Source organism: Rattus rattus, chromosome 9 (assembly GCF_011064425.1).
Source record: "Rattus rattus isolate New Zealand chromosome 9, Rrattus_CSIRO_v1, whole genome shotgun sequence".
Classification (NCBI taxonomy): domain Eukaryota; kingdom Metazoa; phylum Chordata; class Mammalia; order Rodentia; family Muridae; genus Rattus; species Rattus rattus.
The window spans coordinates 39,403,478-39,463,085 of NC_046162.1; the positions used below are offsets into that span (position 1 = coordinate 39,403,478).

At 43.1% G+C, this 59,608-nt stretch overlaps 3 protein-coding genes across 3 annotated transcripts; 2 read left to right on the forward strand and 1 right to left on the reverse strand.

The window, feature by feature from the left end:
- Positions 1-11,737: 11,737 nt before the first annotated feature.
- Positions 11,738-12,709, forward strand: LOC116908685 (olfactory receptor 11L1). The gene has a single exon (XM_032911996.1). The coding sequence runs from the start codon at positions 11,738-11,740 to the stop codon at positions 12,707-12,709; it is 972 nt and encodes a 323-aa protein (XP_032767887.1).
- A 19,531-nt stretch (positions 12,710-32,240) lies between these two features.
- On the forward strand, positions 32,241-36,249 carry LOC116910280 (protein RoBo-1-like). Its single transcript, XM_032914154.1, has 5 exons — positions 32,241-32,313; positions 32,506-32,619; positions 32,991-33,146; positions 33,956-33,998; positions 36,180-36,249. Exons 1-5 carry the CDS (start codon positions 32,241-32,243, stop codon positions 36,247-36,249), a joined length of 456 nt encoding a protein of 151 aa, XP_032770045.1.
- Positions 36,250-50,555: 14,306 nt separating this feature from the next.
- LOC116909865 (olfactory receptor 2AK2-like) lies at positions 50,556-51,476 on the reverse strand. The gene has a single exon (XM_032913593.1). The coding sequence runs from the start codon at positions 51,474-51,476 to the stop codon at positions 50,556-50,558; it is 921 nt and encodes a 306-aa protein (XP_032769484.1).
- Between the last annotated feature and the right edge of the window lie 8,132 nt (positions 51,477-59,608).

Here is a 59,608-nt window from a genome sequence, read left to right on the forward strand (position 1 = left end):
CGGTCTACTTCTCACAGGGTACACAAACATTCTCCCTGTGTGTCTCCATCACTCGAACAGATGCCGTAGCATGTACATGCCCAATCTAGAGACAGAAAAATGTATCAGGCAAATGTGTGGACCCACAGGTCTCTGCCCTTGGGGCTTACCTAAAGCCAGACTTCTCTATCTAGGAGGCTAATGAGAGGTGAGAGACAGCATGCTTTGGTGGCAGGGGGCATCCGGATGGGTGAGCTCACTACTAATTTATCACTTGCTGGATTTAACTGTTTTCCCTCACAGACTTGTAGGTTAGGATGAGAGCTGTAGCATTACTCTCTTTAAAAAAAATTATATTGTGTTTGCGTGTGTGCCGTGTGTGTGTGTGTGTGTGTGTGCGCGCGCGCGTGCGTGCGTGCACGCGCATAGCATGTCACATATATCATATGGAGGTCAGAGGAGAACATGTCAGAGTGCCCTCCTTCCAGCATGTGTGTTTAGGGGATCAAACTCAGGTTGTCAGGCTTGGCAGAAAGTATATTTACTACTGAGCCATCAGACTGGCCCTACTCTTCTTGAAATTACATGAGATTCTCTCACAGGACACACATCCAGGTATGTGGTGAACAGAAATGAGAGGAACTGCAATGCAAGTGGGAAAACATCCGCGGCCCTTTCTAGCTCTCTAGGGAGAGGAGGGTCTAATTTATACCGTCTCGGGACCTTTTCTCTCTGGTGTGCTTGCGCCCATGCAGCCCAGCTGTGCCCGGATACCCATTCTGACCCACCCCTCTCCCCAGCTCATGGGCAGGCTGCTTGGGTTTGTCTTTTTCTAAGATGCCTCTCTTTTTACCCCTCCTTTCCATCTCTGTCCTGTCTTCTCTGACCTTATATTAGTTCACTACACCTCTATCCCAAATACCTTTGCTCCTTTGGGGCCGTGGTCTGGCTTCCACCACTTCAGAACATCAGTCAGTTCTTTCCAATGAGCTCCCAAGGCTTGTTCGTCCCACCTTTGTGCCACTAGGGGGAGCCACAGCCCGATGCTCAACCGCCTGGCGCTCTGTCCAGTTCTCTAGCTTTGGGTGTGCTCCTGAGCAGTTTGTATGTTTCTCTCTCTCTCTCTCTCTCTCTCTCTCTCTCTCTCTCTCTCTCTCTCTCTCTCTCTCTCTCTCTCTCTCTCTCTCTCTCCCTCCTTCTTTCCCCTCCCCCTCCCCTCTTCTCTCCCTGCTCTCTCTCTCCCTCCTTCCTTCCTTCCCTCCCTCCCTTTTGCCTTTTTCTCTTTTTCTCTCTCTCCCTCTCCCCCCCCCCGCCCCTCATCTCTCACCACCAAACTCAGCAAGTTCCTTCCCTCTTGTTTTACTTTTATGACTCCAGTTTTCATTTAAGCGACAGTATTTTTCTCTTAATTAAAAAAAAAAAGATAGATGGACCTTACAAAATTTAAAACTTCAAATGTGCTAAACGTTTTAATCTTTCAACATTTAAACATGTAAATGTTTTTAACCTTTAAAAGGAATACAGTTTAAAATTTAAGTATGAAGTTCAGCGGCATTGAAGGTATTGATAATGTATTGGTTTTCTCTACAGCTCTTTCCCTCTTAGCCAGTGGAAGCTCTGTGCTTGCTAGACAGTAAGCTTCTCACTCATCCCATTCTTCCCGTGCTTATGATGACACTAGCTTACGTTGCATAAGGGGACTCAGACCGTAATTGTCATTTTGTGGCCTAATTATTTCACTTAGCTCAGGACCTCAGCACTCATTCAGGAAGTGACCTACTGGACTGTCCTGCCCACCCTTCACCAACTAGTCCGAATAACGAGTCCTTTATAAAACTCTATAAAACCTTTCTGCTTTAGAGAAACCAGGAAAAGAAAGTCCTTCCGTGTAACACAGGACTTTCCCTCCTTATGTAAGAGTGAAACTGAAATTGGGAGAAACCTTGGAGGATGTTTGAACCTTCGAGTTGAAACCTTGGAGGATCTCTAATAAGATTCTGCATTCTCAGAGAAACAAGACAAAATTCAGCCCCACAATAGATTATAGAGTGTATATATTTATATATATATATATATATTAACTTTACCCTTTTAGAAGTAAAATTGCTTCAATTTTGTCAGAAAAGTAGATCTCCTCCAATGAATACAACGATAGAAAGTACCAGACTAAGGAGCTGTACCCCAAATCTCCCCAGCTCCATATGGAGGTGGCTCCCTAGAACCAATTCACCACTCTGACTTGGAGAGTGTCTGGTCTCATAGCTCTGGACTCCATACCTGGGCCAGAAACCCGGTATCTTAAGGTAGCACTCACTTTTGTAGGTGAGCAAGTTTGAGACCATATTGTAGCACCTCAAGTCCTATAATTTTCCTCAGAGTTCTCGTTTTGGGGGCTGAGATAGACCTGGGTTCATACCCAGTGCTCTGCCAATCCCGATCCCCTTCAGGGCCTCTGGTGAGTTATGCAAGCCTGTCTGCCTCCATCCTCTGACCTACACCGGGTCATTTAGGAGGCTTGCTCATGTTTATTGTGGATGGAGATGTGGATTCCAAATACAAACAGCCGAGGTACCTATTTACCGTATTAAAGGAGGCCTGGCCTCCAGGTTCTCCCAGCATCCCCCAGTCCCCGCTTGTTACAGAGTAGGGTGGGTATAGCCTGCCTCTACCCTAAACTCTGCAGCTCCAGTGCTGGGTTGAGCTTCTCTTCCCCATATTTTGGTTCCCACACTTTTGTGTCTTTGTCCTCCTGGCTGCTGTGCCTGGGTTCCCTCTTTCCTCTCTCCATCCTCCTCCCTGTTTCCCCACACAGCCTGGTCCTATTTATCCTGGACTCTCCCAGATGTCCCTGCCTCTGATTAGGTCTCCCTTTTATCTACAGTAAACTTTTCATTTCCACCGTACCTAGGAGGAGTCATGTCCTTTCCTTTCCTCTTTTATTCTTTCTTTTTTGTTCATTCAGATTCTAACCTATACTGGCCCCTCCAGATCTGACTCCACAATCAGATAACCCACGAGGGAGAAGAAAAGGAAGCACCGACCACAGGGGAACACACTCAATTGTCTGCAGGGTCTAATTGTTCTGAATTCTCTCTCCTCTGTTGTGGGTTCAACACGGGATGCTCCAACGTGAGACTTCCTAATTAGGCACCAAGAGCCTCGAGAAGACAGTAACAAATTACCCGCCGATCTCGTGATAACCGCTGACCCCCACACGGGGCATTTTTCTCCCATGGTTCTTTGCTTTCATTCGATCGGTGGTCTGTTTCATTGGCTCGATTTCAGACAATGGTTCTAAATCAATAGCAGGCCCGTGCCCCCAAATCTTCCCTTGGAATACTAAGAAACACTAATAAGATTCGAGTGTTATCGATCACTCTTCCCGGAAGATGCTGCCAGGCGGTGCTCACACCAGCATGTCCACACTCCCTCGATACGGGTTCGGCCCTCACCCCCATCCCTTATAGGCAGGACAAGGAGGTGACGATTGAAGATAAATCTCCCAGCGGCCACGGTTTCTGACCCTGGGTTTCCCAGGCTGGGTCAGAATAAGAACAGTGTTGGCCGGTGTGGGTCGTGAGGCAGGGGGGCTTTCAGGAAAGAACCCGACTTTTAGAAAAGTCTCCCCCTCTGTCCTCATACTGGCAAAGCTGTACTGAGATTTCTCGTCAACGGTGTGCATCCAATTAGTACAAATAAGTAAATGAGTAAGAAAATAAATAAATAAAATACCTTGTGTCTATGAGATCATAAAATTACATTCTAGGAAACGTGTGGCCCATCTCCTGCCTGTCACATCATTGTTCCCTGGTGGTGCCTAAGTATGGCGGTCTTCTGAACAGCCAGAAGCCTAGGCTTTGGGTCATCCTTCCCTCTAAACCTACATGTATGCGTCTAAAATCTCCAGTCGCTAGTGACATTTACGAACCTGTGTCTAGCTCTGCGTGGCGACACACAACTTTAATCCCAACAATGGAGAATCAGAAGCAAACAGATCTCTGCGAGTTTGAGGCCAGCCTGGTCTGCATAGAAAGTTCCAAGTCAGTGTGGAATACATATTTAGAGTGTCAAAAAATGGATTACAAACGTGCAGGAAACTAGCAAATTAGTTGCTCTTGTAAACTCATTTAATTCAATTTCTCTTTCTTTTCCTTATGTTTTTTTTGGGGGGGAGTGAGGGGACAAGACAGGATTTCTCTGTATAACAGCCCTGGCTGTCCTGTCCTGGAAAAATCTGCCTTTCTCTGCCTCCCTAGAGCTGGGATTAAAGACGCGTGCCACCTCCTCTGCCACTGCCGTCACTGCTGCGGCTGCCACCACCGTCAGGCTTCAGTACCTCTTTCTAAGTCATCTGTTTATCTCTCTTTTTCTGCATCGGATGAAACACCTCTTCTTCCTTTCCTTTTCATGTAGTTCTAAAGCCTCGTTCTCTCATTACCATAAACTAATGACCTAGAAGCTTCCAGAGCACAGACTGAAGGGAAATAATGCAGCAGGAGAGACGCTGTGCCCCCAGCCTAGTGCACGGCAGCCTGTGAGGCACAGCAGTGGCTTCACTCGTCAGTGTTTCATGACTCCATCAAACACGACTCTCCCACGTCCTGCATTTAGAGAGGGGAGGGAGAGTTACATTTACCAATATGGCCTCCGTAATCTAGATGGAACTATGGTACTGTAGGGAGTCTGCATGTCTGTGAGTGAGTTAGCTTTTCAGTGTTGTGATGAAATGCCAGAGATTACTAACTTGGTGAGGAAATATTTATTTTGGCTAATGGTTTCAAAGGTCATGTCCATTGGTACAGTGGCTTTGGATCTGTGATGGTAAAACAGATTGGAGGAACCCCAGGGCAGTAAAACAATAGTTATGCATTGTTAGATCAAGGTTTACTATTGAGTTACTAATAATGTCATGAGAACCTGTGGTAACCACTCTTTTTCATGCGTGTCTTTCCTTCACATGAGCTTAAGATGTAGGGACCAGGATGACTTGATTCTCTGACTAACAGCTTGTGGTGGTTTTTTTTTTTTTTTAAAAAAAAAAATGAAACTCTGTCTGTCTTTCTGTCTCTCTCTGTCTGTCTCTCTCTGTCTCTGTCTCTCTGTCTTTCTCTCTGTCTCTCTCTCTGTCTCTGTCTGTGAGTGTGTGTGTGTGTGTGTGTGTGTGTGTGTGTGTGTGTGTTTCTGTATACGTGCATGTGCTGTGGTGGTCAGGTGGACACCTTGTGGGAGTTAGTTCTCTCCTTCAATACCATGGGACACAGGGATTGAATTCAGGTCATTAGTAAGTCCCTGTTGAGCCATCTCACCAGACTTTATGGCTCCCCACCCCCCGCTCAAAACCATCCACTTCCTTCTGAGAGGTGATGTGTGACCACCCAAACTCTCCTTGCCCCAGGAAAGAGAAGCCCTGTGTCAACCTGGCCCTCAGTGCCTTGACATCCTCTCTCCCGGCACACATCTGCCTGGGAGGCTTGATGTCTGACTACACATTGCCAAGTTCTAGGGCCCTTTATCTGCCTCTGGCTCAGGCATAAACTGTGACTTCATCAACCCCAGGACCCTCCTGTCTCTGCTTCCCCAGCTGCTGTCGACCCAAACAGAAGCTCTGTTGGTTTGTTTCTACAGCTGACAAGGAAAAGAAGTGCACGGTCGGCTTTGTGGGCTTCTCGTGTCTGATGCCATCCAGGCCTAAGATCTGTATCCTGGCAGAGAGGGGTGTGAAGAAGCCCGCAACGCCTAACATGCTACATGAGCCATGACTGTGTCTAGAGCAGTCATACTAATACCCACAGTGCCATGGCAGTAAATAATTACAAGTTTTCAGCATGTTAGAGTTTTTCATGAGAGAGAGAGAGAGAGAGAGAGAGAGAGAGAGAGAGAGAGAGAGAGAGAGACACTTCTATGGTAAACATTGACTGTGAAAGTGGTCACAAAAAGAACCAAGATGGGTGTTATATTATAATCCAATTGACAAGGTCATATGTGGAACACAGGTGCTTGGCTTTGGAGCACAGAATTATGGGTATTTAAAAAGATGTAGATTTGTCTACATTTTACTTGCCCCTCTGAATTTTATGAAGGCTATACACACAGATCAAACAATCTTGAAAATATTCATTTAATAAAGCATGAATCAATAAGAAAGGCACCACACACCACCACACTAATCAGTAAGGAAAGTAGCCTATACCACCATCCTAATCATAAGAAAGGCAGCCTATACCACCACAGGGTGCTGATGTACCTAACGTCTGGAAGAGCCCCAAGCATTCACAAGTGTCAAGTGCATTCTTGCTTGTTGAATGAATGAGCGGCTTTAAATCTTCAGAAGTAGCTGGGGATGGTGGCATGTGCTTATCATCTCATCTCTAGGGAGGTAGGGGCAGGAGGAGAAGAAGTTAAGGGCCAGCCTGAGAACTTATCTCAACATTTTCTATTAAATTAAAATGTATACATTTATCTTAACTAGAAATATTAATAAATTAGCTCTTCTCAATGACGCAGTTCTCCATCCAGTCAGCTTTTATTTCAAGTCCTGCTATATTAGAGATGAGTTTAAGATCATCTTTTTTCCAATTCCTCCTCCAAAACATAAATGAGTATTACTTCCCAGGCCAAGTCCTTCCTACATTAGCCTAGTTAAACTGACATTCACAGACCTTACGATTTCTGGCACAGATCTGTTTAACTGATGAGCTAATTCATCTGTAGTTGTATAAATATTTAACCTCATTTGCAATTATAGTGGAACAGTGAGATACCACTCCACAGAATGTAGAACTCACACCAGCCTTTAGAAAGTTCATCACACTCATACAACCAAACCACTGGGCTTAAATGAAACACCCGTTTGGTTGACAAAAGTCTTAGGTCAAAATTAGTGGGATCTACCCTAATCTAAAAATTCAAAAAAGGTCTTTCCAAAGAGAATGTAACAATGGCCTCTCTCTCTTGAGCTTTGCCACTGAGGGCTCCTGGGCAGAGCTGGATCTTGGCAGGAGAGTCTTATTGTTTACCCTCTTGATTGGGAAATTATGCAAAACCGTCTTGGGAACAAGGGTCTCAGAAGGACCGTGTCTCCAGGAAACCTAGGATTATTGAAAGGAGAAGTCTGGTTCCCTCAGCATCCAACAGCAGCAGGAGATGGCAGATCCCAGATCTCACCATAGAAGCCCAGCACTCATCCCAGCTAAGGGAAGCTTGGTCCTCAGGCGTCTGGGCTCTGCTCAGAGGGGCAGGTATGGGGGAGCAGCCTGGGCATGGAGGTGAAATTGCCTCCATGATAACATGGTATGTGTCTGTTCAGTGCACATACTTACTATTATTTCAGGGGGTGGCTGAATGTTAGATTTTTAAAGTTGCACTGACTCCAGTGTGTCATTCCTCATGACCATGGACTTTCCACCCTAGACACATTCTCTGTTTGTATGAAAGAACAGATCATTGTACCTCAGCTGACCAGAAAATTAAACTATAATAGCAGAGAAGTAACTCCAGCAAAGGACCTGGGAAGTCAAAGGGTCGCTGCAAAGACCAGTAACGTCCTTGATTGTGTTGACTTGATAGAAAGGAGACCTCCACCGTAGTTAAGCTGAGGTTACACCGTTCACCCCAGGGCTTCAGAACTCAGCACTTTGGAAAGCAGAAGTGTTTCTCCAGCTCAGTGTTAATAAAGTCCTTTTGGAAGCAGTCACCTTTCAAGAGACCTGTATTTTAATAGGCAATGAGCAGATTATATCAGAAGCACGCTGTGCACTGGTGTGTGTATTGTAGACAGACTTTAGTGAATGAGAACCCAAGTTAACCTTCCGGCAGCCTCGGTGCATTTTAGTGCAGTGCCTCTATGGTCTCATCAGCCTGCAGACCATCCCTCCTTAACTCTAAATTATTCTTTTAAAATGTGTTTGGTGTTCATTTTAATGAGCCCAGTAGTGACACACTTATTGGAAAGCAAGAGGAAGCTGAGGTAAGAAAGGATCATTTTCTTAAAGATGACGTGGTTGATTCACCCAGAGAATTTGTAAGTATAGGCACGACTCAACAGCTCTTTGGTCACATCCCCCTGCATGAGGACACTGCCATCATGTGTGGATTCATACACATGCAACACCAGGGAGAACACTTCTGATAACAGATGTGAACATTTAAAGATAGTAAGAAATGCAAGGCCACATGAACATGGTGTTTTCAATGAGTGGCCCAATCATGTAAGGAGAAAACAGAACCAACTAAATATAAACCACATCAGAGATGAAGAACCAATGTGGCCAATTAGCAGAAGAGTTTGTGCCCAGGGGTGACTAAGCTGACTGGTGGCCATGTCCTCTTCGTGCTCTCAATATGATCTGCCTGTGACTTAAATTTTTAGCTCAGTTACCTTTTAGGGTACAGTGGATTGGACATGAAGACTGCAAAAGACAGCACTGCACAGATGCAGGAGAGAGGGGGTGGCGCTTTGTTCACAGGGCAAGCATTGTAGAACAGAAAGTAGACGGGAATTGGGAATATCTGGACTTAGCTGATATAACAAAAAGCATCCAGTACTGAGTCTGAGATACACAACTTCACAAATCCTGCCCTGAATAAGAAGGCAGAGGGAGGTGAGGTGGAAGGCATTGGGCACTGAGGGAGACATGTGTGCTGCCAAAGGTAATGAGGAGAGTCAGTTTATGTGAAGGCTCAGATCCTAACGCTGATGAGCCTAACATGTGTTCCAAGACTAGCGTGTGTTCCAAACACAGCAGTTGTCAAGACAAACCCCACTGTTAGCCTCATGCATGAACCTGAGAGTCAATAACCAACATAGGATTTAGAATCAAAGGGAAGTCTTCTCTCCCCAGAACCACATATAATAGTCAAAGGTTGCAAGCAGCAGAAAGATGAGCAGACTGGGAAGCGCTCAGACCCATGGCTATGCAGATGCAAATGGAGAGGCAGGTCTGGAGCATGGGGGTTATGGATACTGAGTGACCAGTGGGTCAGAAAGAGGGAGAGGTCAGTGAGCTGTGAGATGGTAATGACAGAAGAGGATTAGGAATGAGGGCAGTTTGGGGCAGGTCAGGGGGGATGTGGCAGAGTCCTTGTGGAGCAGAAATGACAGAAAAGCCCTGACTGCTGTTCATAAGGGAATAGGCACAGCTGGAGAAGGCAGCTGGGGAAATGAGCAACATAAGCAGTGTCTGGAAAACTTAGTTTAAGACCCTTCTTTGCTGTGTTGCTGTTTTGAAAAGGGGAAATAAACATTGGTGTTTTGGTCAACAAGAAGAAATGCAGCTTAGGTGGCCAGTGCGGAGTCCATGGGGGTCCGTGGGATCACTGCCTGACCTTTCAGAGAATAGGAGACAGGAAGCGGGGCAGGCTGCTTCCTCAGGAAGGGGGGGTGACCTGAGAGTGGAGTGATCCAGTGTTCACAGACATCCCACTGCAGGGCTTCCACTGGGGACAGAGAAAGACACAGGCTTCTTAGATAGTGGAGAAGAGAGAGCAGAATGAAATATCCCTGGGGAGACCTCAAGGAGAGCAGGTGAGCGGGGAGAAACAAGGGGCAGGTGCTCTGCACACCAGGCACACTGGGTTCTGGTGTGAATTTTAAAGATGTATTTTATTGTTGATTATGTGTCTAGTCTCTCTCTCTCTCTCTCTCTCTCTCTCTCTCTCTCTCTCTCTCTGTGTGTGTGTCTGTGTCTGTGTGTGTGGTGTGTGGTGTGATGTGGGGTGTGTGTGTGTGTGTCTCTGTGTGTGTGTCTGTGTGTGTGTCTGTGTGTGTGTGTGTGTGTGTGTGTCTGTGTGTGTGTGTGTGTGTCTGTGTGTGTGTGTGTGTCTCTCTCTCTCTTTCTGTCTCTCTCTCTCTCTCTCTCTGTGTGTGTGTGTGTGTGTGTGTGTGTGTGTGTCTGTCTGTGTGTGTGTCTGTGTGTCTGTGTGTGTAAGTGTGTGTGTGTGTGTGTGTGTGTAGAAGTGCCTGCAAAGACCAAAAGAGGGCACTGGATACCCTGGAGCTGGAGTTCTAGGCAACTGTGAGCTGTTTGACTTGGTACTGGGAACTAAACTCCAGTCCTCTACAAGAACATTACACTGCCCAAGGCTTCAAGCCATCTCAGCCCCTCCTCCTTTCGATTTTAATGTGGCAATGCTTTTTGTTGGTTCCACCGAGTTAACACTTTTGCTGGATCCCCCTCCATTAGAGGCACAGAACTCAGGTATGGCAGGTGAGTGTGGACTTTTGCTGTGTTTGACAATGAGTTTAAATAAAAGTACAGGTGTCTGTCCATATTTGGATGTTGGTACAGAAGAAGGGTCAGTGGTGGTGTGTTACCTAATAGGTAAAAGAAGGGCCTTTGGGGTGTGGGAGAAATAAACTGATCAGTGAGTACACACACACACACACACACACACACACACACACTCCATGTGCTCACACATAAACACACTCATTCATACATACATTCACAATGCTCACATACACACATACATTCCTTATACATGCTCACACATACACACATACATGTGCTCATACGTGCTCGTGCACACACATTCACACATGCCATACACTACACACTCACACATATACTCACATATACACACTCACACATGCTCACCACATGCTCACCCATACACACATACATATATCTTATGCTCATACATATGTATACACATACATGCTCACATGCATACATACTAATATTCACACACACATGCATGTACACGCACACAGTATATTGTCAGTAAAATGTTATTAAAGGAAGAATGAACAGACTTTCCCAGGACCTCAGAGTGCATTCTCTCTCCTTTTCTTCCACATGGTTTTAATCAAGTTTTGTTGTGTTTTGTCAGTTTCTAAGATTTTTCAATGTTATTGATGTCAAACATAAAGTGTTCATTTAAGGTAGGCATTTTTATTTTTGATATGTTGCTATGAAGCAGATCTCCCACTCTGCCTACCTCACCCATCATCTCAGACCATTGCAGTTGCCTCCTTCTGTCTGTCCTTCTGTCCTTCTGTCCTCTGTGTGTGCTACTACATATATGTCTTCTTATGTCTTTGGATCTGAGACTTCAATATTTCACAAACTCCAAAGAAACAGAACTTGATAAATATCTTTCCAGGATTTAATATCTCTGTTCAGCTTGTGGCTGTAAAAGTTGGGGGTGGCAGTGGACACCTCAGCACATGGCTGGTTGGGGCAGGCAGACTGTAAATTTCAGGCCAACCTGGATACTTAGCGAGACTCTGTGCCCCCAAATTAAAAAAAAAAAAAGCAAATAAACAAAATGTGTTTGTGCAAAGGAAAGCTGGAACTAACACATTTGTCCCTCTGAAAACCTGCATGCAATTTGACTGCCAGTTTGACATCTAGATCATCAAACAGACAAAGCCTATGGGCATGTCTGGGAGCGAGTCTCTAGATTAGGTCAGTTGAGCTGAGAAGACGCTCTGACTGACAGCACCATCCACTGATCTGGAGTCTTGGATAAATAAAAGGAGAAAGAAGAGCAGTGAACTCCCCTCCCCCCCAGACTGTGGAGACAATGGGTCCTCCCGCTCCTACTACCACAGCATCATGATAAACTACCTCCCAACTGTGATCCCAAACAAACCCTTCCTCCCGGAAGTTGCATTTTGTCAGACAAGTACCCAACACACTACACACTAGTTTCAAACTACTAGAGGACCAACTCTTGGAATCCAAACATCAAACGTTGCGAATGTCTTATGCCTTGTACGCAGTGTTTTTCAAAATGTGTTCTGCCTTCACAGAAAATGGAGCCCCAAAACCTATCCAAGGTCACTGAGTTTCAGCTCTTAGGATTCCGGAATCTTCTTGAGTGGCAGTCCCTCCTCTTTGCCATTTTCCTGTGCTTCTATCTCCTCACCATCACGGGTAACATGGTGATCATTGCTGTGGTGAGTGAGGATCCGCGCCTGCGCGCTCCCATGTACACGTTCCTCCAACATCTGTCCTTCCTGGAGATCTGGTACACATCCACCACGGTGCCCCTGCTGCTGTCCAACTTGGCCACCTGGGGCCACATGCTATCTTTCCCTGCCTGTATGACCCAGCTGTACTTCTTTGTGTTTTTCGGTGCTACTGAGTGTTTCCTCCTTGCCGCAATGGCTTATGACCGGTACCTGGCCATCTGCCACCCGCTCCACTACTCTCTTCTCATGAGTCCTGACAACTGTGCTGCTCTGGTAACAGTCTCCTGGGTGACAGGGGTGGGCACGGGCTTCCTGCCTTCCCTCCTGATTTCTAAGTTGGACTTCTGTGGGCCCAACCGCATCAACCATTTCTTCTGTGACCTCCCTCCATTAATCCAGCTGTCCTGCTCCAGCGTCTTCGTGACAGAAATGGCCATCTTTGTCCTGTCCATCGCTGTGCTCTGCATCTGTTTCCTCCTAACCCTTGTGTCCTACGTTTTCATAGTGTCCTCCATTCTGAGAATCCCTTCCGCTTCCGGCAGGATGAAGACATTTTCTACATGTGGCTCCCACCTGGCCGTGGTCACCATCTACTACGGGACCATGATCTCCATGTATGTGCGCCCAAATGCGCATCTGTCCCCGGAGCTCAACAAGGTCATTTCTGTCTTCTACACTGTGATCACCCCACTGCTGAACCCAGTTATCTACAGCCTGAGGAACAAAGACTTCAAAGAGGCAGTTAGAAAACTCGTGAGAACTAAGTGTGGCGTCTACAGAGCCAGAGTGAAAGGAAGTGTCAGCATTAAATAGGGACCCTGAACACACAGTGCTTCAAGCACGAGGATTTGTTTCTCCCCCCGTGGAGCTTGGGCACGGTTTCTCTAAAGCACTGTTAGACTGGCTTTTTAAAACACAAAGTTTGGTGTTATTCAGTAGCTGTACAAAGAATGAATGGGAAAAGATAAACCTTTGAAATGCCCTCACGGTAAGAAAGAATAAGTAAAAGTTTCTGTGGTGCCAAGCATTTCTTTTTTTATAACCAAAAATTTTAAGGTGTTTTAATTAATGACTTTCTAGAAAAGGAAAACAAACAAACAAACAACAACAAAAACAAAGATAGGGAGGAAAAAAGAAAGATCCATAGATCCTTATATCTTGGAATTCAAGGCTTCACTTATTGTCCCATTTGTTTGCTTTCCTTCCGTCTTCCCTCCTTACCCCCTTCTCTTCCTCCTCTATCTCTTCTTCTTCATCTGTTTTCTCTTTGAGACAGTTTTATCTGTGTAGCCCTGGCTATTCTGGAGCTCCCTCTGTAGACCAGGCTGGCCTCAAACTCAGAGATCTACCTGCCTCTGCCTCCTGTGTGCTGGGATTAAAGGCGTGTGCCACCACGGTTGCCTGGCAATGAATTTATTTATTTAGACAAAGAGCCCTGGCTATCCTAGAGCTCACTAGACAGACAAGTATTGCCTTGAACTCAGAGAGTTCTACCTGCCCCTGTCTCCTGAGTGCTGGGATTAAAGTTAGGAGCTATTTTCTTAATTCAGACGATATTTAGGAGGTCTGAGCTAGTCTTGTCCACTGATCTACTCATTAACCCTGAAGATATTTTTGATCCCTTGACCTGTACCAGGTCAGTGCTACAGTTTGACAGGTATACAAAAAGCCAGGGAAGAAAGACTTTACCTTAATGGCTGATGCTCTGGCAGGGGTGGAGTGGGGACAACGCAACCTCTGACGAGCATCTAGAGCTGACCACTGTGAAACAGTTACACAAGCTGGGGTTGAGACTTGGAGAAGGAATCAGCCTATGAGTTTAGCACAGCAGATCACACGTTGTGGGGGGCGGGGGATGGGGGAGTCCAGCCTCCACTTCTCAGTGAGAAGAAAACTGAGCAGAGCAGTCAGTCAGAAGACAGACACTGAGGACAGAAGACATGGAGGCACCGGGCAAGTGCAGAGGAGAGTTTGGTGAGGAGCAGGGATGGATGGTATAGGTTAAAAGCCCCGAAGAATTTTAAAACTCTGTAAATGATCATCAAAGGGTAGTGTATAGGCAGTCGAGTGATTTGTTAAAAACCGCAGTGATGTGTAGAAAACAAGACAATGACCCCCCACAACCACGAAGGCCACCGCAGCAGCTGATGCTGTGAAGGAAACAGGTTTGAATTTAGGTTTAGTGATATAATCCGCCAAAGGAAGTGTGCTGGTGGAGACCTCGAACCAGTGGAGAAAAGGTCACAGAGGAGCTTCAGGATGTGAGGCATGAGGAAGAGGAAGCCCAGTCTGTGAGCAACCACAGTGGTGGTGGCAGGGGTAGGAGCTAGGGGACTCCTGCTAAGGATGAAGAGGCTGTCGGCAGGCAAGACAGGGATGGAGACAAGCATCTCAGAACAGACACTGCTGCCCTCCCTTTGCAGAGTGGTGGCCTCATTATTGGAGAGTGACGGTGGAGGAGGGGAATGGCTGGTGGGAAACCAAAGCGAGAGTGTAAGTATATAGCTGTCCTGAGAAATGTGCTTTCAAAAGGTGAGGGGGAGAAAATCTTACTGCAGGGACAGTTGTATTTTTGTTAACCGTAAGGTTTTAAGCATCTGGGTACATTGAAACAGTTGTGGGGAAGATCAATTAGTATATTAAAAATATAAATGATTACTGGAAGTGCTAACCAGAGCCCAAGATACGGCAGGAAGGAACTGTGAGCAGAGGTGAGCACCAACACACAAGTGTACTCTATTCACTATAGGATTTGGGGTGTGTGTGTATTTTGATGCCATTTTATAGAGGAGAGGATGGGATTTGCTTATTTGTCTAAAGAGAGATCAGTAAAAAGTAGTGGTCTGAATTTGAAGAACGTGGTGACATCAGGTAAGAGGAAGGGACCAGTAGATGGTCACTTAATACTCCTGAAGGTAGAGAGAGCTACGTGGGAAGACAGAACCAGCTGAGAGAAAATGGTTTCCAAGGGCCTGGGATTAGTGTAGGAGGATATCCTAAACGAAGTGCTAAGCAGCGTGGAATATAACTGAAGCAATGGCGGTGCACACAGGCTTCACAGGGCAGAGTTTTCACTTAGCTTCTGCTAGGTAGAGTTGGGGGTGTGCCCAACACCAGCCCACTAATGAGCTGCCTACTCAAAAGAATACCAGCGCCCCAGATTTACAGAGATGAACACAAAGTGACTGAATATAGCACAAATCTCAGTTCCCTTCATCATCCGACAAATATAAGGCTAAATTAGCCAATACCATACTTTAAATCTTTTTAGATTTTTTTTTATGTATTATGACTATTATGGCTGTGCATGTATGTGTGCCACATGGAAACCTGGTACCCACAGAGCCAGAAGAGCTCATCAATTCCCTGAGAACTAGAGTTATGGTTGGTTGTGAGCCACCATGTACATGCTGGGAACCAAACCCATATGCCCTTTGTAAGAACAACAAATGTTCTTAAGTACTGAGACATCTCTCCAGCACTCCATTATCACATTTGAAAAAAATACTATTGGTTTTCCTTCTACATGTACTGTCCTCTTTTTTTTTTGAATTTGGTTTTTTTTTGGGGGGGGCACCTCACTATGCAGTCTTGGCTGGAAAAAGACCAGGCTGGCCTTGAACTCACAGAGATCTGCCTTCCTCTGTCTCTGAGTGCTGAAATTAAAGGTGTGCCTTGCATTTATTATCCTTTTAAAGGAATGATTTCAGAAATCTGAAAGTTTTTGGTCATAAGTTGGTATTCTATCTCACAGCTATCGGGCAGCAGTTAGGCATGCTCCGCCCCACAGTTGTCTAGCAACAGCCTGACTATTCAAGGGGCTGCTTGCCCCCTTCTCTCCCTCTTACTTCTCCCTCTTGCTCTTTGTTCTTCTCTGTTCTTGCCCCCTTCCCCCTTCCCCCTTCCCTCTTCCCACCACATGCCCATGGTGGACCTCCTTTCCCCTCCTCTACTCTTCTCTCATTAAACCTCTCCATGTGGAACCATGTTGGCTTGGTGTGTTCTGTCCGGGTATGAGCCAAGATTTAAACCCTAACACATAGAAATGTTGGAGAAGCCAGGCAGTGGGAGCACAAACCTTCAATCCCTTTTTTCGAGGCAGAGGTCAGCCCTAGATTCACAGAAAAGCCAGGATTCTGGCAACTTTGTCTCAAGAAAGAAGAACTGGTTGGGGGGACTAGTTCAGAACCTTGAACAAAGCCTATTCACTACCATGAAGGACTCCTGTGTACCCCAAAATGCATGTTTTCTAAACTAAACCATGGAAACCATTGAATGGGCTACAAATAAAACACGGTACACTTGCTACTATGGGATTGTCCTTGTGTTTTGGTTAATACTCTATCATACCAACAATTAAATGATGAATGGGGAAATGGGCTCTGAAAACCATAAAACACATGTCTGGTCAACATCATTTTACTACTTATTGACTGATTGATTTTTATTGACAAGATCTCATGTTGTATTGCATAGTCGGAAACTCACCTTGTATCCCTTGCTGGCCTTAAATTTGACTCAATTCTGCCCCCATTTCCAGGGTGCTGGGATGACATGTGTGAGCCACCATGGTGGCTATCTGACCACTTCTATGAAGATGTCAGTCAACCTGAAGGTGGGAATCAACTTTTTCTATGGTAAAAAAAGAAAACATTATAATAATCAAAATTATGAAAAAAAGCCACAACATTAAATCTTAAGAGGAACACATTGACTAAAGAGGGTTTTAGATGTCACACAAAGCCTCTTATTTTCTTGTTTCTTCATGTAAAGTCTGTATACATGGTACACAAGGTAAATTATTGCTTTGGGATGCATTTTCATCCAGGTTTATAGGCTTAGCTCTGCTGTGAGAAATGGAGTCTCAGGGAATGAGGGTAACATGACTGTTCACACTCTCTCCACATGAGAGCAACTCAGTTTCTCTGTTGTAGATGACTACTTGTAACCCATTTATCATCGAAACAGCTCGACACACTGGACACTTCCAAAATGATCAACACCGTTTTGCTTCGTATTATTGTGTGTGTGTGTGTGTGTGTGTGTGTGTGTGTGTGTCACATGTGTGTGCAAGTGTGGTGGTGTGTGAAGGCAACATGTGTTTACAAATGTGTCATGTGCATGCATGTTGTGATCTCAAATGTCGTTCTCAGATTCCATCTACCTTTCCTCTTTATTCCTTCTCCCTTCTTTCTTTTTCTTCCTCTTCTCCTTTTTCTTAATTTAATTTGTTATGTGAGAATTTGGTCCAATGTATTTCGATCATGTGTATTTTCCCTCCTCCATCTCTCCCCTTCTTCCCCACTCTGTATTGTGTCTGCCACCCACATCAGTACCAGTCTGTACTATTCACACATTCTTGGGTGTGTGGCTTGGCTTATCAATGGCTGTACTTTTAGAGAAAACCGACCCTCTCCCAGCAGGCCAACAACAGCTCCTCTTTAGGGACTGAACTCACACCTGACTCCCTCCTCCACGAGAGAGATTCTGTGTCTTGTTTAGGCTCTCACAGGTCTGGTGAACGTGACTGCATTTGAGTTCATTTGTGCAAACTGCCCTGCTGTGTAAGGTTATGTGGTTTCCTTGTAGTCATCTGCCACCTTGGCTGTTACACTCTCTCATCCCCACCCCTCTTCTGCAGTGATCTTGATTTAGCTCTCTCCAAGTTGCGGAACCCATCAGTTCACCTAGGCTGTCTAGCCAGTAATCCTCAGCGATCCCCTGTCCCTGCCTTTCCAGTGCTGAGATTTCAGGCTCACAGCCGAGCCAGCTTTTCTGTGTGGGTTCTAGGGCTCAAACTCAGATTCCTCATGCTCGTGAGTCAAGAATTGCTTTATTAACTAACCATCATTTCTCATGTCTTAATGGGTGCGGATGCTGAGCTACATTTGAGGCAAAGAGATATCTAGCAATATGTCAATGCACAACTTTCCAGATTTGTCTTTGTAAACTTTGTAGTCTTTAGATTGCCCCATGGGACAAAATTCTTTATAGGCTTTGGCAATATTAAGATAAATCTGAGCCTGAGAGATGGTTATGATTAAGAGCAATTGTTGCCCTCCCAGACTGGGGTTAGGTTCCCAGCACCCTTATGGTGGTGGCCTCCCAAACCTCCTGTAACCCAGTTCTGAGAGGAACCTAATTGCCTTCTTCTGTCCTCTGAGGGTACAGGTGCATATGTACATAGACATACACACATAGCAACTGTTACTCGAACTATCTAAAATATACTTTGACCAAGGCACTGAAATTATGGGAGAGATGGAGGGGAGCCAATGTTTGAGATGTCTTCAGGAGGAACATTCTGTTCAAGGAGGAATTACATGTTCCTCTCAGAAGTCTCAGTGAGTTCGTGACAGGGAAGGAAGTTCCTTAATTTTTGGCTTCATATATATATGAAGACCTTTTATAAATATTTAAATGCTGTCAGTTTGGGTAGTTAGGATGAGGTAGTTGGTCAAATAATAATTTAGGGGATCTATTGAATAGTTTCCCTCTATCTTAGAAAGAAGATAGGCTACGATGTTATTTGCATGTGTGTGTGTATGTGTATGTGTGTGTGTGTGTGCGTGCCCTAGCATGCGCGTGCGTGCACACACACACACACACACACACACACACACACACATAGAGCAGTCTGCCTCTTGTGATCCTTTGTGCTTCTCATGGTGCAAGGTGAACACACTAGCGAGGCTCTGCCAGGCAGCAGGCAGAATGAAGAACCAGCTGGATGTATCGTGTACTTATTAGAGAGGTTTTAAACAGAAAAGACTTTTTGATATCCAAAAAGACTGATGTCATTGTACTGAAGGAATGACGGAAGCTTTAGGAACAAAGTGGGCTCCTATCTTTTATCCACACATATGACTGGCAGAACTCGCTAAGCACAATGCCTAACTGTCTGTGTGTAAGTGACCAAAATGATTGACTGATTTTGACTCTTTTGGTTGACAAGGTTACTTAAGGCACTCATCACACAAGCATGTCCTGTACTTTGAGTATTTGCCTTCCACTCCACCTCCTACCCTGTCACTGCCCTACCTCTCCTGTTAATCCCCATTGTTCCTCACAGGTTTCAATTCTACTTTCCTGTCCTTTACCCATGTGTCATTTTATGTGCCTATAAAGATTAGGACCCATAAATGAGAGAAAAAGTGAAACCTGTCTGATAGTGCCTTGATCTGCTGTGCACAGTGATCTCTAATTGTGTCTGTTCTACTACAGACAGCATAACTCCATTGTTCTTTATGGCTGGAAATATTGTGTGTATATGGGTGGCATTTTCTTTATCCTTGAAATCCAGGCTTTACAGAGAATCTACTGTTGGTGAAGAAAACTGCACCCTGCCTGATTTGCCTTTCGGTTTCTGAATGCAAAGGGTGGTTTAGTGGGAATCTGTAGATAAATGTGCCTGGTACACATCAACACTTATATGAAGGGTGTTGAAGACAGAGTGGCAAGGATTCTTATAGCTGGCCCTCACCCCAGGACTCCGACTTGGCCTGATTTCCTGTGTCCAGCTGGCCAGCCTCTATATCTGCCCCATGCCTCCTTCCTTTTTTTTTTTTTTTTTTTTTTTTGGTTCTTTTTTTTCGGAGCTGGGGACCGAACTCAGGGCCTTGCTTCCTAGGTAAGGCTCTACCACTGAGCTAAACTCCAGCCCCCATGCTCTCCTTCCACAGTGTACCCACACACGTAATGCCAGGTACAGAAGCCACCTCCCTCACTAGTGATGGCAAAGGACACCCTCCCTTTCCTTTTGTTTAGCTCTGGTGGCTCAGAGATACATATGAACACTTGTTATGTGACTGTCCCCTCTCTGTCTGGCTCAGGGACTCCGCAAGGGGGGTGGCATAATTTCCTTCTGAAGGATATGCTGTGATGCTGGGTCTTCTGGCCTTTAGAGTGGTCTACTGACTTCTCCAGGGAGTTTTTAGTCCAGAGGCCTTGTGTCTCAGCCTTCTCTGCACTTTCTAGCAACCTTGCTGCCTGGAACTTTCCAGGCTCCCCCACCTGGCCTGTAAGGACTTGTATCAGCTGATGCAGTGAGGTCCTTCTTAAATGGGAGCTTAGTCAGTGATGGGCAGTGACAGGAACACCTGGGTTCCCTCTCCTGCCCTTGGCCCAGGATGAATGAGGTCCTCTTCTCATGCCTCCTGGCAAGCCTGTTCAACAGACTTCCTACTCAAGTTCCTGCCTCTGTCTTCTCATTTCTGTTCTTTGAAATGAAGGTGGATCCCTTCATTGTTGCCTAACGGGGAAGGCACACAGTAGATGCTAAATAAATTGTCTCAATGAGGGCAGCCATCACTCTGAAAGCTTCAGGCAGCCAGGCATCCTTTGCTCTGTGTTTCTCCTATAACTGTGTAAGCCTCATAAACATCCACAATAGACTCTCAGCTTTTGAGGAAACTGAGGCACAGAGAGCCTAAGTCACTGCATGAAGGTCACACAACAGGACCAGGATTTGGACCCAGGTTGTCTGAGTCAAAAGATCCTCATGCTGGGAAGCCAAGTGTTTTCTGAAACCTTAAGACCATGTGTTCAAGGAGTTGTCAGCAAGACTCTCTCACATAAAGCTTTCTTCCCATCAGCCAAGAGCACACACAGAGTTCCTGGGAACAAACCTCTAGGCATCCAAGGCATCCTGGATGAATCCAGGAAGGGCAAAGCCAAACTAACATAGAGGGGCCACCTCAGATGCTTCAATGTTCTTCTCATCTTATCATGTAAGCCTCTAGACAGCTTGGACCTCCATGCTGAAAACCTGGCATGGCCTGATCCTTCACACTCTCAGGTTGTCTCTGCCTTCCCAAATGCCTTTCCTCACCAAAGAGTGGGGGGACCATCGATGACAGGGAAGGAGTCAGGGGGAAGCAAAGAAGAGGAGAACAGAGGCTCTTTTCCAAGGCCTAAGCCCTAATTTCTGATATGGCTTTAGCCATTTTATGCTAGGCATCCATCTTGGTACCCACCAGCTGTTTGTTTCTGATTTTAGTCCCTAGAAGATAAGCTCCCAGTAAACCTGACTCAGTGAACCCTGCCCAAAATGTACCACCATGACTGTCTATTTGTTATGATGATATGGTAAGATTTTTTTAATTTTTTTACTTTTTTTTTTGTATTTTTTTTTTTTTTTTTTATTAACTTGAGCATTTCTTATATACATTTCAATGTTATTCCCTTTCCGGTTTCGGGCAAACATCCCCTCCCCCTCCCCTTCCTTATGGGTGTTCCTCCCACCCCTCCCCCATTGCTGCCCTCTCCCAACAGTCTAGTTCACTAGGGGTTCAGTCTTAGCAGGACCCAGGGCTTCCCCTTCCACTGGTGCTCTTACTAGGATATTCATTGCAACCCCACGAGGTCAGAGTCCAGGGTCAGTCCATGTATAGTCTTTGGGTAGTGGCTTAGTCCCTGAAACTCTGGTTGGTTGGCATTGCTGTACATATGGGGTCTCGAGCTCCTTCAAGCTCTTCCAGTTCTTTCTCTGATTGTTCAACAGGGGTCCTGTTCTCAGTTCAGTGGTTTCCTGCTGGCATACGCCTCTGTATTTGCTGTATTCTGGCTGTGTCTCTCATGAGCGATCTGCATTCACATTTTGATCATCCGTCTTGAGTTTCATTTGTTCTAGGCATCTAGGGTAATTCAAGCATTTGGGCTAATAGCCACTTATCAATGAGTACATACCATGTATGTCTTTCTGTGATTGGGTTAGCTCACTCAGGATGATAGTTTCCAGTTCCAACCATTTGCCTCATTAATTTCACAAAGTCATTGTTTTTGATAGCTGAGTAATATTCCATTGTGTAGATGTACCACATTTTCTGTATCCATTCCTCTGTTGAAGGGCATCTGGGTTCTTTTTCCAGCTTCTGGCTATTATAAATAAGGCTGCGATGAACATAGTGGAGCACGTGTCTTTTTTATATGTTGGGGCATCTTTTGGGTATATGCCCAGGAGAGGTATAGCTGGATCCTCAGGCAGTTCAATGTCCAATTTTCTGAGGAACCTCCAGACTGATTTCCAGAATGGTTGCAGCAGTCTGCAACCCCACCAACAATGGAGGAGTGTTCCCCTTTCTCCACATCCTCGCCAGCATTTGCTGTCACCTGAGTTTTTGATCTTAGCCATTCTCACTGGTGTGAGGTGAAATCTCAGGGTTGTTTTGATTTGCATTTCCCTTATGACTAACGATGTTGAACATTTCTTTAGGTGTTTCTCAGCCATTCGGCATTCCTCAGCTGTGAATTCTCTGTTTAGCTCTGAACCCCATTTTAATAGGGTTATTTTGCCTCCTGCTGTCTAACTTCTTCAGTTCTTTTGTATATTTTGGATATAAGCCCTCTATCTGTTGTAGGATTGGTAAAGATCTTTCCCAATCTGTTGGTTGCCGCTTTGTCCTAACCACAGTGTCCTTTGCCTTACAGAAGCTTTTGCAGTTTTATGAGATCCCATTTGTCGATTCTTGATCTTAGAGCATAAGCCATTGGTGTTTTGTTCAGGAAATTTTTTCCAGTGCCCATGTGTTCCAAATGCTTCCCTAGTTTTTCTTCTATTAGTTTGAGGTATCTGGTTTGATGTGGAGGTCCTTGATCCACTTGGACTTAAGCTTTGTACAGGGTGATAAGCATGGATCGATCTGCATTCTTCTACATGTTGACCTCCAGTTGAACCAGCACCATTTGCTGAAAATGCTATCTTTTTTTCCATTGGATGGTTTTGGCTCCTTTGTCAAAAAAATCAAGTGCCCATAGGTGTGGGTTCATTTCTGGGTCTTCAATTCTGTTCCATTGGTCTATCTGTCTGTCTCTGTACCAATACCATGCAGTTTTTATCACTATTGCTCTGTAATACTGCTTGAGATCTGGGATAGTGATTCCCCCTGAAGTCCTTTTATTGTTGAGGATAGTTTTAGCTATCCTGGGTTTTTTGTTATTCCAGATGGATTTGCAAATTGTTCTGTCTAACTCTTTGAAGAATTGGATTGGTATTTTGATGGGGATTGCATTGAATCTGTAGATCGCTTTTGGTAGAATGGCCATTTTTACTATATTAATCCTGCCAATCCATGAGCATGGGAGATCTTTCCATCTTCTGAGATCTTCTTCAATTTCTTTCTTCAGAGTCTTGAAGTTCTTATTGTACAGATCTTTCCCTTGCTTGGTTAAAGTCACCCCGAGGTACTTTATATTATTTGGATCTATTATGAAGGGTGTCATTTCCCTAATTTCTTTCTCGGCCTGTTTCTCTTTTGTGTAGAGGAAGGCTACTGATTTGTTTGAGTTAATTTTATACCCAGCCACTTTGCTGAAGTTGTTTATCAGCTTTAGTAGTTCTCTGGTGGAATTTTTGGGATCACTTAAATATACTATCATATCATCTGCAAATAGTGATATTTTGACTTCTTCTTTTCCGATCTGTATCCCCTTGACCTCCTTTTGTTGTCTTATTGCTCTGGCTAGAACTTCAAGAACTATATTGAATAAGTAGGGAGAGAGTGGGCAGCCTTGTCTAGTCCCTGATTTTAGTGGGATTGCTTCAAGTTTCTCTCCATTTAGTTTAATGTTAGCAACTGGTTTGCTGTATATGGCTTTTACTATGTTTAGGTATGAGCCTTGAATTCCTATTCTTTCCAGGACTTTTATCATGAAGGGTGTTGAATTTTGTCAAATGCTTTCTCAGCATCTAATGAAATGATCATGTGGTTTTGTTCTTTCAGTTTGTTTATATAATGGATCACGTTGATGGTTTTCCAGATATTGAACCATCCCTGCATGCCTGGGATGAAGCCTACTTGATCATGGTGGATGATTGTTTTGATGTGCTCTTGGATTCGGTTTGCCAGAATTTTATTGAGTATTTTTGCATCGATATTCATAAGGGAAATTGGTCTGAAGTTCTCTTTCTTTGTTGGGTCTTTGTGTGGTTTAGGTATAAGAGTAATTGTGGCTTCATAGAAGGAATTCGGTAGTGCTCCATCTGTTTCAATTTTGTGGAATAGTTTTGATAATATTGGTACGAGGTCTTCTATGAAGGTCTGATAGAATTCTGCACTAAACCCGTCTGGACCTGGGCTCTTTTTGGTTGGGAGACCTTTAATGACTTCTTCTATTTCCTTAGGAGTTATGGGGTTGTTTAACTGGTTTATCTGTTCCTGATTTAACTTCGGTACCTGGTATCTGTCTAGGAAATTGTCCATTTCCTGCAGATTGTCAAGTTTTGTTGAATATAGGCTTTTATAGTAAGATCTGATGATTTTTTGAATTTCCTCTGAATCTGTAGTTATGTCTCCCTTTTCATTTCTGATTTTGTTAATTTGGACACACTCTCTGTGTCCTCTCGTTAGTCTGGCCAAGGGTTTATCTATCTTGTTGATTTTCTCAAAGAACCAACTTTTGGTTCTGTTGATTCTTTCTATGGTCCTTTTTGTTTCTACTTGGTTGATTTCTGCTCTGAGTTTGATTATTTCCTGCCTTCTACTCCTCCTGGGTGTATTTGCTTCTTTTTGTTCTAGAGCTTTTAGGTGTGCTGTCAAGCTGCTGACATATGCTCTTTCCTGTTTCCTTCTGCAGGCACTCAGCGCTATGAGTTTTCCTCTTAGCGCAGCTTTCATTGTGTCCCATAAGTTTGGGTATGTTGTATCTTCATTTTCATTAAATTCTAAAAAGTCTTTAATTTCTTTCTTTATTTCTTCCTTGACCAGGTTATCATTGAGTAGAGCATTGTTCAATTTCCACGTATATGTGGGCATTCTTCCTTATTGTTATTGAAGACCAGTTTTAGGCCGTGGTGGTCCGATAGCACGCATGGGATTATTTCTATCTTTCTGTACCTGTTGAGGCCCGTTTTTTGACCAATTATATGGTCAATTTTGGAGAAAGTACCATGAGGAGCTGAGAAGAACGTATATCCTTTTTTTTTAGGGTAGAACGCTTATAAATATCCGTTAAGTCCATTTGGCCTCATGACTTCTCTTAGTCTGTCTAACGCCTCTGTTTAATTTCTGTTTCCATGATCTGTCCATTGATGAGAGTGGGTGTTGAAATCTCCTACTATTATTGTGTGAGGCAATGTGTGTTTTGAGCTTTAGTAAGGTTTCTTTTACGTATGTAGGTGCCCTTGTATTTGTGGCATAGATATTTAGGATTGAGAGTTCATCTTGGTGGATTTTTCCTTTGATGAATATGAAGTGTCCTTCCTTATCTTTTTTGATGACTTTTAGTTGAAAATTGATTTTATCTGATATTAGAATGGCTACTCCAGCTTGCTTCTTCTGACCATTTGCTTGGAAAGTCTTTTTCCAGCCTTTCACTCTGAGGTAGTGTCTGTCTTTGTCTCTGAGGTGTGTTTCCTGTAGGCAGCAGAATGCAGGGTCCTCGTTGCGTATCCAGTTTGTTAATCTATGTCTTTTTATTGGGGAGTTGAGGCCATTGATGTTGAGAGATATTAAGGAATAGTGATTATTGCTTCCGGTTGTATTCATATTTGGATGTGAGGTTATGTTTGTGTGCTTTTCTTCTCTTTGTTTTGTTGCCAAGACGATTAGTTTCTTGCTTCTTCTAGGGTATAGCTTGCCTCCTTATGTTGGGCTTTACCATTATTATCCTTTGTAGTGCTGGATTTGTAGAAAGATATTGTGTAAATTTGGTTTTGTCATGGAATATCTTGGTTTCTCCATCTATGTTGATTGAGAGTTTTGCAGGATACAGTAACCTGGGCTGGCATTTGTGTTCTCTTAGGGTCTGTATGACATCAGTCCAGGATCTTCTGGCCTTCATAGTTTCTGGCCCTAAAAGTCTGGGTGTGATTCTGATAGGTCTGCCTTTTATATGTTACTTGACCTTTTTTCCCTTACTGCTTTTTTAATATTCTTTCTTTATTTTGTGCGTTTGGTGTTTTGACTATTATGTGACGGAGGTGTTTCTTTTCTGGTCCAATCTATTTGGAGTTCTGTAGGCTTTTGTATGCCTGGGCATTTTTTTTAGGTTAGGGAAGTTTTTTTCTATGATTTTGTTGAAGATATTTACTGGTCCTTTGAGCTGGGAGTCTTCACTCTCTTCTATACCTATTATCCTTAGGTTTGATCTTCTCATTGAGTCCTGGATTTCCTGTATGTTTTGGACCAGTAGCTTTTTCCGCTTTACATTATCTTTGACAGTTGAGTCAATGATTTCTATGGAATCTTCTGCTCCTGAGATTCTCTCTTCCATCTCTTGTATTCTGTTGGTGAAGCTTTGTATCTACAGCTCCTTGTCTCTTTCTTTTGGTTTTCTATATCCAGGGTTGTTTCATGTGTTCTTTCTTGATTGCTTCTATTTCCATTTTAATTCCTTCAACTGTTTGATTGTGTTTTCCTGAATTTTCAGGGATTTTTGTGACTCCTCTCTATGGGCTTCTACTTGTTTATTTATGTTTTCCTGGAATTCTTTTTAGAATTTTTTGCGATTCCTCTCTGTAGGCTTCTACTTGTTTATTTATGTTTTCCTGTGTTTCTCTACAGGAGTTCTTCATGTCTTTCTTGAAGTCCTCCAACATCATGATCAAATATGATTTTGAAACTAGATCTTGCTTTTCTGGTGTGTTTTGGATATTCCGTGTTTGCTTTGGTGGGAGAATTGGGCTCCGATGATGCCATGTAGTCTTGGTTTCTGTTGCTTGGGTTCCTGCGCTTGCCTCTCGCCATCAGATTATCTCTAGTGTTACTTTGTTCTGCTATTTCTGACAGTGGCTAGACTGTCTTATAAGCCTGTGTTTCAGGAGTGCTGTAGACCTGTTTTCCTGTTTTCTTTCAGCCACTAACTGCTTTTTCTTTGTTTTGCTTCTGTACCACTCTTACAGATACCCAAAGGGTGTTTTTGAGTTGCCTTTATCACGTAACTTGGCAGAACAGAACGGTTTTTACTTCCTTGCATAGATATTGAAGATCTTCCTGTGGTTTTCCCCTTTAAAAGTCCTTTCTCATACCCCTCCTTCTTGGCAATCTCAAAGTTAGCTCAGAGATTGTTGTCTGGCTAGCAGTTAATAAATCTTTTAATTACAATTAGATTGAGTCTATGGTTTTTTTCCTATGGAGGGGGTAACAAACTCTATAACATTTCACCTTGCTTGATGGCAGCCATAGCTTCCTATTCATAGAGTAATATCATGATTAGGACCATGGAGCACTGACAGATAAGTTCCCAAGTTCAGGGGAATATTCTGGCACCCCTTACTTCCCTGGCTGTGCTATCATGGGTTGCAGAGCCAGGCATAAAGGCAACTGGGCAAGACTCAGGGGTGTTTCTTCTAGGAAAGTTTGCCTACTGTGACCAGCACCTCTCCAAGATACCAGATACAAAAACATCATCAAGAAGGAAGGAAAGTAAGATCATGAGATTAGAGAGCCCTCAACAATGGAGATGTTTGTACCAATGTGAACCTGCCATTACTAGCCCCTTCATCTGTCTGCACTTGGTGTTGTCAGAAGCCCCACCCTTATGTTGGATTTGTTCTCCCTTCCCTGGAAATGTCCTCTAAGGGATAAGAGCTGGACTCCTACTGATGGACTCCTCCTCCAAAGGATGAAGTCAGGTCAGGGTGGATATGGAGGATTCTACTGTCTTTGTTGCTCGCTTTGACTGGGCTGGGTCACCAACACTCTGCTCTTCCCCCACTCATCTCTCATGATACAGTGTCTACTAGGAACAGGTGTGTTCTAGACAGGGAACAGACTCTAGACACATACAGAAGAATATCTACAATGCACTCCAGACTTAAACAGGCTTAGCTCGGATGTCCTGAGCTCCTCTCTTTCTACTCAAGCTGCTATAGATTCATGGCGTAGATACCAGATTACTCTAGTCAGAGAGGACCACTAGAGAGGAAAATAACCCCACTCCAGCACATCATTCCACAAGGCCTGCATTGGCCAGAGCTCTCACTGCACTTTAAAGCTCCCAGGTCACAACAGAATATGGGTTTTAATAAAAGGATTATCATTTCTGCAGAACTGGGTTTGGCAGCTACTGCCCTGTGTTGTTGCTGTTGGTTTAGTGGGCAACCCGCATCTGACCCATAGAACAAATCCCAGGAAGCAAATATTCTACATGAAGTACTACCTGGTCTTTCAGAGGAGAGAACTTACAGGAAGGCAGTCAACAGTAGAGCTGTGAGTCCTTGGTGAGCTCAGGGACCACTATTATTTGCACACTGACATAAGGGTTGAGTCAGATCTTCTCTGTACTTGACAGATAGGAGTGTGGAGATTCAGAGTTGTGGGTGATGTTAAAGGAAAAATATTTTTTGTTGCAGCTGGAGACACTGAGAACTCCATTCAAGGGAGGCAAGGTGGCATCAAGTGTCTTGCTGTAGCTGAGATTCAGCAAGTTCTAAATCTAGCATAGCCAAGTGGAGATTTAGAGCAGGAAGGCAGAGTCAAAGGATGGGAACTGTAAGACTAAAGGGGAATTCTGGGTTGCCGGCTCAGTAGAGCCCATGCTAAACCAGACTGGGTGATGAGACTGTGGCTGTCTAGGTGGCTTCATTTGGGTTTATTTTTTTGTCCAATTAAAGAATTACAAGGTGGGGAAAGTCTCATAAGAAGGCATCAAGAGGTGTCAAACTTTATTAAAAGTGAATATGTTCACACAGTAAGGCACATGGCGAGAAAGACGCCCTGCAGAAAAGAGAGTGGAGTCCAAAACCCACATATGGAAGGCTAGGGATTTTACATGTTTTGAGTGGCCTGGGATGGATTTCCTTCCCCTAATTTTAGTTAGTTGGCTTAAACCAAGAAAGAAGATCTGAAAGGCCCCAACTCAAGGACCAGCCTTGAGCCAACAAGCTGAAAGGGGCCCCGATTTAAGAGAAAAGCCCACTAGGTTTTTGTCTCAGGATAGGATGGTGAAGAAAAAGCCGGTTTGCCATCTTTATTATCCATCTTTGTCCTTCTCCCTTCCTGTCTGTCTGTCCTGGGTGTGGCTGATTCCTGATTCTTCAAAACCTCACTTTGGCTGTTGTGAAGAACAAAACACCTATCAGCATCAGAGAGCTATGGGGTCTGTTAAAGTGACCGAACCGGATTGATGATGAGGTTGATGGCTTGTTTGATTTCTGTTGCTGTAACAAGGACCCTGATAGAAATCAGCATAGGAGAAGAAATGGCTTTTGTTTTGTTTCCCTTCCTTATAATTCCAGGTGATAGTCCATCTCTGCAGGGAAGCCATGGCAAGGACTCAAGTAGTTAGTCATATCACATCCACAGCCATAGAAAAAAAGAAAATAAACGCACTCTTAACTTGCTTCTGTTTGACTGAATTCCTCAATATGTAGACTATTCAGGACCCCACGGCTAGGAAATGGTGCCTTCCATATTGGGCTGGGTCTTTCTATATCAGTTAACAATCAAGACCAATCCCCTCACAGACATGCTTACAGGCTGATATGATGTTGATAATTCCTCATACAACTCACTTCCCAGGTGATTCTAAATGTGCAGCATTGATATTTAAAGCAGAACAGCATGACTGGGCCACAGGCTAACAAATGGGTAACAGATTCTCACTGACAAAAGAGCTTTGGGGAGCTGGAGTTGTATGACCAAGGGCAGTACAGTAGCCTGTAGAACAGGCAGCATGGGTCCCTCCCAGGAGGCGGACCACAGGAGGACATCTACTTTCTCCTGAGGAGTGTCTTTATCTGGAATATTAGACAGACTGACATTTATGGTCCCAAGAATGAACACAGAACTGAGCTCTTGATGGAGTAGGTGGGGCCTAACTGAACTAAATGTTTGCTGATAATACATCAAAAAGAGTGAGGCCTCTAGGCTTCTTCTATGTCTTGTCTCTGCTCTTTTTTAGCCAGGGAGGTTATCTGTAAGTGATGGATCTGAGGGGAAAGTTACCCTGGCAGTTGGGAGCCCAAGAATACCACAAAGTCACACTGTACACAACAAGCCTCACACAAGAGATTTATTCGGAAAGACACAAGAGGGCGGCTTCCTCTATTCTGCCAAGAAGCAGGAAGGCACTGAGCAGAAGGCAGGGTTCATATAGGGTTTGGGATGGGAGAAGGACAGAGCTTTCATGGGTGTCCTGGGATTGGTGGGAATCTCTGACCTGGTCCTGGGGAAAGCTCAGGGATTGGTGGGGTTTTCTTCTCAGGGATTGGAGTATTCTTTTCCTTGGCCCTAGTCTTGGGGGCAAGTCAGTGTTAGGATGTTACTTTCTTGGCCCTTTTATCCTACCATGTCCATCCAACTTCTGTTGTTTTATGTCCTAGTTCTGCCTATGTAAGCAATCACTTTGAGACCTTTTCCTGGGTTGGCAGAGTTTCTGTAGTGCTTGTTAGATGGGGGCCACAATCTATTCCCCTTAGATGAATGACAGTGGCCTCAGCTTTGGCTGTTCTGCTCAGGAGTGTTCAGGTCAGTGCGTTAATGAGACGTGGCCATAACCTGCAAGTCTGGCCTCTTGGCTCCAAGCCAATTTGCAGTCACCATCCTTATCACCATTCTCAGCTAATTGGGAGCTCACAGTCCAGTACTGGTTACACAACTTGAAGTTTACTAAGCTGAATCAATAGGGAACCATAAAATAAAGTCTCTAGCTATGCCTTTGATCCTGGGAGTTGTGAGGGCAGGTGTGATAAGATGGGAGTGGTGGTAGGGGGGCACATTGTGAAACGCCACAGGTGGCAATGCCAAATTCCTTCTTTGGAAGGCAAGACTCAAGCTGACTCTTTGAAAAGATCTTCGTTGTATTTGGGGGGAGAGTGTATAGCATGTCTTGGCTGTTGTCTCATCATCTTGAGCAATGGAACAGGAACTGAGGTAGGCTTCATCATTAGGGACCCATGATGTCTTCACTCAGCATCCCCTGCAAGTGTGGCAAGTCTACTCCTAGCTCGTGCTTCTGTGTCCTGTGAAACGTTTTGTCAACTTACTTTGAACCCTAGAAGCACTTCCCCATCATTTCAGGCCTATGTAGAAATTCCAGCTAAGTCTCTGCTGGTCTCCATAACTAAGGATGTCCTTTCTCCATCCTTCATGTCTGTGACTGTTGGGTGTGCCTCCTCATTTCTTCCACACTCCAGGGTCTGAGGCACATGTATAACCCTGTTCCTTCCCTGTAACCCTGTCTTCACAACTCTGCATACGGACTTCCCAGGGAGGTGGAACTTGGTGCCTGAATTTTGACAGAATGTGTCTAAAATCTGAACAATTAGAGGAATCTAGAAGAAGTGTGAGTCCCTCTACCTTAGCCTGTATCTCCATTGCAAATAAGAAGGCTGGTGAGCTATGCCCTAACAAGAGACTGAGATAAAAATTGTGTGTGGGGGGAAGTGAAATTATAGAAGGGCATACCAAGTCCCTTCTAAGCAGAGAATAAATAGATCCTAGGGTCAGACTCTAGGGAGAAAGGAAAGGATGGAAGAGAGAATGCTGGGACTTTTCCCCAAAGAAAAATGGAGGATGGTATCTACACACTGTGAGCCAATTCCTGTACTTTTAATTTTCAAGTATCTAAACTTTTTCTGTAGCTCACCCCCAATCACAGTAGCATTATAAACCCTTCCCTCCTTTCCTTACCAACCAGAAGTTCAAGAAGAGCTGTTCTCACAGTATCACCTCTAGAAGATCAGGAAGTTTAGTGCACTTGGCTTCATGCTGAGATACTATTTACAGTAACTTAATTGCCAGGTAATAGTCCTCTGCACTATAAAAGTGACAGGGAGGCAGAGAAAGTGCTCCTTGCATCCTTTCTCTAGGCGAGATCGCTTCCTCTCCAGCTCACGGCAGTCCTTTCAGAAGATCAGGAGTCCTTCTTGGTGAGCATTTCCAGTGTGGATGGAGGTCATCCATTAGGTGGAAGGCGACTTAGGAAGTGGTGAAGCCATGCCATTAGCTAAGGATCTGATTACTGTTGAGCACCATGGCCCAGACCTTTGTAGCAATAGAGAGTCTCCACCTGTTCTCCAGAGGAGTTGATTCTTGACTCAGCCATTGAAACTGTGGAAGGAGATCTAGTGCCTTCCAGATACATGGAAGAAGAATTTCTCTTGAGTGAAAGTCCTTTCCCAGAACCCATCCCCACCCCCAATTTCTTGATAAAGGATATGGTATCTTTTCCAGTTTTGCATCCTTCCAAATGGCCACATCTATCATAAAGCCAGTGTTTGATAAAGTTGGGCTTTCAGAAAGGACAAGTGAAGGGGTGAATGAATGAAGGAATGAATGAACGAATGAACATGTGGACAAACAACACAGTCTAGTACGAGGATTGCTGGATTGCAGGTCTGAGTCCCATTGCTCTGATCCCACTGTCCTTACTTGCATCTCATGCAGTGCTCACAAGCGTCACCATGGGCTGGTTCTCCATCCTGAAGAGCCTCTTCACAGTTTTTGTCTTTAGCATCTTGGTTGTCGGCTCTGTAGGTAAGAGTGAACAAAGCATTCCCTTTTATCCTAAAAATGCAAAGGGGAGGTAAACCAGTCAAGTGCCTTGGGAGAGGAGGCAACCACATGAAACCCAGTAGTCTGTTTAGACCCCCCATGGCTTCTTGATCCTAAGCAACATCAACTACAAGGCCTCGATTACCTTTTTAACTGATGTGCATTTCTCCAGAGAGGGTTACACGTGTTCACAAGCTACATGTGGAAGTGGAAACTGTCCTGAGCCTTCATCTACTTGTGACACCACTGTTGGCTGCTTCAACCAAATACAGAAATTAGAAACACCATGTAAGCCAACCCTCACTACCTTGAACATCCTCTAATTTCTCCTTGCCTCCTTTCCAGGATGAGACTAGTAGCTTGGTGGAGATGGAGCATGTGCTCGTTGTAGGCCCTAGATTCTACATGATCAGGACCATTTGGGAGTGACTCTCTTTTTTACAGTGTCAGGATCAAATCTAGAAGCACCATGCTTTTGCTATAATACCTTACCACCAGTCACTCCCCCTTCATAGTAAGTGGTTCTGTTGGTTCCTTCAATAGATTAGCGCTGAGAGACTCTCAGAGAGGTGCAACACTCAAGAGAGTGGGGATGAGGGAACAGATTATTTACCACTAGCTCAGGAGGAAAATTTACTTGGTGGTTCAATTTTCTGCAACTCCAGATACAAAAGCAGTATTTGAGCAAAAAGGGTGTAATGCAGATAAAAACAGATGTGACTTGGAATTCTCAATAACGCTGGGGAATCAGCATACAATTAAATACAAGAACCAATGCTGCACTAGTGAGCAATGCAACAAAGAACACGTAACATGTGAGTATACCTCCTGTCTGTGTCCCAACACATGAATACAGCCTGTGTCTTTACCCTACCACCTGTTCAGGGTTCCTCTACCTTTCCATGAGTCCGCCTCTCTGCTTATGGGCTGCAACAGTGATGCTCACCCTTTTGCTTTTGCTTGAAACCTTTATTTGTATGGGACTGGGTTGGAAACAAGCCTCTCTCTTGAGGTATGTGTGCACGCACTTGCATATGCAGACTGGGAGACAGCTAAGCAGCAGGATCTACTAAGTAGGTTCTGTGAACCTGTAGCTTTAAATGCTCTGCTTTGCTCTGCTCTGCTCTGCTCTCTAGAGGAGAGACTCTCCTCACCTATTTTATTACTCATCTTGAATTTTTGTATTGTTGAGATGGAGTCTTGCTATGTATCTAGGCTTGCACTGTATTACTGGAGTTCAGTAATCCTTCTGCCTCAGCCTCCAAAGTCAGAGTAGCTGGAAGCACAGGTGTGTGTGTGTACCACACCTGGGTAACCCCCCACCCTATAAATATCACCATTTTAGAAAACAGATCATCTCCTTCCCATTATCTAGGACTTTTTCTCCAAGGCAAAGAGCAGAGTAACTGATGAAGGTAAGGATGGCCCTGAATTCCCATGAGGTCCTCCATGGTGCTCTCACCCCAGTGCCTTTCTCCCTCACCTCCTCCCAGCTCATCCTCACTGCAGTGCTTTTTGGTAGAATCATGGGAAAACCCTGCATTAGATAAGTCATGGATAGACGTGTCCTCAACTGTTTCTTCTGTCTGTTTCCCACAATGAAAACCCCTGCCTTTCCATTCAGTGTCTCAATCATCAGAAATCAATGGTGTTGAATGTACTGCTCTGCTACATTGAGCTAAACAAGACATGTCCAAGAACTACCAACCCTGAAGTGCAAAAATAGGCAGAGAGAAGTGTGTTGAGGTTAACATATAGGTATGAGTACTTCCTCAAAACATTCTGATGTACATATGGTTGTTTTCTTATTATTAATTTTACTTGTTACTTTAAGGTGTGGATGGTCTCCGGGGTATAGTGTACCTGTCATTTACTTCTGTGTACCCAAAGCATAGCAGCTAAAATATAGCAAATACAAAGCCCATTTTCTACAGGTCTAGAATCTGAGCACCTCCTTGGCACTGGTTCTGGCTCAGGATGTCTCCCGGGGCAGTATGAGTTGTCAGCAGGGGCTGAGGTCCTTCAGATGGATCTGCTTTCTGCTTCACTCCTGATTTTGGTAGTGCTAACTCCTCTTCATGAAGTGGCCTCATGGTCTATCTGCTGACTTCTCTCAGCACTAATAATGAGATGGAGAGGGTAGACTGATAAGGGATTTAATATTTAATCTCAGAAGTGACATCATTTTTGCTCCTTTTTGTATTTTTAATTAAAATTTTAAAGAACTTACAAATTAAAAACATCATGTAGTGAGATTATCCAGATCCAAAGATCATATCCATGACCTTCTATACAGTTAAGAGTTGGAATTCTGAAGTTCTGGAGATTGGGATTGAATTTTACACTTTCATTGTCAACTATAGTTTTATGTACTTATCCTCCATATGCACATGCACACACACAGAGACACAGCAAGCAAGCAAACAACAACAACAACAACAACAACAACAACAACAACAACAACAACAACATCCAGGGCAGAATCAAAACTAAAACTGCAATTAGTTCCATATCCTCTCATGACTCCGTTACCTCCACCCCATCCTTCCTCATCACCAGACCCCTCTCAAGAGTCCTATCTCTCCCCTCATCTCCACTTCCATCTCAATACAACCCTGATACACCATGAATGCGGCCTACAGAAAGCCACTCTGCCAGGAGTTGGAGAGAGTGGGAGAGGTGGTTTTCTTAGAACGTAGTTTTCTTAGAAGGGCAATAAGGGACCAAGCAAGCTCTTGGTTATTTATCTCTGGAGGGAGCCATTTTTGGCAGTTGAAGGGAAGGTGTGTGGTGGCAGATGGGAATGGTAAAGGGAAGAAATACAGATGTTCGCACCTGCCTTGCTGTGATATCCTACAATGGGGCCTTGGTTCATTGGCAACACAGGAGGTGACTTCATTTCTGGATGTCACATAGGTGAGCAATTGAATTTTTCATAGAGCCACCATGAATTTAATAAAAGTTTTATGATTTTTTCCTGAGTGAGCACAACTATGTGTAGTTGTGTAGGGTGCATACATCATTCAGGTAGGAACTACAAAAACAATTGTGGGATTTTTCTCTGTGCCCTATATAATGGGAGGGAGGCATTGGCAACTCTTTTCTGATCAAGATGTGAAATATTTCATGATTGCAGAACTGAGAACTTGATGAGTTGAAGGCAAGTCAGGCCTTATATTTGGAATAATCCTGAAGGAGGGTCTAGGATGTGTAGGGAAAGGACCTTTGCAGAGAACAGTTGAGATTAACAGGAATGTCACACAGGATACAGAGGGTGGTTGAAGTCATCCATGGCAGGACAGCCTTCCTATTCAAGCCTTCCTATCCTATTTTCCATGGGAAATTGATACGTATGTTTCAATGGATTGGTCTCCCATGGAACTCAGAAGTCTTGAAACAAGGATTTGAGCTCGTGGGTATCAACATTTCCTTCCATTTTTAAAGCTAAGTTAGGATGGAGCACAAACACAATTCATTGCCAAGCACTTGTTGTCCTTTAGCTAGTGTCATTCTTGTGTATATTAGGTTCATCCCTTGTAATGAAAGAGTTCTGAACCCAGGTGTTGTTCATTATGCCTTAAACAGAGGCTCAACTTATGCATGGAGTTGTTTGTATGTTTACCACCTAGAGACAGAGGTTACATATTTAAGATCACCCTGGGCACATTTCTTTTCCCAGAGAACTTTGGTGAGGAGAGGAGAGAGACAACTAACTGCTGGCTCTTTCTTTTTCCAGATCAATCTTATATACTATTTTATGGAAAAGGGTGTGCAACTGAAAATACCTGCTTACTGGATACGAATGTCTTAGGAACTGTACACACTAAAACCTTGTGCACCCCAGCCAGTGGAAGCCCCACCTTCAAATCCATTGCATCCCGTCCAATTGTTCTGCTCCTCCTGAAAATCTTGCTTTGATCATCCAGGCACTGGCAATCCCACAATACTATGCACATAGACCCATTGCTATAATTGGATGGCTATTTCTAAAACATGGAACAAATGAAAACTGTTCGTTATGTAAAAACTTAAGTCCATTATTTGTAATATCAGGAAACATACAAAGATGACTATTTCTGAATGTCCCCTCTTCTCCTTAATACTAGAAGTCCTAGCCAGAGTAATTAGACCAATCAAAGCAATAAGCAAGGAAAATTAAATCTGAAAGCAAGAATAAAGAAAAGCAAAATAAAAGGAAGGGAAGAAAATGTAGTCATATTAGAAAGAAATTTGTAAAACTACTAGAAGAAAACATTTATGTGTGTGTGTATGCACATGTGTGCACACATATATACATGTATGTATGTGGTATTGGAGAGAACTTTTAGGCATTAACCTAAGTATTATTTCTTCCTTAGTTGGTGTTTCTAAAAGCTTGGTGAGGAAAAAGGGTTTATTTCAGCTTACAACTCTCAGATCATCATGCTCCATTGCTTTTTTATAATTTGTATTAAAATTTTGGTCAACTGAAACATGCTGGTTGTTTTTTATTTCCCACTTGACACAAGCCTAGACATATGTGGAGAAAGGGAATTTCAATGAGGAATGATCTTCATCAGATTGGTAGACAGGTCTGTGGGGTTATTTTCCTTGAATAAGGATTGATGAAGAGAACAGACCCAGCTTACTGAGGACAGTACCAGCCCTGGCAGGTAGTCATGGGTGATTTAAGATAGCAGGCTGAACGAACCACAGAGAGAACGTGAGCAAGTGATGCTCTTCTGTTTCAGTTCTTGCCTTTGGGTTCCCACTAATGTTCTTGCCCTGAATTCCTTCAATGAACTGTGATACTGAAGACTCAAGTGTTCTCTGAACTCTTAAAAACATTTCCTGGTGTTAGCCTTCCAGCTGGTTCACCTTCACTCTATGACCAATGTCACAGCCAGGAGGCCGACATGGAGCTTCTGTGTGTAAGTCCCTATGCCTGAAAAGTACCCTAGATCATTGCAGAAAGGGCCAAGTCAAACTGACCCAAAGAGGCCACCTCTGGTTCTCTGGCCATCATCTTGAACTTTTCACAGGAATCTGTGTTCTTAGTGAACTAGTGATCCCCTTTGCTGCTTCTAACACTTCTCAGCCTTTTAAGGAGCAGAAGGGGCCAGTGCTGAAGATGACTACAGAGCAGAGGCCACAGTAAAGTACAGGAATGGGGAGGCACTACGCTAGTGCCTTCATTCTGCTTGATGGCAGTCATGGAGTTCTGGCATGGAGTATCTACCTGCAGGCCCATGGGGGGGGCGTGGGGCAGCTGAGCTCCCAAGAGCAACAGAACCTCCCATAGTGCCTCACTTTAACACTGTGTGGCTGATGGTAGCCAGGAGTAGATGAGATTAGGCACAACTCAGGGCTGCTTCTCCTAAAAATTGACCAGCCCTGCAAGTGCCCCTCTGAGACACCCAATACCAAATGTGACCAAGAAGAAGGAACTTGAGGAGACCATGTGACATAGAGTCCTTATCTGTGACACAACACAGCTTGGCAGTGTACAATGACCGTCTGGGTGGCAGGTGTTGGGTGAGGATAACTCCAGAATTAACCTTGACATCATTGACTTTCACCGCCTGCACATGCCTGGCCAGAAGCCCCACCTTTGTGTTGAACTTGTTCCCTAAGCCCCAAGGATCCTCAGGATCTGGTTACCAGCTCTTATTGAGCCTAGGTGATAGATTCAGGTCAGAGGCAGAGTGGTTTACTGTCCCTTGTTGTATACTCTGACTGGGCTGGGGTTTCACTCGGTTTGTTTCTTTCTGATTTCACCAGAAGTGAGATGGATCCTTCAGAAGAGGGAGAAAACATAAGTAAACATGGCAGAGCAGGTTGAGGTCCTCACTGAGCAGCTTTGGGGAACTAGTAGACTGTGAGAGATGACTTTGCACTTCCTAAAGTGACATAGCTACGCCACTGTGACTCTTGACCTGTCTGCAGGCTCTGGGCCAGAGTCATCTGAGAGAAGAGCTACTGAGGTAATCCTGCCCCAGACTCTGCTACAAACATGGTCTCTGGGCTCTTGCACCTTCTTTGCCAGAAACTCTTCTTATCTCCAACTCATTAATCACCTTGGAATTCATGACGCAGGGTCCATAGTACAAAGTGAGATGGTTTAGTTAGCTGAGCAGATGAGAGATCCGTGAAATGTACAGCCATGGACTGTGACTTTGAACCTTAGGAGAAGACATGAAGGAAAGTGGGGTGGTGTTGGGGTGCTAGGGGAACTCCCACAGGGTGGGAAGGCTGGCTTCACTCCACTGTAAAGAGAAGTGTCCTTGACCATGGCTGAGAACAGCCCAGGTCTGTCTGCTCTGGGAACTGAGTTTTAACTTTTCCTGTTTCTTTTGTTCTTTGACTGAGAAAGCAGAGGTATCAATAAAAAAGCAGAAGTAAGCAGGGAGTTCTTTTGAAGGTCAGATGTCCTACACAGAAGAGGAAGCAGTGAACAGACTAAGACTCACACTAGACAATGAGAGGAAAATCCTTGCAAACTGTAGATCTGTGAAAGGTTCGGGGATCCCGACATATAAAGAGCTCAAGTACCTCAGTGTGAAGGAGACAGTCTCCCCTTAGACATGGGCGAAAGGCCTGAGCATCTTTTCACCTCAGCAAGCAAACAAATGGGATGGAGTATGGGAATACAGACTAACCAATATCGCCAATGTGAACTGAAACTGTGGACAAATCCCTGTGAGAGCCCAACCCGGGTCTCTAAGTGTGATTATCATGAGGAGAAAACACAGCCGGCAGGACCAAGAACCTTCAAAAGGGGGACTCATGCAAACTGTTGGTGGGAAAGCAAATAACTCATATGTTGTGAAAAGAACAGGTGCAGTTCCTCAGAACAGCAAAACAAAAGTGTTTGGTTTGGGCTACTCAGGCCACACTCACATCTCCTCTCTGTCCCATCACTAAAGCGAAATGGCAGGACCCTAGGAATACAGTTTGCCTGTGAATCTGACTCTCATGTCCCCAAAGGAGGCTTACTCTAAGTGACCAAGAGCTTCAAGTGGTTTATCCACCATGATGTTACACACAGTAACTAAAGCGCTGAGACTTTATCCCTCCCACTGCCATTCAAGAGTCAGAAAAAACCTGTTCATCATGTTGATGGTAATAGACTAAACCTCAGAACCTATAAGCCAGGCCCAGTTAAATGTTGTCCTTTATAAGAGTTGCTTTGGTCATGGTGTTGGTTCACAGCAATGGAAAGCCCAACTAAGACACCTGTCAAATCTAAATTAGGGAAATAGAAATCATAAAATATTTTTAAGATGAAGAAATACAAAAAGAATATTTTTGTGTTTGACTGAACATTAATGTTAAAGCTAAAAATTGTGAGGAGAAAATCCAAACCCATGATTGTCTAATTGAAGCAAGCTTTATTTTAGAAGTGCACTGGGACAAGCCAGCCATCTGTGGGCTGGCTTACCATAAATTGGGATTTTAGAGAGAAGCCTTCATTGGCTTTTCAAGGTCCCTTTTGTTAGATCTCAAACCTATTGAATATCTGAAGCACCTATTTAACATAGCAACATAAACCTAGCCCTCAGGTTTCCCAGCATCTCAGTCTCTATCTGTTACAGGGTCCTTCAGGCTAACATACCCCACTGGCTACCCTACGATTCTCTAGCTCAGGGGCTGGGCTGACATTCCTCCAGCTACCCTTCCCTATATAATCCAAACATTATGGTGACCTGACCTTTTGTCTACTCTTTACCCTTCTGGTCTCCTGGCCAGTCTCTAGGCACAGGCCACCCCTCTTGGTTGGTGACTTCCCTCCCCCTTCCCACCTCTCCTCACATGCCTAGTTTGGAGTCATGTCCACTCTGGACTCTCTCCGAAGTCTCTTTCTCTGGCTATGTTCCTGCATACCTAGAAGCCGTCATGTTCTTTCCTTTGTATTTCATATTTTTCATTCGCTTTTTAATGAGGAGAAATAAAAAGATTATTGGCTATGAGCATGTTTAAAAGGGCAAGAGAATTAGCTGTTAAAGAGAGAAAATGATAGTGAAAGAGGAAGACAAGGATGTATGTTATGTAAACAGGATCACAACCTCCTAAAGACAAAGTATGGTCGAGGTTTCCTGGAACAGACAATACAGGACCATGTGAGGTAAGGTTATGGGAGGAAGGTGGGGGAATGGGGAGGGGAAAAGCCCCATCCTGGAGAAACAGAGGTTTAATCATAAACAGGAATGAACCTAGTTTGTCTTTATTTTAAGATGGCTTTTAAGCCTAAGTGGAGGCAGGCTGGCTTCTTCGCTTTGGAATTGAGACTGTACCTGGCCTTCAAGAAGCAGGAACATTTCTTTAACTGTACACTCCATACCCTTTTGTTTAAGAGACTTTTCAGGTGATTCTCTCTCTCTGGCCATTAAGGTAACTGAAGTTCCACATTTCCTTCTTTCTGTTTTCTGTTTTCTTTTCTTTTCTTTAAAGACAGACAATGAACCAGCTTGCCTTAACTGGAAATGGCTCTGTACTGCCTACTCCAGGAAATGCAACCATGCCTTTGTCTCAAAAAGTTACTATGGTCACCTGTTGTTGTGACTACCTAACAACAATATCTTGTTTCAGAAAGCTTTTATAATGACTTGTTATGTCTACCTCACAATCATTGTCATTGTTTCAAGAAGTCGTAATGGCCAACTTGCAACCCTATCTTTGTCTTAAAATGCGATGTTATGCTATGTTCTTGTGTTCTGCTCCTGTAACCTTGCCTATTTTGCCCTACAAATTCTCCATTTAAAAATCCTTCATTCCTGAGCTATAAAACCTTGTCTTCCTCACATCCAATGCTGAACAATTGAATCCTGCATTGGGGGAGGCAGCCCATGTATACAAATTAAAAATTTTGCTTTAACGGGTTGGGGATTTAGCTCAGTGGTAGAGTGCTTGCCTAGCAAGCGCAAGGCCCTGGGTTCGGTCCCCAGCTCCAAAAAAAAAAGAAAGAAGAAAAAATTTTGCTTTACTTGATTGCTTGCTTTGGTTAATTTGGCTGTCATGATTTGGCTGGGTGATCTTTCTCCTCCCATTTTTGCGATTAACAGCAGGATATCTCTACATACACCTAACTGTTCTGAAACTCTCTCTGTAGACCATGTCAGCCTCAAAGAAATCCACCAGCCTCTGCCTCCTGAAACTGGGATTAAAGGCTTACATTGCTACACTCCACTGAAACTCAAGATTTCTGAAGATAGCATTTTCTCAAAGAACTGTTTAATCCAAATCCAGTTGTTATATCAGGTCAGAAGTCTTTGGTACCCAATTTCTTCAAACAATTTACTTGGGGAACTCCTAAGTTCTGAGCATTTCCTGCTAAAATACTACATTTCCCAGCTTCCCCTGTGATCACAAAAATCATCACCCCAATAAGAGACAGCATTCCACCATCCTCTGTAGGAATTTTGGCTAATTTCTACCTGCAGGTGACAAAATGCTCCCACACTGAGTAAATGTGATCCCACCTAAGATCAGAGTCTCTCTCTCTCTCTCTCTCTCCCCTCCCTCCCCTCTCTCTCTTTCTCTCTTTCTCTTTCTCTTTCTCTTCAGCTGCTTTTAGTTATCTAACAAGTTCAGCTCATGTCCATTCCTGACATGCCCACATAGTGTGGATTTGTATTAAAAAATGCTGGTGTTACATCGAAACAAGCAGGATCAAATCCCTTTGAGCTGTCTTGTGAATCTTGTTCTTTCTTGTTTGTATCAAAACTCACACTGAACAGTGAGTTCTGGTTACCTTTGTTTACCAGTTGAACAAAAACCCACACAGCTGCCAGTTTGTTCTTTGAGACAGGGCCCCACTATGTATCCCTGGCTGACCTAGAACTTACTGTGTAGACTAAGTTAGGTTCAAACACATAGAAATCTGCCTGACTCTACCTCCTTAGTGCTATATTTAAAGGTGTGCACCACTCAGAGTGGGGACATTCTTGAATACTGTCTCTCTCAGTCTGGATATGTGAGCTGTTAAAACAAGACATCCTTAACAACAAGGTTCTCATGTCTGACTTAGGCTCAGAAACAGCCTTCTGCAACATTGAGATTGGGAACGATGCCCGAGACTGGAAAGATGACTCAGTGGGTGGTAGCATTTTCTCTCAAGCCTGACCACTTGAATTTGATTCCCAGAGCCCACATGGTGGAAGAAGAGAACTGACTCCTGCAAGTTGCCTGCAGACCTCCACATGTATGCTATAGCAGTTGGTCACTTTCTCTTGCTCTCTCTCTCTCTCTCTCTCTCTCTCTCTCTCTCTCAAAAATAATAAAAATAAATCTTAAAAAAAAACTTACTGTCTTTCTTGTGAAATTCCACTAAGATTTCTGGGAAGACCATGCAGTCATTACTTGAGCAGAATCTTTCTCCTAATTAATCCTCAGGAGACTGAGTTCACTCTGTGCCTCTCCTATCAAGACTCTCCTAGGTTTCTATTCTGGTCCTTGTTTTCCATTACCGACCAGTCTATTAAACTGATCGAGAATTTGTATCCACATTTCGTCTCTAGCTAAATCCAAAACTTATTTTTTACGTGGTACACTATTTGGTCTAAATGAAAGTGATAATGAGTTGATTTTTACAGAATGAAGTACAAATTCCAGTACCTTCTTAGACGCATTAGCAGTCAATATAAGAATTTGAATTGATCTAGGGGCTGGAGGGGTAGCTCAGTGGTTAGGCATCTGTTGCTCCTGCAGAGGACCTGGGTTCAATTCTCAGCACCCACACTGTGGCTCACAACCGTCTGTGACTCCAGTCCCAGGAGATCTGGTGTCTTCCTTTTTCCATGGGCACTAGACACACATGGTATATAGACTTATGTGCAGGGAAAACACCTATATCCACAAAATAAAATTAAATAAACCTTTTAGAAAAGAAAGAATTTGAATTGGACATCTGAATTGTTCTTTATGTGACATTAGGAAACCAAGAGGCACAAAGAACTGGAAAGCAGAAGAATCAGTGCTCTTGGGACTTTTATTTTGAAGCAGCTAAATGTTTGACTCCCCTAGAATTGAAACAAAACCAGTGGAACCTAGAAGAACTCCCCAAAAGAATCAAGTGTGCCGAACTCAGACTGTGCCCTATTCTAAATTGCTTGACATTGTGTAAAAATAGTGATCGTTCCAACTGTGCACTGCCCTGGGAGACTCCACCCTTTCCAGCTGTGCATGGCCTCATATCAACCTATCAACCAATGCCTGCTGTGGTTCAGGAGCAGGGGACTCCACAAATGTCCCCGGATCTTCCAGTTGGTTCAGTTCTCTGATTGATGAGGTCTGCTTGAATTGCCTGCCAGTCCACCCGATGTCCACCTGGACTTGATCTACTGTTCCCTGCTCCGGACATGTGTCCTGCTGGGGGCCAGCTTCAGGATTTGGCTTCAAGCTGAACATGGCGAATTCTCCCTCAGCTCTGACTGCAGCTCCAGCAGCAGCTCCTTCTCAGCCCTGGTCTGATTCATGACCTTATGAACACAGACTCTGCCGACTTCCGAAATCCCTTGAACTCTTTCAGCCTCTTTACATTGTATTTATTCTGTAACCCATAGATGCATATGTAAATATAGATATGTCTACTGTGGAATTTTTTTAAAAAAAGATGAACATAAACATGTGTGTGTGTGCGTGCATGCGTGTGTGTGTGTGTGTGTGTGTGTGTGTGTGTGTGTGTTTATTCTTTTGAGACAGGATCTTACTGCATAGCCCTGGTTGTCCTGGAACTCCCTATGTAGACTAGACTAGCCTCGAGCTCATGTAAGTCCACTTGCCTCTGTCTCCAAGTTCTGGGAAGTGGGTCTGCCTCACTCCACTGTTGCCTTCTTGTGTTTTTCTGCCACTGTATATAAAAATATAATAAATACTCTCACAGAGAAAGAGAGCAAGACTCTTGGATATTTTAGCCCTTGATCTCTTCACAGAAAGTCAAAGTCCATCCAGAAGGGAGATACTACCAGTTACCTACTGGTGCAGACATACAGTAGCCTCACGGGAGCATACCAAGCACTAAGTTTCATGGCACTATCCTCTTCAACAACTACAGCTGGTTCCCTGTGTATACACTGTCTAAACTTTAAACATGCTCTCACACTTATACTCTGCCAGGCAATTAGTCCACTATCCTTACATCTGACATCGCTCAAGTTCTCAGGACATGTGCATAATGAAGCCGGATTCTTGGTCCACATATAACATAAATAGCTGGGGTCTATCTACCCGGGTAGATAGCTGGGTAGATGTTTTGATATCCTCTGAAATGTCACAAGTTGGTATCTACTGACCACATTTTTCTGAAAGGTCTTGTTTCTGAGCTTCTAAGTAATATTGCACAAAGTTCTACTTCCAAAACAGTGGGACTCTCTTAAGGACTTAAATTCTTCACTCCAACCAGAAACCACTTCCAGAGTCCCAAGTATCACATGATCATTTTTTTTCATAGCAATGGCTCTGGTACTTAGTACCAATTTCTTACTAATTTATTTTCATGGTACTGTGATAAACTACCCTGATGAAAACAACTTAAGAAAGTTTATTTGTCTCACAGTTCAGAGGAATACCACAAAGATGCCGAGGACATGAAAGCAGGCAGGGATAGCATGGTGGTTCAGACAGGAGACTGGCTGGTCACATTGAAGCTAAACTTAGGAAGTGGAGAACAAGATAGGAGGAAAGGCTAAGGTTCACAATCTCAAGGCCCACCCTAGTGACACATGTCACTAGGTTTCCATATCATAAAAGTTCCAACCCCCACCCCAAACAAAACCATTGCAACTGGGGACCAAGGATTCAAATGTAGGATCTGTAGGGACAGATCACCCTCAGTCACAGCAATGGAGGATATGTGAGGTCAGAGTATTGAAGATACTTAGCAACCTCAGCCTTACAGTTTAGAATGAGTTTATGGATTACATTAACGACAAGAAACACCTTCAGCAAAGTGACTGGGTATAAAATTAACTCAAATAAATCAGTAGCTTTCCTCTACACAAAAGAGAAACATGCTGAGAAAGAAATTAGGGAAACGACACCCTTCATAATAGTCCCAAATAATATAAAATACCTCGCTGTGACTTTAACAAATCAAGTTAAAGATCTGTATGATAAAAACTTCAAGCCTCTGAAGAAAGAAATTGAAGAAGACCTCAGAAGATGGAAAGATCTCCCATGCTCATGGATTGGCAGGATTAATATAGTAAAAATGGCCATTTTACCAAAAGCGATCTACAGATTCAATACAATCCCCATCAAAATACCAATCCAATTCTTGAAAGAGTTAGACAGAACAATTTGCAAATTCATCTGGAATAACAAAAAACCCAGGATAGCTAAAACTATCCTCAACAATAAAAGGACTTCAGGGGGAATCACTATCCCTGAAATCAAGCAGTATTACTGAGCAATAGTGATAAAAAACTGTATGGTATTGGTACAGAGACAGACAGATAGACCAGTGGAATAGAATTGAAGACCCAGAAATGAACCCACACACCTATGGGCACTTGATTTTTGACAAAGGAGCCAAAACAATCCAATGGAAAAAAAGATAGAATTTTCAGCAAATGGTGCTGGTTCAACTGGAGGTCAGCATGTAGAAGAATGCAGATCAATCCATGCTTATCACCCTGTACAAAGCTTAAGTCCAAGTGGATCAAGGACCTCCACATCAAACCAGATACACTCAAACTAATAGAACAAAAAGTGGGGAAGCATCTGGAACACATGGGCACTGGAGAAAATTTCCTGAACAAAACACCAATGGCTTATGATTTACGATCAAGAATCGACAAATGGATCTCATAAAACTTCGAAGCTTCTGTAAGGCAAAGGACACTGTGGTTAGGAGAAAACGGCAACCAACAGATTGGGAAAAGATCTTTACCAATCCTACAACTGATAGAGGGCTTATATCCAAAATATACAAAGAACTCAAGAAGTTGGACTGCAGGGAGACAAATAACCTTATTAAAAATGGGGTTCAGAGCTAAACAAAGAATTCACAGCTGAGGAATGCCGAATGGCTGAGAAACACCTAAAGAAATGTTCAACATCTTTAGTCATAAAGGAATTGCAAATCAAAACAACCCTGAGATTCCATCTCACACCAGTGAGAATGGCTAAGATCAAAAACTCAGGTGACAGCAAATGCTGGTGAGGATGTGGAGAGAGGAACACTCCTCCATTGCTGGTTCGACTGCAAACTGATACAACCATTCTGGAAATCAGTCTGGAGGTTCCTCAGAAAATTGGACATTGAACTAACTGAGAACCCAGCTATACCTCTCTTGGGCATATACCCAAAAGATGCCTCAACATAGAACAAAGACACATGCTCCATTATGTTCATAGCAGCCTTATTTATAATAGCCATGTTGCAGTTTCCTCTCCAACCTGAATCGGCCTGTACAAAGAAAACGCAACTCAATTAATATGAAAACAATCTAGCGTCTAGATTGGGCAGATCCACCCTATACTGGAATATTATTCCTAGCTCCCAAAACCTCATCCCTTGAAACCTTTTAGGCAAAGGATGCTTCTCCTTCTCCCAAATATCTCTCTCGATTCTTTCCTTTCTCCTCCCATGACTCCTCCCTCTCCTGACTCCTCCATTGATAAGCTCCCGACTCCTCCTCTGCCCAAATCTCGTGCTCTTGCCTTTATTTTACAAATTCAGAGAGAACTCCAAGGCAAACCACAACAAAAGAAGCTGGAAAGAACTTCAGATGCCCTTCAAGAGAAGAATGGATACAGAAAATGTGGTACATCTACACAATGGAATATTATTCAGCTATCAAAAACAATGACTTTATGAAATTCATAGGCAAATAGATGGACCTGGAAAATATAATCCTGAGTGAGGTAACCCAATCACAGAAAAACACACATGGTATGCACTCATTGATAAGTGGCTATTAGCCCAAATGCTTGAATTACCCTAGATGCACAGAACACATGAAACTCAAGAAGGATGACCAAAAATGCGAATGCTTCACTCCTTCTTTAAAAGGGGAACAAGAAAACCCTTGGCAGGGAATAGGGAGGCAAAGTTTAGAACAGAGGCAGAAGGAACATCCATTCAGAGTCTGCCCCACATGTAGCCCATACATATACAGCCACCCAATTAGATAAGATGGATGAAGCAAAGAAGTGCAGGCAGACAGGAACCGGATGTAGATCTCTCCTGAGAGACACAGCCAGAATACAGAAAATACATAGGCCAATGCCAGCAGCAAACCACTGAACTGAGACCGGGACCCCTGTTAAAGGGACTAAGCCACTACCCAAAGACTATACATGGACTGACCCTGGGCTCCAACCTCATAGGTAGCAATGAATAGCCTAGTAAGAGCACCAGTGGAAGGGGAAGCCCTTGGTCCTGCCAAGACTGAACCCCCTTTAACGTGATTGTTGCGGGGAGGGGAAGCCAATATAGAAGGGGAGAGGAAGGGGTTAGGGGGATGTTGGCCCGGAAACTGGGAAGGGGAATAATAATCGAAATGTAAATAAGAAATACTCAAGTTAATAAAGATTAAAAAAAAGAAAAGAAAATAAAAGAGCAAAGGCAAGCTGTTCATGGAGGGTGCGATTCTTATTTTATGACTTTATTTTATTTGCATTGGTAGGAAGGAGCCAGATATTCTCAAAATAAAGTTACAGGCAGTTGTGTGCTGTGATTTGGTGCTGCAAATTCAACCCAGACACTGTGGAAGAAGAGATAGCGCTCTGAGCTATCTCTCCAGTTAGTGCTGTGTCACAGAAATAGAAAATTAAGCAAATTTGAGAGAGGTATCCTGTGCCTGACACTTAGATTTCTATTAAATAGCTCATGTCTTTTGAGAGCACAATTTTTCTCTTCTCTAGTTTATCTCTGGCTATGTTCCCTTTCAGTTTAAAATTATATTACATATTTAAGTGAAATACAATAACAATATTTTGCTCTTCTATTTCTTCCCACAAATTCTATCCACATTCACCAATTTCAATGTGATAGTTTCCTTTTATTGATAATTATTGTCACGTGCATTTACGTATTCATATATAGTGTAGTATGATATATAGGTAAATTATGTACACACATATATGCACATGAATATTGTGAAGTACATTCTTTATTTCCATTAATTATCTATTCAATTTACATCTGATTGCTTCCCCCTCCTGTTTCCCACTCACAAAATTCTTCCACTATCCCCTTTCCCCTTCTTCTCGGAGCAGGTTGGGAACCCCTTGGTTATCCCCCCAACCAGGCCCATCAAGTCTGAGCAGGGCAAGGTGCATCCTTTTTCCACTGAGGCCAGAAAAGTCAGCCCGGATAGGGGAATGGGATGACACACTGACAACAGATGCAATTCATTTTCATTAGTGCCATGAAGAGGTGTTTCTATCTGTCCTTATAATTATCACTGTAATGATTGGCACCAATTACGAGAAATCTCTAAAATATTTCACAACATATATTATTGTAATAATAATAATAATAATAATAATAATGATAATTGTTGTTCAAGTGTGGGTGAAGATGTTGATATGTGCATATAAGCACTCCTCAAGCCCAGAGGTTTAACATACCTTGCAGTTTGAGCTATAGACAGTTGTGCGCTACCTTACAAAACTGCTGGAATTTGAACTCAATTGCTCTGGAAGAGCAGCCAGTGCTATTAACATCTACACCATCACTCTATCCCCACAACATATGTATTTTAATACTGAGAATTTCTTGTCATGTTACTTACACCAGTTCACAGGTGAACACAAGGGTTTTTAGTTGGGTCTTGGATTACATGACAATGGTTGGACCATTTTAAACATGCAGGGGCTCTAGAAATTTGGATCAACACTAAGAGCACTAACTGCTCCTCCAGAAACCCCAGGTTTGATTCCCAGCATCTTCATGGTGGCTCACAATCATTTGTAAATTTAAATTAAAACAAAACAATTGATTGATTTTTACAATCTGTGCATGCTGGAATAGAACTTTCTTCCCAAATGTACTCTGAGGCCATTCTGGTCCACATAAGGAGCTCCAGAATAGACAGTATATATACTGGAAATTTGCTTGAAATAATATTATTGCTGTTGGCCTTTATTATATATTAGCCTTGGACAAAATACAGAAATTGTTTATGGATTTTTAAAGCAGAATCATTCTGTTTCTTTTTGTCTAAAGGTCCTTATCATAAGCTAGTATGGCTGCAGAAAAATCAACATAAAGTTGTTCATGGAAAGACACAGAGTGCATACTGTCAAACAGATCCATTGATGAGATTTATTGCAAAGCCATTAGTGAATTTTGGGGAAGGTATTGATGAAGGGAGTAAGAATGATATCATTGAACAGCTTAGGAGATCTTAGAAATCTTACTCAGTTGTAATAGTCACACAAGCATCAAAGCAAGCATTAAATTATCTCATTTCCAACAATGCCGACCAACCAGAGCCTCCAGGGACTAAACCCCTACCAAAAGACGATACATGGACTGGCCCAGGGCTCCAACTGTATGTGTAGCAGAGAATAGCCTTGTTGGCACACCAGTGGAAGGGGAAGCCCTTGGTCCTGCCAAGGTTGGACCCATAGTGCAGGGGAATATGGGGGGGAGTAAAAGGGATGGATGGGGGGAATACCCATATGGGGGAGGGGGAGGGGAGGGAGATTTATGGACAGGAAATAGGGAAAGGGAATAATATTTGAAATGTAAGTAAAGAAATATATCTAATACAAAAAATTGTCTCCTTCCATAGTTCTTTTAGAACTGTCCTTAAAACACATGAGAGTGTAAAAACACAAACTCTTATATAATAACTGTACCTGCAAAGAGAACCAGTAAAACATTCCCAATTTGTGTAAAATATCTGCAAATGTACATCTATATTCATGAACTGCAGAAAGAGTGTCCAGAGAAAGAGATAGTAGGCAACTTTACTGACTCCTACAGTCTGAGAATCCACAGTTCCTTGGATCAGGACAGAAGGTGTTGTGGAAAGCCAATCCAGCCTCACAGGCAGCCAGAGATAGCAGGTACAGGGACAAAGCCCTTCCATCTCCTTCAGAGACAACATTCAAATGAACGGCAGTGTGTCACTGGGGAGGGGCAAAGGTTCATGCTCTTGTTCAGTCAGTGAGATAACCTGATAAGTTTCCACCAGAATATCAATCCTGAAATCATCCCAGAAATTGCCAAGACCAGCCTTTACATCAGTCCACAGGCCAACTCAAAGACCCACTTTCTGTGTCTATATGCATCATCCCATTTGTCTCCTCAGGGCCCCCATGACATCCTTGTTCCTCAGGCTGTAGATGAACGGGTTCAGAACAGGGGTGATGATAGAGTAGAGCACAGCCACCACTTTGTCCCTCCCAGGAGAATGCAAGGAGTGTGGCTGTGTGTAGGTGCAGAGAGCAGTGACATAGAACAGGCTGGCCACAGTCAGGTGGGAGGAGCAGGTGGACACAGCTCTACTCTGTCCCTTCCCTGAAGCCATCTGGAATACAACAACCAACACCCGAGCATAGGAAGCTAAGATGGCCAGGAAGGGTAACAACAGAATGACAAGGCCACTCATGAGGACTGTATGCTCATATTGGGACGTGTCTTCACACACCAATGGCAGGAGAGATGGAACCTCACAGAAAAAGTGGTTAACAATCCTAGATCCACAGAATGGAAGTTGAAATACATACACTGTGTGCATTAATGCAGTGATGGAGCTGCTGCTCCAGGCACTGGCAACCATGCAGCAGCAGATCTTCCTGCTCATGAGCACAGGGTAGTGCAAGGGCTGGCAGATGGCTATGTACCTGTCATAGGACATGAAACCCAGCAAGAGGGCTTCAGACGCACCCAGAGTCAGAAACACAAAGGCTTGGATGGCACATCCCAGAAAGGAAATGGTCTTGGTGTCTGACAGGAAGTTAGCTGCCATCTTGGGCACAGTGGTAGAGATGTATATCATGTCAATGATGGAGAGCTGGCTGAGGAGGAAGTACATGGGGGTGTGGAGTGTTCGGTCCAGCCTGATGAGGTGGACCAATGTGATGTTTCCTATGAGAGCCACTGCAAAGAGGAGGGCAATGACTGTGAAGAGAAAGGTGTCTGTGTGTCCATACTGGAAAAGACCAACCAAGGTGAAGTCTGTCCCACAGCTGTGGTTTCCTTTCTCCATGGCTTAGAAGAAACCATCAAAGCTGATACATTCTGGAGAGGGCATGGCCTGGTGAGGACTCTCCTTGAGGAGAAAATGACAGCTATTACACTGGATAGTTTTCCTGTTTAGGGCACCTTGTCTTCTACCCTGTATATTAAGCTTTCATATATATGAAAAAGAATACACACACACACACACACACACACACATACATATATATATATATATATGCTTTTTTGTTATTTTTAACACTCTTAGTTTTGCTTAACCTGTTGTTTCATGTGCATCAGTGGAAGACTTTGCTGTTTCCATTCATGCTTGACACTGTCAGCTTTAAAACACGATTTGGATTCTTTGTCCTTACCATTTGTACATGGATGGAGTCATCCATCTCTTTTGAATCAATGTTGTTCATAAGTTATAACTGAGGAAATAAGAATAAACATTTTTGAGATCACAGAATGAAGTTTCAATAACCATAAAATCAACAGTTATATAGTTCTCAGCAAATGTTCTATAAATCCTGCAGATCCTTTCTGGTGAGAGACTGGAGTTGGGTCTCTTTCTTTACAGCATTAACTCACTACGTTCTGTTATCCATGTGAACGTAATATTGACAGGGGAGTCTTAGGAAATCAAAACACAGAATGTGTCCAGGAAATCAACAAAATACTGAGATCATTGTACAATGGAAAAAATAAGAAGACGGTATAAGCCCTCAACAGGATTACATAATGCAAGAGAACATCATGTGAAATCATACTAAGCATTTTATTACATTATACATATATTAATCACCTGTTGTCTAAAGCAAGTAGACTACTTTAAAGTAGCAGAGGAGAAGGCAACATTTTTTAAACTCTCAAAATATTTCTAAAGATGGAGAATTAAGCAGAAATTAATAGTGCAAGGTAGGAAATGATTATCGTCTTTCATGTAAAGACTTCAGTTAACCACACCTCCCCACTATTCCTTAACAGAATAAAATGCCAGACTGTCCACAGTTTCGGTTTGTTCCTCAATTACCTCCAGTGTCAGATGTTATCAGGACCCTGTTAGTAGCCACTGCTGAAAGTGTGGCATTGCCTCCTGATTTAAATGGTGCATGTGCATGTGCATATGTGTGTGCCTGTGCCTCTGCCTGTGCATGTGTTACTGGGATCAAATGCCAGACCTTGTCATGCACTGTGCCCTGAGTTACAGCCTTAGTAATTGGCTTTTGAGGTTCAGTCTCACTCACCTTGGTCAGTAGCTCAGATGTTATCAACTCCAATCCTGCTCTGACCTTCCTGAGAGCTGGGATAGGAACTGGGCCACTGAGACCAGCCCTGTCCTCGCTTCTCAGCATTAGAAGCATTGGTCAGTGTCTGTTGAATCCTTAAGCCTGTTAAAGTCATTTTTAAATGCTCTGAAATCAGAAAAGGTAAATTTTCCTTTCTCTTTATTACAATATGAGAAGAATTTTTGCTTTTGTTCAATGTGTTGGATATCACCTAGTCTGTTTCTCATCCTCTAAAGACAAAACTTAGTCTATGGAGGCAGCAGCAACAGCAGCAGCTCTGGTTCTATAAACCTCCCCAGGCCATCCCAACCACAATGTGTTTTAGATGTGGATGCTTCCCTTTGGAGGACAGAGTGTGCTGTGGCAGCCCAGAGCAGTGGACACACTTGAACTCCTTACTCCTGCGAATCCCTGTCACAATCACATCTATTACCCAATGAGAGTCTGTATAAGGGTCACTTGGAATCAGCGTAAAAGATGGCCACTACCCTGATGTTCATCCATGCACACTATGCACTGTCCATGTGTGTCAAATTATCATATCACACCTCTGTGATTAATAAACTAAAACACAATTAATTTTCAAATCAGAAAATATTCTAAATATATTGAGAAATGGCATATTTGGTGGCAATCTTGTCCCCTGGAACTGGAACAGCCCCAGTTCCTTTCTCCTTGTAAGAAGCGTTCTATGCTCAAGAATTCCAATGGACAGCATTCATACATGTTGATCTTGCAGGTATTTTTTAAAGCAGTAGCTGGAGTGTGCATCTCTCCAGGAGTTGATTCAATTCAAGAGTAAGGGGTACAGGTAGAACAACGCACTTTACCCAGTAATCCCAATGTATAACTCACCAGCAAGAGCACCACTGCTATAGCAAACTCATCAGAGAATCCGACTTCCCTTCAGTAACTTCTTGACTGCCACACTCCTTTGTCAGCTAAGGGGCTGTGCAGTGACCAAGCCAGAATTCCATCCTCCATCCACCTGAGCTCTTTAATAAGAGGACCATGGCGAGCTTTTCCTCCAGGTGACTCAGTGTGTGGACTGCCTGTTTTCTTATAAACTTAACTCTAACAAAATTTAACTACATCATAAGTGACTGTATATTAGAGATACACATCTCACTTTCCTAGGGTTTCTCCTCAACAATGGAATATTAAATAAGAACAGAAAATGAACCTGCCCAAAAGTATATAGAAAGATGAGACACTTAGAGATAGCAGGTAGAAAGTCACAACTCTGCCTCCATCAAGAACTCTTAAATACAGTGTCAATATCCAGTGTATTAAGCTATTTAATTTGTATATCCAAAAGGAAATCCTGGCTTCTAAAACCTGTGATACTCAGCACATTTTGGAAACTGCGAATTTGTAAGAAAGTTGATTTTTTGCCTCACATAATTCTTACTTAACATTGAAGAGTTAGGAGGAAAGGAAATATCATTTTGGCATCTATGGAAGGCCTTTAAGGTCTTAAATGCTCTGGCTGCCTGTGCAAGATTGGACCTCATAGGCATTCTTTCAGAATCCTTCTGGGAAAACCTCATCTCTGTCCACAATTAAATAAACACATCACATACAAAAGAGATACCATTTTATTAGAACTCACGTTTTCACTGCACAGTAGAAGTTAAAAGAGGTCAGAATTAATGTTCAAAGCATATCTTCATCATGACTGAAGCCGATAAGTTTTAAAAAAAACTCATTTCATTACACACTCTTAACATGCACATCTGCACAGAAGCACAGGAATAAAATGAAAAATGTAGATACTAGGAACATCATAAATATGATATTTCAAAGGATTGTATAATCTAGGTTTTGGCTTGTGTTACCTATTCCTGAAGACAATGTTCAAATGTTTAGCATGATCACTGAGATAGGAGAGTCATGTTTTTGAAAGCCACAGTTCCATTTGATGTCAGAATAAAAAAAAATTCTTCACTGTGTCCCAGCTTGGACAAGAAGTTGGATCGATGGTGAAGTACAATCTTTACCTGCAGCAAAAATGTTTCTGTCAATCTAAAGAAGATATAGTTTGGATTAGAAGAGAAAAGTGAATGAATCTGTTTAATATTGACTGTATACTGGGTCTGTACTATTTTTTAATAAGCAGCAACATATCAGCATTTTGTAAACTGAATCGCTGAAATATTTTATCTCAAACATATTCCTAGTTTGTTAGGTAGCATATTTAGTTTTGAATCTATTAATACAAATGTCTGTTTTTCCTTTTGTTCTTTTACCTAAAGACAATATTAAGCTTCCAAGAAGCTTCACTATAAATTTAGCCTTTGATAATATTTACTGGATCGACCCAATCAATTCTAGATAGATCTTTACATGCTACACTGAACCATTTTTTTTAGTACTGATACATTTTTCAATGAGATGTTTTTCTTGATAACATAGTAAACTCAAGAAAAATGATTTTTACATTTTATTCTTCCTTTAGATTCCTTATTGTTATTTACCTGTAGAGTAATGCGTGAAAAGTGGGCATCATTTTTCTTCAGATGAATATTTTTTACAATTACAAAGTATTTTCCTGTATCTTTCTACTGCTTACACATTCTTATTAGACATGTTATTTATGTTTTTCTTTCCATTAATCCTAGATTTAATGGTTTCTTCCACATTTCAATGGCGTTTTAACCTTATGAATGCATTACACATTAACTGATTACTACTTATGAGAAGACTGATACCGCCACCACATATGTGATTCTAGCATTTATACAAACTTCACTCTGTAAATGTAGCCTTAGAAAATCTTTCACTCCACTCTTCTTATTTCATATTATCTCTTAATTTTACAACTAGTTCTTTTCCTTCTGTGTTTAAATTAAAATTTCAGGTGCAGCCAATAACTAAGATGTAATATTTATGTGTATAGATAGTCCTCTGTGACACCATTTCTATGCTAGACAATGAACAGTCTTATCCAAGAAAACTGTTAGTTACACACAAAGTTACCAAGTGTAGCTGGCTTACAAGGCAATAAAAATAATTGCAACACCCAGATTGTCACGAATACCATCTTCATCCATTTTTGTAGAGGGTAGATGTGTTCTAATAGATGGTATCACTTTCCTGATAATGTTTTATTTATTCTTTTATTATTCATGTATGGGTGTTTTGTTACCATGTGTTTCCATATATGGTGTACATGTATGGTGCCTGAAGAGGCCTGAAAAGGGCATCAGATCCCCATCAACAGATAGTTGGGAACTGTCACATGGGTGCTTGGGATTGAACCTGGTTCCTCTGTAGGAGTGATCAGCGATCACTCTTAACTGCTGAACTCCTCCATTTATTCTTTAAATATTCTTGACAGCTCTATAATTTCACGGTAATTACATTAAGGAAAATAAATGTTATGCACAAGAATCAAATTTTGCTGAGGAGATAAGGAAAGAGCACAGAACCACTTTCTGAAATATAATAGCTTCTTTAAGAGTTGAGTCTCCTCTTTGCTCTTTAAAAGTCCACAACTGTTATTGGCAGTACCTAGAGTCTTTATTTTTAGTCAGGCATGAAGACATACACTGTAATCTCAGTCTTGGGAAGTAAAAGTGGAAAGATCAGAATTTCAGGGTCATTCTCCACTACTTAGTGGGGTTGAGTCCATTCTGGGTTACATGAAACTTTGCCCCCAAATAAATGAACTTATAGGTAAACAAATGTGAAACTAAACAAAATAAAATATTTATGGATTTGATCTTTCGAGATAAATATAATTATAACGTGCTGTCTTGCAGCACAAACTGCCTGCTCCATTTCTCCATTATGATGTCAGAAGCCACAAATGTGTGCCTTTACAAATATTTCTTAAATGTATATGTATGGCTGTTTTGCCTGCACATGTGTCTATATATCACTTTTGTGTCTTATGCCTGTAGAGTCTAGAAGAGGGCACCAAATCCCTTGCAACTGGAGCTGTACACCATTGGGGACTACTATATGGGTGGTGGGAATTGAACACAAGTCTTTTGCAAGAGCAGTAAATACTCTTAACTATTGAGCTATCTCTCTATTCTCTCCCTTTTTTTGAGGGAGGGTCTCATGTGTGTTGGGCCAGTTTTGAATTCATTATGGAGCTGGTAGACTCCCTGCCTCCACCTCTCCAGTGATAGGAAGACAGACATTTACTACCACATTAGGTCTGCACATGCTGACTGAGCTACATATCTGGTCTCTACTTGGGCCCTCACTGTAAACATCTGACTGCCCAGGGTGCTTGAATGCCCTGCTACAGCTATGTCATTTGCAAACCACACCAACACAATCTCCTTTGTCCATGTGTTCTGCCTTATGCATTTGTAAATCTCATGACTCCAAAGATTTCCTTGTTCATCCTGCCAGAGGGAAATTGGCAAGGCACAGGGAAAGGTTTCACTTGAGTTCATTTCCCCAAAGCCTGGAAGAACAGAGAAAAGTGGCAAAAAACAAAAACCCAGTACAAAACTAGGCAAAAATGAAACAGTTTTGTTTTGGGTGAAGAACATGTTGGGCTTTCCTTCCATTCTTCACACCCCCAATCTACCCCATGTCATGACTCAGCTTCTCCCACACTTCAGCTAGTAACCAGTTCCTACAATGTAGAAAGGAAACAGAAGCAGCCAAGAGAGCAAGGCACAATCTCCACGAATACAAATACCCTCTCACATCTTTTACATCATTTTCTTTATGCCTAAAGTGTCTATACTTGTAAATATCGGATATTGAGCACATTCCCCTCATAAGCCCCTGCTCTCCTGTAAGACCCCATTGTGGCCTTATCACATGAGCACAACCCACAGTGCACAGATTGACAAAGTGACCACTACAATAGCATGAGGTTACAAGGTTTTAATCCACATATGTGGGGTTGTTCATCCATGCAGGGAGCGGCAACCCTGAACCCAAAAAGCACACAACTTTTATTCGTCACAGAGGGTAGACTTCAGCAACAGGGTTAGCTGGCCCATTCTCATTGGTGGTATACAGGACAAAGGATCTGTTCAGGTATTGATTGGCCTGTTCAAGGAGCTGTTCTTGGCTCAATTAGTCACTTTCCTCATCTAGCCCTTAATCTGGCCTTGAAGAATCACTGGGAAAAGGGCTAAGTTGGCATGTCCCTTGGGGGTGGGGATTGGGGGTAGGGTGGTTGGGCAGGGTCAATATGACACCCTGTGGTCGTTCTTGGAATTTACCACAGGTCTTTCTGAGAACAGTTGTTTTTCCTTGTTTTGTCTTAATTTAGTTTAGCCAGAATCTTGATCACCCAAACTTATTTTATATCACTGGACATCATGACGTCAGATGTATCTCTCAGAAAGGTCACACCTTTGTCATAGGCATCCTGACTACCAGATGTATTTCTCAAAACCTTGTATTTATAACTTTTGTTTCTCATATCTATCAAACTGTAGAAACTTTATTTCTTCATTCCTTTTCTCTCCCCTTCCAGCAACCTATGTGTTCATAACTTTGACCTGTAGTATCCACTGAATTCCCTCACAAGCTGCGGGGAGAGCTCTGGAAAACATGACTCGAATTATGGAACTTATTTTTCTTTTTTTGCTCTTGCATTTTAATGGGACATATTTTTTTATTTACATTTCAAATGTTATTCCCTTTCCCAGTTTCCAGTCCATAAGCCCCCTATCATCGCCCCTACCCCGTAAGGGTGTTCCCTATACATGCACACCCCGTACCACCACCCGAAATTCCCCTGCACTGGGGGTCCAATATTGTCAGGACCATGTGCTTCCCCTTCCACTGGTGCCCCAACAAGGCTCTTCACTGCTACCTATGCATTTACAGCCCAGGATCAATCCATGTATGGTCTGTGGGTAGTGGTTTAGTCCCTGGAAGCCCTGGTTGGTTGGCATTGTTGTTCTTATTGATTTGCAAGCCCCTTCAGTTCTATCAATCCTTTCTCTTATTCCTCCAAAGGGCGTCCTGTTCTCAGTTCAGTGGTTTGCTGCTATCATTCATCTCTGTATTTGACATGCTCTGGTTCTGTCTCTCAGGAGAGATCTGTATCCTGTTCCTCTCATGCACTACTTAGCTTCAACAATCCATCTAGTTTTTGTGGCTGTATATATATAAATATATATGTGGTCCAGGCTCTGAATGGCCAATTCTTCAGTCTGTGCTCCTAAACTTTGCTCCTATATTCCCTCCTATGGATATTTTTTGTAGCCCTTTTAAGAAGGAATGGAAGCATCTGCATTTCGGTCATCCTTATTCTTTTTGTCTTTTATTACTTTGAGTATTTCTTATTTATATATTTATTTTATTCCTTTCCTGTTTCCAGACCAGCGTCCACCAACTTCCCCCTCCCTTCCTATATGGGTGTTCTCCCCATCCTCCCCACTAACCCTACCCCCAACAATCACATTCACTGGGGGTTCAGTCTTACTTGGGACAGGGCACCCTTCCCTGGTGCTCTTACTGGGCTATTCATTGCTACCTATGAGGTTGGAGCCAGGGTCGATCCATGTATAGTCTTTGGGTAGTGGCTTAGTCCCTGAAGCCTCTGGTTGCTTGGCATTGTTGTTCATATGGGGTCTGAGGCCCTTCAACTCTTCCATTCCTATCTCTGATTCCTTCAACGGGGGTCCCATTCTCAGTTCAGTGGATTGCTGCTGGCATTCGCCTATGTATTTGCCGTATTCTGGCTGTGTCTCTCAAGAGAGATCTACAGCCAGTTCCTGTCGGTCTGCACTTCTTTGCTTCATCCATCTTATCTAATTGGGTGGCTGTATATGTATGGGCCACATGTGGGGCAGGCTCTGAATGGGTGTTCCTTCTGCCTCTGTTTTAAAGTTTGCCTCCCTATTCCCTGCCAAGGGTATTCTTGTTCCCCTTTTAAAGG

Excerpts from the sequence above, each read along its gene's own strand:
- LOC116910280 (XM_032914154.1), top strand. The coding sequence starts at position 32,241 with ATGGGCTGGTTCTCCATCCTGAAGAGCCTCTTCACAGTTTTTGTCTTT. Across the intron at positions 33,147-33,955 it reads CAACAAAGAACACGTAACAT|TGTCTCAATCATCAGAAATC; the intron begins GTGAGTATACCT and ends CTTTCCATTCAG. Across the intron at positions 33,999-36,179 it reads GGTGTTGAATGTACTGCTCT|TGGAAGCCCCACCTTCAAAT; the intron begins GCTACATTGAGC and ends CACCCCAGCCAG.
- LOC116909865 (XM_032913593.1), bottom strand. The coding sequence starts at position 51,476 with ATGGAGAAAGGAAACCACAGCTGTGGGACAGACTTCACCTTGGTTGGT.
- LOC116908685 (XM_032911996.1), top strand. The coding sequence starts at position 11,738 with ATGGAGCCCCAAAACCTATCCAAGGTCACTGAGTTTCAGCTCTTAGGA.